At 48.9% G+C, this 63,202-nt stretch overlaps 3 protein-coding genes across 8 annotated transcripts; 1 reads left to right on the top strand and 2 right to left on the bottom strand.

Annotated features, from left to right (window-relative positions):
• Positions 1–4,628: 4,628 nt before the first annotated feature.
• LOC121826418 (speedy protein E4A) lies at positions 4,629–16,202 on the bottom strand. Of its 2 annotated transcripts, none has more exons than XM_076560961.1 (7): positions 15,929–16,202; positions 14,191–14,409; positions 12,389–12,447; positions 11,766–11,851; positions 10,352–10,520; positions 10,073–10,176; positions 4,629–5,503 (listed from the first exon to the last, which is right to left on the bottom strand). In XM_076560961.1, the coding sequence occupies exons 1-6, from the start codon at positions 16,029–16,031 to the stop codon at positions 10,108–10,110; spliced, it is 705 nt and encodes a 234-aa protein (XP_076417076.1). In that variant the 5' UTR covers positions 16,032–16,202; the 3' UTR covers positions 4,629–5,503; positions 10,073–10,107. The 2 variants fall into 2 exon arrangements, with proteins under 2 accessions (XP_076417076.1, XP_076417075.1); XM_076560960.1 differs by lacking the exon at positions 15,929–16,202 and adding an exon at positions 14,987–15,292.
• Positions 16,203–24,596: 8,394 nt separating this feature from the next.
• Znf12 (zinc finger protein 12) lies at positions 24,597–38,945 on the top strand. Of its 4 annotated transcripts, none has more exons than XM_006982641.4 (5): positions 24,597–24,883; positions 25,685–25,744; positions 30,386–30,512; positions 30,753–30,848; positions 35,232–38,945. In XM_006982641.4, exons 2-5 carry the CDS (start codon positions 25,730–25,732, stop codon positions 37,079–37,081), a joined length of 2,088 nt encoding a protein of 695 aa, XP_006982703.3. In that variant the 5' UTR covers positions 24,597–24,883; positions 25,685–25,729; the 3' UTR covers positions 37,082–38,945. The 4 variants fall into 4 exon arrangements, with proteins under 4 accessions (XP_006982703.3, XP_015856680.3, XP_042123718.2 ...); XM_016001194.3 differs by having other exon boundaries at positions 24,606–24,816; XM_042267784.2 differs by lacking the exon at positions 30,753–30,848 and having other exon boundaries at positions 24,606–24,883.
• Positions 38,946–43,937: 4,992 nt separating this feature from the next.
• Znf316 (zinc finger protein 316) lies at positions 43,938–62,533 on the bottom strand. Of its 2 annotated transcripts, none has more exons than XM_076560953.1 (7): positions 62,375–62,533; positions 57,368–57,534; positions 56,629–57,005; positions 56,384–56,475; positions 55,656–55,782; positions 55,115–55,228; positions 43,938–47,848 (listed from the first exon to the last, which is right to left on the bottom strand). In XM_076560953.1, exons 3-7 carry the CDS (start codon positions 56,975–56,977, stop codon positions 45,510–45,512), a joined length of 3,021 nt encoding a protein of 1,006 aa, XP_076417068.1. In that variant the 5' UTR covers positions 56,978–57,005; positions 57,368–57,534; positions 62,375–62,533; the 3' UTR covers positions 43,938–45,509. The 2 variants fall into 2 exon arrangements, with proteins under 2 accessions (XP_076417068.1, XP_076417069.1); XM_076560954.1 differs by lacking the exon at positions 62,375–62,533 and adding an exon at positions 61,901–62,272.
• Between the last annotated feature and the right edge of the window lie 669 nt (positions 62,534–63,202).

Here is a 63,202-nt window from a genome sequence, read left to right as displayed (position 1 = left end):
AATTCTGAGGCTACCTACTTATTTAATTCTCTCTACTTTTTTTTTATGAGATGGGGCCTCATATATTCTAAGCTGGCCTCGAGCAGAATATGTAACTAAGAATGACCTTGGACTTCTGATCCTTCTGCCTCCACCCCTGAGTACCGACCTTGCAGGCATGGCTCATCTCTCTCAGTCTCTGCTACGTTGGGCATGGAACCCAGGGCTTCGTGTATGCCAGAAAAATGTTTACTCTAACAATGAAGCCACAGCCACAGCCCCTGAATTAGAATGTGTTTCATGTAGATAAGCATGTAGATGGCTCCACGGGTAGAGCTCTTGCTACAGGAGCACAAAGACCTGAGTTCAACTTCTAGCAACCCATAGAAAGGTGGGTGTGGTTGTGCATACTCCATGACCTCGGTGCAGGAGGAGGTGGTGCATGGAGACAGGAGACAAACTGCAGGTTCATTGGGGAAACCTGTCCCATGGGAATAAGGCAGGTGTCAAGGGAAGGTACTTGACACCCTCCTTGGTGCACAGTTGCAAGCACACCCACACAGGAGTACACAGTTACATTCACACGCATGCACACACATTCAAATGCCATACATATGTACATACATGCAATGTGGCACACAGGCTAGTGTCATATACACAAGCACACACACGCTTGCACACACATATACCATATATATATATATATATATATATATATATATATATATATATATTGTTTTTCAAGACAGGGTTTCTCTGTGAAACAGTCCTGGCTGTCCTGGAACTCAATCTGTAGATCAGGCTGGCCTTGAACTCACAGAGATCCACGTGCCTCTGCCTCCCAAATTCTGGGATTAAAGGTGTACGCCACTACCACCTGGCTCACATTTTTTTTTAAAGAAGAAAAATAAAAGAGTCTCCACAAGAGACTGTAACTTGAACCCAGACATTAGGAGAAGCAATGGAAGGAGGAAATTTAGGAGTGCAAAAACAAAACAAAAAACCCATAGTGGGTTTTTAATATTTTTTAAAAGAAAAGTAAAAAAAAAAATTCCATGAGTTCCTGGAAAACAACCCTACCTCCTACATAAAGGAGAAGTGAAGGCTGGAGAGAGGGCACAGTGGTTAAGAGCACCGGCTGCTCTTCCAGAGGACCTAAATTCAGTTCCCAGCACTGACACGACAGCTCACAACTGTGTGTACCTCCAGGTCAAGAGGATCTAATGCCCCCTTTTGGACTCCAAGGATACCTGCACTTATGGACATGTACCCCCACAAGACACACATATACACATAGTTTAGTGAATCAGCAGAATGACCTCCCTGAAAATGGCCCTGGGTAATTCCCAGCATCATCTATTTCAGTCACCACAACCTCTCATTCGAGTTTTATTTGGGAGGAGGTTGTTGGGAGCTGTAGGGGTTGTTTTTGTTTGATTGCTTTTATTTTAGATTTATTTATTTTATTTTATGTGTCTGAGTATTTTGGCTGCACATAGGCCTGTGCACCACATGTGTGCCTGGAATCTGTGGTGGCCAGAAGAGGGCATCAGATCCCCTAGAACTGGAGTTACAGATGATTGTGAGCCACCACGTGGTCCTCTGCAAGAGCAGCCAGTGCTCTTAACCTCAGAGCCATTTCTCTAGCCCCTAAAGTTGTTCTTGTTTAAAACAACAAAAATCAAACAAAAAACCCTCTAACTCTGCTTCACAGAGACGCATTCTGAAAGTATTTTCTGCACCAAAGCTAAGGATCCAGCTTTACCTAATTCAAGTTCCCTAAAGATTAAAGGTACTCTCTGGCTGTTGTGGGTGACAGTGTGGAACTGTGATTTTGTCCTTGACCCTGATGACAGGTCCATATTGGAATATATTATTTGGAGAAACATGAATCCATGTTTCTGGGTCATGGTCATTCATATTTGACTCATATTTGGGGCGGGAGTGGGGTGGTTAATAGATAACAGCACTTGCCATGAAAGCAAGAGGACCTGAGTTCAAATCCCTGACCCCTCATAACCCAGCCTTGGCCATAGTGTCCGTAACCCTGATGCTGAGGGCAGAGACAGTCAGATCCCAGGAGCTCACTGCTAGCCAACATAGCTTCAGATTCAGAGAGAAACCCTGCCTCAAAAACTAAGGTAAAACGCGACAGCAAACACCTGGCATTGACCCTTGGGCTCTGCATACTACACATGGGTGTGTGCACAAGCTCACACACACACACACACACACACACACACACACACACACACACATCTCTTATTTCTTAGAGGTAAGAGTTGTATTTTGAGTCATTTTGTAAGATGTCGTAATTGAAGGATTTGGGTGAATGGCATATGAAACTTGTACGTACTGTCTTGGCAATTTTCTTGCAATCTATAATTATTTTGAAATTAAAGAATTTGAACAAAGCACTTAGGTGGTCCACAAAGTACAGACTTAAGAGAGTGTTACGTAATTCTGACTTTAGGAAACATAGGAAAAGACTATGTTCAAATCCAAAGTCAGAAAAGGTAGATTAGAGGCTTCCTAGAGCATGGGTTTGGGTTGATTTGCTTGGGGAAAGTCTCGGGAAGGTTTGTTCCCTGTCCTAAGCAGGGTGCCAACTACATGGCTTCCCTAGTTTCCCATGGTTTTCTGTTGCCGATCAACTACCCTGGCAAAAAGCAACTTACGGGAGAAAGGGTCTATTTTAGTTCCCAATTCTGAGTTCCAGTCACCGATAGCAAGGAAGTCAAAGCAATAGGAATGTCAAACGGCCAGTCACATCGCGTCCACAGTCAACAACAGAAAGGAATTAACGCACACGTGCTCAGTCGCTCGTTCCTTGTGCTCCGCTGTGTTTTCACATATAGTTCAGAACGCCCTGCCTAGGGAGTGCAGCCGCTCACAATGAGCTGAGTCTCCCCACAGCGATTAATTTAATGAAGACAGCCTCCCATCGGCCAACCCAATGAAACAGTCCCTCATTGAGGCATTGACAGTTAATTACAATGGTCATACAAATTTTCCCAAACGTTGTCAAAATAAAGCAAATGTTTTTTGGTATAGACAATACTTACTATTTAGTCAAGTCGATTTGTTGTTGTTGTTGTTGTTGTTGTTGTTGTTGTTGTTGTTGTTTTTCGAGACAGGGCTTCTTTGTGTAGTTTTGGAGCCTGTCCTGGAACTCGCTCTGTAGACCAGGCTGGCCTTGAACTTACAGAGATCTGCCTGACTCTGCCTCCTGAGTGCTGGGATTAAAGGCGTGCACCACCACTGCCCAGCTCAAGTTGATTTTTAAATATCTGCGCATGTGATGTGTGCATGATGTTTGCATGTATGTGTGTGTGCCGGTTAATGTGTGCAAGGTGAGGTGCATGCATGCCATGGCATGAGTGGAGATCAGAGGGTAACCTCCAGTATATATCCTTGCCTCCTGCCTTGTTAAAGACAGCTTACTTTGTTACTCAGCACCAATGATTCCAGGCCTGTGAGCTTCTGGGAGTTCTCTTGTCTCACAATAGCAGCACTGGGTTTACAAACATGTTCCCATGTTTACATGAGTTCTGGGGTTTGAATCAAAGTCCTTATTGAAATCTTTAACCATGGAGGACTGTAACCATGAAGCCTGTAGTGGTTTGAATGAGAATGTCCCCCATAGGTTCATATGTTTGAATATTTGGTAAATTAATAAGCTCCAGTTTCTATGCAAAACCTTCTGTAATAAAAATTTTTTTAAAAGATGGAAAGAGAGCTCAGCAGTTAAGAGCACTTCCTGTTCTTGCAGAGGACCTGACCTTGGTTCCCAGCACCCACATGGCAGCTCACACCATCTCTAACTCCAGCTCCAGGTGATGGTGATCCAGTGTATTATTCTGACTTCTGTGGACACTCTCACACATGGTGCCCATACCTACATGCAGGCAAAACACTCACACACATAAAATAAAGATAAATAGATCTTTAAAAAAATAATGTGTACAAAGATGGAGGAAAAGAACAGATGCCAACTTCTGCTGTCTACATGCACAAGTGTGCACATGCACCCATAGGCATCTGTACACATCTACATAAACATAAACAAACAGCACACATATGCACAGTTGTACATGCAAGATCTTTCCTCATTTGCTAGCATGACTGTGTTGTTCCACCCTTATAGGAAATCCCAAGCCTTTTCCTTTTTCTTCATTGATTTCAGTGACATGACACATGATCACTTCAGACAAACGGTACACAAGAGAACGGCATCTGAGAAATCACAGTAGCAGGGATCGGGAGATGGCCCCCCGATAAAGTGTTTGCTGTGCAAGCAGCAAGCTTGAAGACCCGAGTTCGGATCCCCATACCATGCAATTGCCAGGTGGGCATGGCGGCTCTCCTGTAGAGAAAACAGAAAGGGGCCAGTGTGTGTCCTCAGAGCAAGCTGCAGAGACTCAGTATATTGGGGAGCTCTGGGTTCAAGGGAGAAACTGCCTTCATGAATAAGGTAGGGAGCCATCAGGGAAAACATCAGAAATCAACCTCAGACCTCCAGCCCCCACACATACACTCACATATACACAGAATTACACACAGGTGAACATGAAGACATCCACAAATGCATAACACACACACACAAAAAAAAACCCAAAAAGTTCATAGTAACATAAACTCATAGAACATAAAACATACTTAATCTTTATTATCTGTCCCCAGAGGAAGGACCTTGTAACATGGATGCTCTTTCACACACATAGCCTTTTTAAAGTAATATACAAACATGTCCAAGCAAGTTAAATTATCAAAGCTAAATGTTTACATTCAACAATGGAGACTAAATATAAAATAAATAAAAACTTATATTCACAAAGATCTAGGGTTCTGCTACCCAGATATAAGACAAATAGACACATAAATATAATAGATTTTAAAAGGTAAAAATTCTCCATTTAATGAAAATAATTATGGATATATAAACATTATAAGAGCTATGATAAAATACAGGAGCAGCATGTTCCCAAAACTGGAACCATTATAAAACTAATATGCTAATTATTCCGTAGTGAACATGTAACAATACAATGAAGTTTATTTATTAATAATATAACAAAACTTGTTATGTATATTGATAATGCAATAAAACTTGTGACATGTGAAAGTTATTACAATTATATAAATCAAATACTATATTTTGAAGGTAGGTCCCTCCTCATCTGAGCCCTGAATGCCTCCTTCAACGGCCTGAGACTGTGAAGACAAATTATAGGAAACCACTGGGCCTTCAGCTGCTATCTCGGGGAGATGAGACTGAGGACATTAGGCATAACATCTAGATGGTGCCGCTGAGTAGAATGGGCCCTGGAGGAATCCTGACTTCTCATTTCCCCTCCAGAGCCCCTACATGTGTTCCCACCCCCAGGAGCACAGTGTGGTGATTCCATTCCACTCCTTCTAGAAGAATCTGGGTTCTTCTAGTCTCCTGTGCAAGGCCGTCCTCTCTTCTTTCCCCCAGCAGTCCTTAATGTTGGCATAGAGTGTCTCCCTCAGGCACAGGGATCTGGTGGGAAGAGGGAGGCCATGTCAGACTTCATACATGCAATTCTTCAAGCAAGAACAAGAGTTATGTCCAAAGTCAATCCTAACTAGAGGATTGAACATTTGACAGATGGGAACTTATGTCGAACCCTTCTTTGTTTTGTCTGTTGTTCTGTGGTGCTCAGGGTCAGGTGCTGGGGCTGACACATGGAGGCTCTACCATGGAGCAACTCTGGCTTTTAACACTCGATTCTTTAAGTGTGTGTGTGTGTGTGTGTGTGTGTGTGTGTGTGTGTGTGTGTGTGTGTAGATGACTGCAGAAGCCAGAAGAGAACATCAGATCCCCTGGAAAGGACTTAGAGGCTGTTGTGAACTGCCCCTCATGGCCACTGGGAACCAAGTCCTGTTCTCTGAAAGGGCAGCAAGTGCTCTCTCTTAACTTAACCACAGAATTATCATTCTGTCTGCCTAACCCTGATTCTTTTTTTTTGTTTGTTTGTTTGTTTGTTTGTTTTGTTTTTTTTGTTTTTTTATTATTATTATTATTATTATTTTACAACACCATTCAGTTCAACATAATAGCCACAGAATCCCCTGTTCTCCCCCTCTCGCCCACCCCTCCCCCCAGCCCACCCCCCATTCCCACCTCCTCCAGATCAAGGTCTCCCCCGAGGACCGGGGTTGACCTGGTAGACTCAGTCCAGGCAGGTCCATTCCCCCCTCCCAGACCGAGCCAAGTGTCCCTGCATAAGTCCCAGGATTCAAACAGCCAACTCATGCAACGAGCCCAGGACCTGGCACCAATGCACAGCTGCCTCCCAAACAGATCAAGCCAACTGACTGTCTCACCCGTTCAGGTGGCCTGATCCAGTTGGGGGCCCCTCAGCCTTTGGTTCATAGATCCTGTGCTTCCATTCATTTGGTTATTTGTCCCGGTGCTTTATCCAACCTTGGCTTCAACAATTCTCGCTCATATAAATCCTCTTCTTACTCACTAATTAGACTCCCAGTGCTCCACCAGGGGCCCAACCGTGGATGTCTGCCTTCAGATTCCTCAGTCCTTGGATGGGGTTTATGGCACCAATATTTGGGTGTCTGGCCATCCCATCACCAGAGTAGGTCAGTTCCTGCCGTCTCGCGACCATTGCCAGCAGTCTTTTGAGGGGGTATCTTTGTGGATCTCCATGGGCCTCCCTAGCTCTCTGCTTCCTCCCCTTCTCACCTTCTCATGTGGTCTTCATTTACCATGGTCTCCTATTCCTTGTTCTCCCCCTCTTTTCTTGATCCAGCTAGGATCTCCCACTCTTTCCCTCGACTGTCGCCCTTCTTTGTTCCCACTCATGACCAGGCTATTCATGTAGATCTTGTCCGTTTCTCCGTGTCTTTTTTTTGGGGGTCCCGTTTTCCAGGTAGCCTCACTGGTGATGTGAGTAGCAGTCTAGTCATCCTTGTTCCACATCTAGCATCTTCCTATGAGTGAGTACATACCATATTTGTCTTTCTGAGTCTGGGTTACCTCACTCAGGATGATTTTTTCTAGATCCATCCATTTGCCTGCAAACCGTGTGATGTCGTTGTTTTTCTCTGCTGAGTAGTATTCCATTGTGTATATGTGCCACAATTTATTTATCCATTCTTCAGTTGAAGGGCAACTAAGTTGTTTCCAGGTTTTGGCTATTACAAACAATGCTGATATGAACATAGCTGAGCAAGTGCTCTTGTGGTATGATTGAGCATTTCTTGGGTATATGCCCAGGAGTGGTATAGCTGGATCTTGGGGGAGATTGATTCCCAATTTTCTAAGAAAGCGCCATATTGATTTCCAAAGTGGTTGTACAAGCTTGCATTCCCACCAGCAGTGGAGGAGAGTTCCCCTAGTTCCACATCCTCTCCAGCATAAAGTGTCTTCAGTGTTTTTGATCTTAGCCACTCTGACAGGCGTAAGGTGGTATCTCAGAGTTGTCTTGATTTGCATTTCCCTGATGATTAGGGAAGTTGAGCAATTCCTTAAATGTCTTTCAGCCATTTGGGATTCCTCTGTTGAGAATTCTCTGTTTAGTTCTAAAGCCCATTTCTCAATTGGACTGTTGGTCCTTTTGATGTCTAATTTCTTGAGTTCCTTATATATTCTGGATATCAGTCCTCTGTCAGATGTGGGGTTGGTGAAGATCTTTTCCCATTCTGTAGGCTGTCGCTTTGCCTTGTTGACCGTATCCTTTGCTCTACAAAAGCTTCTCAGTTTCAAGAGGTCCCATTGATTGATTGTTTGTCTCAGTGTCTGCGCTACTGGTGTTATATTTAGGAAGTGATCTCCTATGCCAAGGCGTTCAAGACTATTTCCTACTTTTTCTTCTAGCAGGTTCAGAGTAGCTGGATTTATGTTGAGGTCTTTGATCCACTTGGACTTAAGTTTTGTGCACGGTGACAGATATGGATCTATTTGCAGCCTTCTACACGCTGATATCCAGTTATGCCAGCACCATTTGTTGAAGATGCTTTCTTTTTTCCATTGTACACTTTTGGCTTCTTTGTCAAAAATTATATGTCCATAGGTGTGTGGGTTAATGTCAGGGTCTTCAATTCGATTCCATTGGTCCACATGTCGGTTTTTATGCCAATACCAGGCTGTTTTTATTACTGTAGCTCTATAGTAGAGCTTGAAGTCGGGGATTGTGATGCCTCCAGAAGTTGTTTTATTGTACAGGTTTCTTTTAGCTATCCTGGGTTTTTTGTTTTTCCATATGAAGTTGAGTATTGTTCTTTCCAGGTCTGTGAAGAATTGTGTTGGTATTTTGATGGGGATTGCATTGAATCTGTAAATTGCTTTTGGTAAGATTGCCATTTTTACTATGTTAACCCTGCCTATCCATGAGCATGGAAGATCTTTCCATTTTCTGAGATCTTCTTCAATTTCTTTTTTCAGGGACTTAAAGTTCTTGTCATATAGGTCCTTCACTTGCTTGGTTAGTGTTACCCCAAGGTATTTTATGTCATTTTTGGCTATTGTAAAGGGTGATGTATCTCTAATTGCCTTCTCAGCTTCTTTGTCCATTGTATATAGGAGGGCTACTGATTTTTTTGAGTTGATTTTGTATCCTGCTATGTTGCTGAAGGTGTTTATAAGCTTTATCAATTCCTGGGTGGAATCTTTGGGGTCACTCAAGTATACTATCATGTCGTCTGCAAATAGGGAAAGCTTGACTTCTTCCTTTCCAATTTGAATCCCCTTAATCTCCTTATGTTGTCTTATTGCTCTGGCTAGAACTTCAAGTACTATATTGAATAAGTATGGGGAGAGTGGACAGCCTTGTCTCGTTCCTGATTTTAGTGGAATTGCTTTGAGTTTCTCTCCATTTAATTTGATGTTGGCTGTTGGTTTGCTATATATTGCCTTTATTATGTTTAGGTATGTTCCCTGTATTCCTGATCGCTCCAAGACTTTTATCATGAAGGGGTGTTGGATTTTGTCAAATGCCTTTTCTGCATCTAGTGAGATGATCATGTGGTTTTTTTCTTTGAGTTTGTTTATATGGTGTATTACATTAATGGACTTTCGTATGTTGAACCACCCTTGCATCCCTGGGATGAAGCCTACTTGATCATGGTGGATAATTGTTCTGATGTGTTCTTGGAGTCTGTTTGCCAGTATTTTATTGAGTATTTTTGCATCAATGTTCATGAGGGAGATCGGTCTGTAGTTCTCTTTCTTTGTTGCATCCTTGTTTGGTTTAGGAATCAGGGTAATTGTAGCCTCATAGAAGGAGTTTCTAACCCTGATTCTTGATCTGAACTCTGAAGTATTATGCTCAATTGTAATTCTCAACCTTTGGTAACCTTGATTCCCGAATTCACCTTGTCTTCCTAAGGTCAGGCCCAGCACCCCTCTTTACAGCCGTCACCTGAGGCCCACTTTCAGAATGTGACTCTGAATTAAGGGCTTCACTGGTTGCTTAAAATCTGGACTTCTAGCCATGCTGTAAACATCACTAACATGTTACCATCTTGACCCATGAGCCCCTGTGCCAAATCCTAGCCCTAACCCCTGAAGTGAGGCTATAATCCTCTACATAGAACTTGGCTGTTAACATGGGATGGAAACCAAACACCGCTTCATCTTCTGCCCAAAACTGTAACTCTAATTGTGGGTTGGAATTAGTCCCTGACGGCTGATGAAATGTCTCAGAAGGCTGTGAAATGCTTTGCCCCAAGCCTGGTGACCTGCCCAATCGCAGTCCTTGTAACAGTGCCCACTTATGAGGTCAACTGAGTGGCCTCTAGGCACATAGCCTGTCTCCCCAAGATCATGTCTCCCTGGTTGTTCTCTCTCTCTCTCTCTCTCTCTCTCTCTCTCTCTCTCTCTCTCTCTCCTCTCTCTCTCTCTACCTCTCTCTCTCTCCTCCCCCCCCCTCTCTCTGTGTGTGTGTGTGTGTGTGTGTGTGTGTAGTGATGGGACAGATACATCTATGCTACTGGCTAGGCTATTTCAAAGGATGGAGGCGAGTGTGGGATGAGGGTGGGTTAAGTGGAAGCTTAGAGGTTTTCTTAATTAGACCACAGACAGGACTCCACACCTCAGAGAACACCAACATACCTTCCTCAGGCCGATGACTTCAAGCCTCTATGGATTTATGGTTCTAAGTTCAAGTTGGTGCGATCTCGTGCCCACACCCACAGCTCTGGGTTGTAAGCCTGGATCTAGAGAGAGAATCGGATCCCTGAGCAATGTCATGTGCCCCCTCCAACACCTTTACGCTTCCTTTTCAGCTTTAAGGTTTCCCATTCCCCAAATCCCACCTCCCATATTCAACCGCATTTCTCTCTGTCTGTCCAGCCTGCCCTTCTGCACCCCATGTGCCCCACACCCACCTACCTCTTCACACTCCTCCCGGGATACCCAGATCCTCCAGCCCATGGACCGAATGAGCTGGAACCGCAGTTTGTGGAACATGGGGCGCTGGGCATAGCTCTTCCCATAGAGGAAGTAAAAAATGTCTTGTTTAGGGGCCTGGTTGTCCTCCTCCATGTCATTGGCCAGGTACCTGGGGAAGAAATTAGAGTGTCGTGAAAGGCTCAGGAGGACCCAGAAGGAGGGCCAGCGGGGCACCTCAGCACGGGGATCACATCAACCGAGCAGACAAGTCATTGGCAGAGCCCAGTGCTATTTCTGCGGTTCTCACCAGAGAGCTGACTCCACCCTCTCCCTTCCCTGGACATGTGCTGTGTCCACACACCTGTGTCCTGCCCCAGAATGAGCATCCCAGAGTCAGGCCTGACCCTGCTTGTCTTCCCTCCTTGTTCTCTCCTTGATGCTCAGCTGACATTTCTGAGATCTGCCCCAGTGTTACCTCACATTTTGTGACACTAAGGGCATGCTTTCTGGAATGTGTTAAATGAACCGCTGAATGAGTGAATAAATGAATGGAAGTGATAGATAAGGCATGTGCAATGTTGATTACTTCATTGACTGAGTTTATCACAGAAACACCTCCAAAATAAAACAGAATTGGGGCTGGAGAGATGGCTCAGAGGTTAAGAGCACTGACTGCCCTTCCAGAGGTCCTGAGTTCAATTCCCAGCAACCACATGGTGGCTCACAACCATCTGTAATGAGATCTGGCACCCTCTTCTGTATACTTAATAAATAAATAAATACTTAAAAAAAACAGAATTGAAGTGTCCCAAGAATGACTGGATGTTTGACAAGCTCTTGCTTTCAACAAGTGTCCACTGTGATGGGACTGAGAAAAAGGAGAGAAGACCAGAGGCTACAACCTATCTCATATTTTTAGTATGTGTGTGTGTGTGTGTGTGTGTGTACAATTAAGCACTTACATTTAGCTCGAAGTCAACCCTAAGTTTTTCCTAGGAGCTGTCTACCTTGTTTCATGTAACAGTCTCTCTCCCTGGGACCTCAATCTCACATGCTAGGCTAGGGGGCTGCTCTGATCCCCAGGTGATCTTCCTTTACTTGACCCCATAGCCCTGGAATTCAAGCACCTGGCTCACTACTTTCATGTGGGTGCTAAATCTGAACACGTCTTCATGCTTGCATGGCAAGTATTTTATCAACTGAGCCATCTCTCCAGCCCTTGTCAAATTTCTAGCTGGTGTTAGTTTAAAATAATAATAATAATAATAATAATAAAGAACAGTTTAAGGACATTTATGCTACAGGGACAGGCCAGAGGCCTACTTTGTGTGATACACACACACACACACACACACACACACACACACACTCAGGGCAGGGGACAGAGACCAACTGGAGGAGGCAAAATACTCACAGAGCCAGGAAGAAGTGGATTGGCCTAAACTGCCAGGAGAAGAGCCCTGCACGGCTGAAATAAGCTATGACCATAGACAGGAGGTACTGATGGAGAGAGGAGACAGGGGAGGAGAGGTCACACCCTGGAGGGGGAGAAGGCAGGGGCAGGGAGGGGGAGGCTGAGGTGGGTGACATGAGGCTCAGAGAGGAGCCCAGAGTTTTGGGGGCCTGCTGGAGTGGGGCAGAGGTGAAAGGGACTTCCAGGTGGGCCAGGCCAGAGGGAGCAGGCCCTCGTTGCTCCAGCATGGCTGGCCCTGGGGCAGTCCTGAGGGAGAGCTTAGGACAACAGGGACAGGGAGGTCTTCGCCCGTCGGGAACAAAGGGTCCCAGAGAACTGTGAGAGGAGAAGAGGCAATTCCCAGGGTAAGATGGCGACCGTGGGCTCAGATCCCGAGGACCCCAGTGAGGCATGGGCCTCCTGTCCACTCTGTGAGACACTGCCGGGCCCTGAGGGGAGACACTGGCAGGATATCAAGGGTCAGGACCGTGTGGCTTCAGAGACAACTGTGGAGGGACAGAGGACTGTGGGTCAGGGAGGTCCCTCCCCAGGCAGGAGAGGATCTGGAGCCCAGCTCAGCACACCTTATCAGACACTCTCAGCATCTTGTCCCAGGCCAGGAATTTTTTCACCACGGGATCCTCTGTGAATGAAGCACATGTGTCATGGTGTGAACTGGAACAGCTTGGGAGAGAGGGCCGTGAGAACCCCCTCCCTGGGGGAGGATTCTGGTCAGAACTGGTGTGAGACTGACATTGTTGGCCTATCCACACCATATCCTATAAGCCAATCTAATAAATACCATGCGCTGAGTGTGTGTGTGTGTGTGTGTGTGTGTGTGTGCTTCAGTGCCTGTCACGTGGTATTTTAAAGACTCTGTGGTTACTGGCTGTCTAGTGCCAAAGAATCAGCTTCCATTAATAAAAGATCAACATCGTTGTGCCATTATCTTCTGGGAAGTGTATTCCCAGGGCCAGCACACAGATGTGGCCCAGGAGAAGGAAGGCTGTATCTCAAGCTGGTAGTAGAACACGGTGATGTGTAAGAGTTTCCCACGTGGTACAGCTCTTTGATGAGATGAAAGCTGAAGAGCTGAAGGACCTTCATGGAGTCCCTGAGACTGGACATCATGTGACATGGTCAGAGTCCTGACGCGAGGCCAGCAATCACCTTGGTGAAGTTGCAGACCCAGTTACAGCAGACACCCCAGGGTACTGGACATGCTAGGACTGTGTGATGACCCCCAAGGACAGTGACAGACGTGGACCTGTGCCTATGAGACAAGCTGTGTGTGGTGCAGAGGGTTGAGTTGAAGAAGTGTAAGATAATGAATGTATCCCAAATGTCAGACATTGAGCTCAGGATTTGATCTATACTGCTGGATTTTGGTTTTTCTTAAGTGTGGTTGTTTTTATGCCCAGTTTCCTTCATTTTGGAGTAAAAAGGTGTTTAACTTGTTTTTCATTTTACAAAAGCCTACAGCTAAGAGACCTTGGTTATTTCCAAATCATTTCCCCTTTAAAAAATTTGAACTTAAAAAAAAAGGTGAGACTTTTACAGTTGTACACTATTTGTATTATATCAACATAAGATCTTGGGGACAAACAAGAAAGGAAAGGTTATGCCTTAAGGTGATATGTTTATGTACCATGTTGACAATAGGGGAAGTCTTCTAGTTAACTTCTGGTCTCCTCTTGAAATAGTCCAGAGTTACCTGAGGGACTTAATTTGGAGATTGTCTCAATCAGATTGACTTGTGGATAAGTTTTGGGGTAACTTATGATTGCTAATTTACATAGGAGGCTCCAGCCCACTGTGGGTAGTACCATCCTTGAGTAAGAGACTCTGAGACTCTGGAGAGGAGGCACTGAGTGAAGTTTAGAGTATCAGTGGCATGCATACCACACTTCAGGTGTATTTTTATGTGTGTGTGGCTCTGGGATCAATCCAGGAGTGTAAATGTGTGAAAGAAGACTCTACAACTGAGCTGCATACCCATCCCAGGACCAAGATATTTCGACACACCGTGATCCCCTCTCATTGCATCAAATGCACCACATCACAGGCCAGAAGCACTTACACTGGCAATCCCATGTGATGTCATATGAGGGTGGGAATGTGACTGTGTTGCCCTGATGTGGATGAAGACACCTCAACTCAGCAAAGTCAGAAAGAGGAAAGTTACAGTCTTCTTCCTCACCTCCATGTGAACCTTTGTCAACTCTAGCCTAAGCCCCTGCCACCTATGGGTCCCTAAGAATCAACTGAGCTTGAGTCTCCCAGGCTGACAGAGCCCTGGCTGTGAGAGCAGCTTTCCCATGAGGAAGGAGGTTGACCAGACGTTCCTTCTTTTGCCTAAGGAGGGAGCCATGCAGGTATCACCTACCCAGCAGCTTGGCAAAGACTTTGTGGTGTTCAGGCCTCACTGTAGACACACGCTGCCTCTTTAGCTTCATCCTGAGCCCACACAGTGTCTCCACTGACCACACTGGCTCGGGTTCAGGGTCCCAAAGCTCTGCAAGGTCATCCTCAGAATCCGATGACAAGTCCCTCTTCTTCTTTGGGCTGGCGGATGGAGGCTGGGGGATGGCCTCCACTCTTGGTTCTAAGTGAAGAAACCACACCCCTGTGTGAAGCTCTGGCTTTGCTGACCTCAGCCCTGCCTCCTGGCACCCCAAACACCCCAAACCTCTTCAGCTTCTGCCTGTCCCCAAACATTTGTGCCTTTCCCTCTGTGCTAATAGCTACCTGCCCCTCATCTTGTCCCCATCCCCTCTCCCTGTTCCTCAAGACTCTTCCTCATTAGACATGAATTGTCCCCATGAAAAGGAAGTCTCTTCCTGTGTCCCCTCTTCTCTGTCCTGTCTCTGAGTCTTGGTGCCTAACCCCTTCCTTGTTCTGTAGATTTTCTGTCCATGTGACATCTGTGTCTGACCTGTTCTCTCTGCTTCCCTCCTCCCTTCTTCCTTCCCTACTTCCTTCCTTCTATCCTTCCATCCTTCCCTCCTTCCCTGCTCCCTCCTTCCTTCTCTCCTTCCTTCCCTCCTTCCCTCCCTCTTTCCCTCCTTCCTTCCTTCCTTCCTTCATTTCTTCCTTCCTTCCTTCCCTCACTCCCTCCTTCCTTCCGTGTCCTTCCTCCTTGCTGTCACCCTCTCACACCTCTTCTCACACAGTTCCCTCACCTGATGGTCCTGAGATCTCCCCATCCACCACCACCCCAGTTAAGGACCTGGTGATGCCAGGCTGAGGACTCTGTTCCTCAGAACACAATGACAGTTGGCCAGTGGTCACGATTCTCCCAACCTGTTTCCTCCTGTCCACAAATCCCAGACTCTGATCTGTCCCGCCCTCCTCCCTGACTCTCGCTGAATCCACACATGATGTCCCTTCCCCCATGTAGGGAGAGGAGAGGTGTGGAGGAAAGCTCCAAGAAGATACTGTTGTCCCCCGAGCTGCCCACCACCATGGAGTGCTTCTCCTCCAATCAGGAGGGCGGACGCCTGTGATGTCATCAGCCTTCCAATCTGGCAACCAGTTTGAAATAAAACACGTGTAACTGACAGACTGATGTGTCTACTTGGTTCTGAGGATTAGGGGTCAGTCTGCATCCTGCCACTGACCCACACTCATCCAATACCACTCACCACATCTCTTCTCTTTGCAATGTGTGTCCTGGGGCTGCGTTCTCCCCACAGCTCAATGAGGCATTTTGGTTCACCTACCCTCTGCACTCCCATTTGAAACCTCAGCCTCTTCCCCATTATATACTATTTCTCCATTTGGTTAAAAAAAGGAAATTTTTTAAATTTTTTATTAATTAACTAAAAATTAAGTTTGATTTTTGAGACAGGGTTTTGCTCTGTATCTCTCACTGTCCTGGAACTTGCTTTATAGACCAGGCTAGCTCAAACTCAAAGATATGCCTCCTGGAAGAAATGTCATTCTATAATTCTTTATTCCCCTTCTTTGCTCTGTAGTTTTCAGCCCTGGTGACATCCACATCCCATTGCCTGCCCTCCCCTTCTCCTGTCTCTGGCATCCAGGGCTCCTCCTTTCTTACTTCTATGCCCCTTCTCCTTATGGCCACCCGCTCACATCTCTTCTCACCCTGGGAACCTCCTCACCTGATAGTCCTGGGATCTCTTCATCCACCACTGGTGAGGACACCGTGGTGCTAAGCTGGGGACACTGTTCCTCAGGTGTCGAGGATGGGTCACCGGAAGCCATAATTCTCTTAGACACTTCCTTCTCATCTACAAATCCTAGACTCTCGTCTCTCCCACCCTCCTCCTGGACTCTGGCTGAATCCACCTCTAGTTCTCCCTTCTGTAACCTAGGGAGAAGTCCGGTGTGTAGCAGAGCCTTGAGAAGGTGAGTCTGTCCACCGTGCTGCCTAGCTCCACAGGGTTTGACCCTTCCAATCAGGAGGGGCGGAAGCCTGTGAGGTCATCAGTCTTCCAACCTGGCAACCGGTTTGAAAGACAACGTGTGTAACTGATGGGTTGATCTGTCTATTTGTTCCGAGCATGGTTGTGCAGGTTTGGAAATCTGTAGTTGAAGAATGCAATGGGGATTCTAAAGAAAGCAAGATCACTGTAGCTGAACACAACAAGGTGGAGTCTTTGGGAGACTTTTGCAAGATGATGGAGATCTGACATGCGGGGTGGTATCAGGCCAAAGGTTCTTATCTGATGGCACCTTTGAGCCAGTGCTTCTGGCTGGTGAGTGATGACCATAAATGTAGTGTCCATATGAACATGAAGACCTCAGAGCAAAGTTTAGCCTGGGCTTCTACCCTTAGCATCTCTATGCCTTGCTGGGCCTGCCCCTCTAACATTTCCATTGTGTCCTCTGGTGAATATGGTCTTTAACCCTTGAAGAAATCTTCCAATGCTGTGACTCCTAAAATCTAGTGAGACCCTTGGGTACAGAGGATGACTGCTAAGGGTGGATTTTTGCTACCTGTGCTCACAGGATTCAAAACTGACTCTCTCAGCTGGTTAAGTTTACAAAGAGGGGAAAATATATGAAGTGACAGTCTCTGGATTCAGACCCCTGAAAAAGAGGCCAGCCCCAAGGCTCACTGCCAAATGGACAGAATGGTGGCATCCCTTAACAGAAGAGTTGACATTCAGTGTCTAGCCTGCTTATATTTCTGTTCCTGTGATTAAATATCCTGATAAAAAGTAACTAAGTAAAGGAAGGGATTTATTTCAGCTGGTAAGTCCAGGTTACAGTCGGTCACCGTGGAGAAGTCAAGGCAGCATCAAACAGCTAGTGACATCATGTCTGCAGAGAGATACAAATGCATATATGCTATCTCACCAACTTGTCGTCAGTTTGATTCCTTTACTCTTAAACAATTCTGAATCCCCGTTCCAGGGAATGGTACCACCCACAGTGGGCTGGTCCTCCTCACATCAATTAACTTAGTTAAGGCAATCTCCCACAGATATGCCTATAGGACAACCCACCCATGGAAATTCTCTTTCCAAATTATTCTAGATTGTGTCAAGTTGACAGTTGAAGATAACCATCAAAGCACCCAAGAAGGCAACCTACGATAGGGCACAGAACAGAGGACCAAAGGGAATCAAAGTACCACGGACGCCCAGTCATGGATCGAGTACATTCATTGTACAGTGGGAGATGCAGCTAGTAGCCAGGAGTCCAGGTGCTGCCACGTTATCTGTCTTTACTAGTGTCTCACCAGCTACCCAGGCATAGCTGCCATCCTCTGTCTGACGTGGAAGCACACGAGGATAAATACCCATTGACATTTGGAGGTGTGAGCATGACCACGATATTGTCACTTTTGCTCCACTGCCGAATTCAAATACAGGCTATGCTGATCAGCAGCAAGTGCTGGGCAGGATGTCCCCACCCACACTGCTGCCTTTCCAGAAACCACCTCTGCTCTGGCCTCAGCTTTACACATGCTTTTCTGACCAAATCACAAACTTTTCCTCAAGTCTTTCTGCTCTGCTTCTGACAATAATTTTTACTTTTAAACCTGGCTAAAAGCAGCCTACAATAACTACACCATATTCTACATGCAATGCTGTCTCAAAAATTGCTTTACCACATTAGTTAGTACATTATTATCTTGGATTTTTGTCTTTTGCTATGATCAAAATGCCTTGAGGAAAGCAACTTAGGGGAGAAAGGACTGATTCTGGTTTACAGTTCAACAGTATAGTCAGTCGTGGCAGGGAAGTCCATCAGCAGGAGGTAGAAGTAGGTGGCTGGTCACACTGCATCCACAGTCAGGAAGCAGAGAGTGGATGATACACGATGCTGTTCAGCTCCTTCTTCATCTTATACAGCCCAATATGCCCTGTCTAGGGGATGGACCTGCCCACAATGAAGATGGGTTCTCTGACATCAATTAATGTAAGATAATTCTAGACTCAGTCAAAGCAACTGGACATGGTAGCTCAAGTCTGTAATCCTAGCACTCAAGAGGCAGAGGCAGAAGGATCTTCTGTGAGCTGGAGACCAGCCTGATCTGTTCCAAACCAGACAAAGACACATGGTGAGGTCCCCTGAAAAATACAAAAACCAAAACAAACAAACAAGAAAAACAAAGTCTTAGGGCACAGGCAAAATATTGACAAATTCCTTTCCAGAATGTAATACAAATGGCCTCGTGCAATTTCCAATACATGTCTCATTCTCACTTGAAACCTCTGGGTGTAGTCTACACTTTGTGAGTATCTACTAGGATTCATGTCTTTTGAACTCACTCCAGGGTCTCTCACCAAGTTGGGTTTACAACATCCTAAAACTTCTCTGTTGTGCAGCTCCACACTTCTTCTGATTTCTCTTTCAAGTCAGCTCTAAAGGCTTAGAAACCACAAGGTCAGTTTTACCACAGCAGAGGCCCCGCTTCCCTGGCACCTGTTTTCTCTATTAATTGCTTTTATATTCATGTGACGTAGGCACCTGAAAAGGGACCATTTTATTTGACCTCATCACTTCAGAGGGTTCAGTCCATAGTCCCTTGGCTTTATGGTTCTGGGATCACGGTGAGGCAGAACATCATAGTGGTGGGATTGCTGTTCCTTGCAGGGTAGACAGGAAATGGAAAGAGGAAGACAGGAAGGGACCAGATAGCCCCAATAAATCCCCCACTGCTACCACTGAATCTACTTCCTCCAGCTAGGCCCCAAGCCTTGCATTTCAAGGACCTCTGAAAACAGTGCCATTAGTTGGCGACCTAGGCTTTAACACTGCGGGGCAACTTTAGGAAGGGAATGTTTAGTTGAGCTCAGAGTTGGAAAGGCTACAATTCATCACAGCAGGGAAGGTGTGGTGGTAGGAGTGGGAGAAGATTGGTGACATTGCATCCATCGTCAGGAAGCAGAGAGAGAGGGAGAGAGGAGGGGAGAGAGGGAGAGACAGACAGACAGACAGACAGACAGACAGAGTGACAGAGAGACAGAGGGAAAGGGAGAGAAGGGGAGAGACAGGGGAGGAGAAGAGAGGAAGGGATGGAGGGGAAGAGAGAGGGGAGATTGGGAGAGAGAGACAGAGGGAGGGAGAGAGGAGGAGAGAAAGGGAGGGAAGGAGAGAGAGAGGCTGTTGCTCAGCTCACTTTTTCTTTTTCTTTTTTTTCCATTCAGTCTAAAACCATGAGATGGTGCTGCCCATTTCAAGGTGGGTCTTTTTTCCTCAGAAAACCTCTTAGGGAGGCTGAAGAGATGGCTCTGAGGTTAAGAGCACTGAGTGCTCTTCCAAAGGAGCCAAGTTCAATTCCCAGCACCCACATGGCAGCTCACAACTGTCTGTGACTCCAGTTCCAGGAGCCCGACACCTTCACACAGGCAAAACATTACTGTTCATAAAATAAAAAATAAATAAAAGAAAAAAGAAAGCTTCTCAGGAAACTCCCTCAAGGACACACACAGTGACTTGTCTCTGGGATGGATCTAGAATTGCTGTGAGGGAATATCTAGTTGGAACGGTCTCTGGGCAAGCCTGTGCAGTCCTCTAGACTGGGTTCCCTGAGGTGGGGAGATCCACTCTGCAGACACCATTTCCCTGGGGTGAGATTATGGATTGCATAAACGGAGAAACAGAGTTGAACACAGTGATTCCCCACCCCTCTCTGCTTCCTGGTTGTAGATTCCATAGGACCAGCTGCTTCAAGCTCCTGTGTGTTTGGTTTCCCCACCATGATGGACCACTTTTGAACTGTGAACTGAGACAAAAGAAGCCCTTGCTCCCTTGAGTACTTTTGTTGGGGTCTTTTATCAAAGCGACATAAAAAGAAACTAAGGCACAAAAAACTAAGGCAGTTTCTTTTACTGTCTCTAAATTTAATCAAGCTGACAATTCAGAGTCACCATGAAGAACATTCTCCACTTGTAATGATAAAAAGTATACTTAATGTTTTTAGTTGGGCAGTGGTGGTACACGCCTTTAATCCCAGTACTTGGGAAGCAGAGGCAGGCAGCTCTGTGAGTTCAAGGCCAGCCTGGTCTACACAGTGAGTTCTAGGACAGCCAGAACCACGGAGAAACCCTGTCTCAAAAAAAAAAAAAAGATTCACCACATTATACCACCCAAGTAGGTAGCAGTGACCTGCAGGTGCTGAACTGGAGGGGTTGACAGCAAACATTACCTACCCATAGCCTAGACCCATGAATCTTTGGGTGGATAGGAAGTACAATTACAGAACAATTTCTTAAGTGGTTGTCTAATACACAGAGACACCGATTGAGGAAAATATGGGGGAATGTGTGATTTGCATTTTCCCTGTCTTTAAGACCATGTGGCTTTCAGATGTGTTTGTTTATATTGGTTTCCATGGCAATTTTATAATTATAAATTTTATATTTTCAAATCATATATATAAATAAATCATATATAAAAATAAATCAATATATATTGATATATATATCAATAAACAACTTGATTTATTATCATTGTTTGTTTTATGTGAGTGTGTCCATGGCACGCTCAGGAGATCAGAGGATAACTTTTGGGAGTTAGGTCTATTCCTCCACTGTGGGTTCTGGGACTGAAGTCAAGTTTTCAGGCTAGCATGGCATCTAGCTGACCCTCCTGGTAATTTCTTGAACACTAAAAACATTATGTGGCATGTGTGTGTGTGTGTCTGTCTGTCTGTGTCTGTGTGTGTGTCTGTGTGTCGGGGAGAGGGGGGTGTCTGTGTCTGTGTGTGTCTGTGTGCCTTTAGAGACCACAGGCATCAGATACCCTGAGCTGGAGTTACAGGTGGGGTAATCTGACAGACATTGGTGGTGGAAGTCAAATGCAAGTCCTCTGGAAGAGCATCAGGAAAAGCAGTGCATGCTCTTAACTGCTAAGCCACCTCTCCAGCCCCACTCCATGTCAATTGTTTGTTTAAAAATTCCTTAAGAAGTTGGATCTGCTAGTGCAGGATTGTAATGGCAGCCACTCAGGATTGCAGGTTCAAGGCCTACCTAGGTTCCAGAGTGGGTTCTGGGTAACTTAGTGAGCCGCCTCAAAACAGAAAGAAAACAAGGAAACAAAAATAGGGCTGGACGTAGCTTAGTGGTGGAGTGCCTGCCTAGCATATGCAAGACCCTAGGTTTAATCCTCATGAACACACACACACACACACACACACACACACACACACACACACACCTACCTTCATTGGCGTAGCAGACATTGCATATTTATGTAGTTTTGTGAGTGCATCTTCAAATTATTTATTTATTAAAAATACTATTTGTTGATAGCTCAGCTGTTAAGAGCAGTGGCTGCTCTTCCAGAGGTCCTGAGTTCAATGTCCAGCAGCCACATGGTAGCTCAAAACCATCCGTAATGAGATCTGGTGCCCTCTTCTGGCCTGCAGGCATAGATGCAGGCAGAACACTGTATACATAATAAATAATTAAGTCTTTTTTAAAAATACTATTTGTGTGTCTATGAAGTACGTGTGTAAATGCAGGTGAGTGAATATTATGGCACGCACAAGCCACAGTGTGTAGTTGTGGGTCAAAAGACTTCTTTGTGGAGTTGGTTCTCTCCACTCACATTTACACAGATTCTACGGATCTAAGTAAGGTTGTCCGGCTTGCTCAGCAAATATTTCTACCAGCTGAGTCATCTCACCAGAACCTCTTTCCATTTTATTACAATATTTCTGTGAGAAAATTCATAATAGAAACGTTTGTGAAACAGGGAGCTGGAGAGATGGCTTAGTCTGCTGCTGGCAAAGCGACTGCTGCACGAGTGTGAGGAGCCAAGTTTGGATCCCCAGGACCCAGGAAAGAGCTGGGTGCAGTGTGGACCCAGTGGTGAGAGGCAGAGATGGGCAGATTCCTGGGATCCACTGTCCAACTTTCTTAACCACACTGGTGAGCTCCGAGTTCAATATGAAGACCTTAGGGTATGCACATGATCACAAAAACACATACTAAAACACACAAACACAAATACAGACACACACACACACACACACACACACACACACACACATGAAATACTTTTGGAGCAAATAGAATCATCAACTCTCTCAATGGGTATTTAGCTGAGTATAGACTGAGTATAGAACATTATTAAATAGTATTGAATGACTATTAATGTTAACAATAAAGCTTTATTTTTTTTTTTTTTTTTTACAATAAAGCTTTATTATAAGCACCCATCTTAATGTTTTTTTTTTCTTTAGATAAGCTAAGTATTTGCTTCCCTAATTGGTAGCTGCTAGCCTCTTCCTGAGTGTGTCAAGCAGAATACTATTAGCTAATCAGTTTGGTGGACTGCCCTCAGGGCAGCAGGAACACCTTCTTAGAAGCTTCGCTGCTTTGAACACGCCACAGCCCCCTAAAGGAAGCTGCACAGCATTCACAGACGTTGGCTGTTGAAACACATTTCTACTTCCAAAAGCCACTATCCTGGACACCACTGTCTCAAACAGCTTCTGTCTCCTTTCCTCTCTCCTTCTCTCCCTCCCTCCTTCTCTCTCTCTCCCTCTTGCTCCCTGTTTTTCCCACCTCCCCTCCCTCCATGAACATTTCATTATGTTGCCCACACTGGCCTCAAACTCACAATCCTCTGGTTCATCCTCTCCAACGTGCCAGCGAACCCCAGCTTTCTAAGAACCCTTTTGCAATCACAAGCCCCCGTGAACAGAAGCAGCCATTGTGACCCATGCTGCAACATCAGGCTCCATGAAAGTCTTCTCTCCAGTGGTCTTTGCCTGCTTCTCATCCTTCTCATCAGTTCAGTGACTGAGCTGGTGATATGATGAAGAGATTATTTGAAAATGGCAGTGAAAAGCAAGCATTAACTACAAGGGACGACAGGAGTAGAGACAGCAAGAGCCTGGGGGAGCTGAGGCTGAATAGGATAGAAGGCAATGAGGAGCTACAGACAAGAAACAGTGAGCTCTCAGTTGCTGGCAGTGAACCAGGGAGCTGCCAAGCATTAATGGCTAAGGGCATACTATTGGAGAAATTATTTTGGCCACTCCACGTAACTAAAAGGATATTTATTTAGTGGCGTAACTCACAAATTAAGTGAAAGGTAGGTCACAGGGTCTGGGGAAGGTGTATCGCAATTCAGCGGTGTTCTCCGGAGCTCTGCACAGTCCATCTTCGCCGTTCAGCGTCCCGGCACAGAGAGGGCGCACAGAGAGAGCTCTTGCCCATCCAGCTCTAGGGTCTCCAGGTGCCTCCCCTGGCCCCGCCTCATAGGCGTGACAGTTGCCAGAGTCTCAATGGGGGTTGGAACTTCCAGATCCAAGCTGGAATGGCTACCCACTACAGCATACCTTGGACTAAATAGCTGTAACACTCATGGCCGTTGTATGGAGTCACAACACCTGAGTCTATTCAAGATCAGTAGCACTAGCAGGCACAGTTGCTACCTGCTGCTGCTGCTGCTGGAGTTCATATATTACAACATCTGCCAAGTGCCAAGGCCACCAATGGGTTAAAGGCCAGGACATTAAGTCTCTAGTTTCTAAAGCCGGGCACAATAGACCTCTAGGTCAGGACTTGAAGCCAAAAGCCCCTCGGCCTGCTGGTCCAGCCAGCAGACCGTGGGCACACAAGAGCCTGGGATGCTGGCACTGGTTGAGCTGCTCATTGCTTACCCAGTTCCTATCTGAGCAGAGGAGAAGGGTCTCAGCCTGTTGACTGGCGACCCTTGTTCTGTCTGTACACATCGAAATCTTTTTATTATTATTATTATTCTATTTTATGTGCATCAGTGGTTTTCCTTGTATGTATGTCTGTGTAAGGGTATCAGGTCCCCTGGAACTGGAGTTACAGACAGGTGTGAGCTGCCATGTGGGTGCTGGGAATTGAACTCAGGTCCTCTGGGAGAGGACTTATTAGGTTGCTTTAGAACTTTTATGAATTCTTGTGTGATCCAGAAAAACCACTATTTTTGTCTTCTCTCCCTTCTTTGGAAAGAATTGCTAGCCATTTCTTGTACTTGGTGTTTTATGGAAACTTCTAATACTTCGGTTAACACAGCACGACAAACAGTTATCTGTCAGACTGTGCCTTTTACTTAAAAGCCCCGGGCCAGGAGTGGGCGTGGTGCCTTGATGACATAACCCCTCGGGCCCGTTCTGGAGGCTTAGAGGGAGTGAGGACAAATGCGAGAGCAACCGCCAGGCCCGGAGTTACTGTTGCTCTCAGCTTGCGGAGACGAGGAAGACACTTGTGTGACGGTCCCTAGAATCAGCGGCGCCTAGACTTCTGGGAATGAGGGAGACCCCCCTGGGACTAGGCTATTTTGGGGGGGACGCTGCTGCGCGTGCGCACCTCGGCCTGCCTGCGAGCTCGCGCATGCGCACGACCGCTGCGCCGCCCTGGCTTCCTGCGGGCTGTGTTTCTGCCCTCGCTCCCGCAGCTTACGCTTGTGCGAGCTGGAGTAGCGGAGCCTGAGGGACCGAGGCTGGAGCGTCCCGGTCCGCAGCGGGCGGGCACGGCTGTGCAGGCCGGGGAGGCCGAAGGCCGGGCTGACAGGGGCGTCCAGACCCGGGCCCGGCGCGGCCTCCTAGGTGAGGCCTGAGGATGCAGATCAGGGCCTTGGGAAGGAGGCTGGGTCTGGCTGATTGCTGGTTGGAGGTACGGGGGCGCGTTGGGGGGTGGGGGGGGATACCGGACGGGGACGGAGCGATCAGCGCCTGCGCAAAGCCTCTGCGCTCTTCTTCCCTTAGCATGCGGGATCCGGGATGGTCGCAGTGGTCGGGCTGAGAGCAGGGTTGGCTGCACCACTTTGGGCAGCGTTGATTGTCCGAGGACGAGGCGGGCGGGCCTAGAAAGGAACGGTTAGCGACCTGAGCTGCGAAGGCGCTGTCCACACGCCAGCCTCACTCGACACCCCTTCCGCTCATCGCTTCAGAGTGTGACGAGTGTCCCTCGGCGCCCATGGGCACCCTTGCTCTGTCTGCTTGGTTCCCCCGAGACTGTCCCTGCAGCATCATATAGTCTAGCTGAGGGCAAGTTCGTTTTTGCCTCTGTTGATGAGGTGGTGACTTAGCCGAGGTCACCCTGAGGTTTTTTTAGTAGGAGTGTTACCAGGCAGCGTTCCTTCTGCAGTATTCAAGTCTCACTCACAATATCACTTAATTTTATACAAATACACCCCCCACACCAGGTTAACTGTAATGTTTTCAGAGCAGCCTGTGAGTAATCTTTTGTATCCCTCTTAAACAATGTAATTTGTTGAACTGGCATTTCGTGTTAGTTCACCTTGATAGTGGCACTCATTCATTCCCCATGCATGGTTACAGTTCTCCAGTCCTTTCTGAAAACCAATGAGATCACCACCCATAGGTTTCCTTCTTGGAATGTTCTGGTAGATTTTTGTATAGGAGATTCCCCCTTGCCATATCGCTCATAATGGCTTTGTTTTTCCTTCCCCAGACCCGACTCTAGTACTTCTCCAGACTTTTCCTTCAGCAGCAGAAGATGAATACATCCTTGGTAAGTTTTGTTTTGTTTCTGTTTACATCTCTATTGTCTAATTTGGTCTACTGCACTCGAAGAGGCAAAGAACAGTTCAGACTTTAAAAGAGAAAATAGATAAAAATAGGAATAGATAAAAGGATCAGACAAAACAGTAATGAACAATAGTAAGCATTTTTGTTGTGCTCATATCTATAGGTAGCATGGTCTTTAAAGAAGTCCTTATGGTGGGGTAGTTGTCACCTTGACCAGATTTAGAGACATGTGGGAGATGGCCTCTGGGAATGCCTGTGTGTGTGTGTGTGTGTGTGTGTGTGTGTGTGTGTGTGTGTGTGTGTGTTGGGTGGGTATCTTGATTACATTCACTGATGTAGGGAAGCTCATTTTATCATGGGCAAGACCATTCCCTGGTCATCCTGGGCTGCATAAATTGGAGAAGATGACGAGTACCCGCAAGCATGCTTTCCTCACTCTCTGTTTCCCGGTTGTGGATTCGATGTGACTGTCTGCTTCAAGCTCCTCCTGCCTTGGGTTATTCTCCATGGTGGAGGGCACCCTTGAACTGACCTATAGTCCCAACTCTGCAGTGGTATTCTGGGGTGATTCCTCTGCAGGCTTTACAGCAGGCAGGGGGAAAAACGGTCCATGAAGAAACAAGAACAAAACTCAGCTCAGCCTGATTTTATTGTAGCCAGCAATAGACCAGGACTTCTAGAGTCTGGCCTATAGCTAGAGTTTTCTTAGTCCTGCCTGGCCCACGGTCAGGACAAATTTCTCTTACCCACCAGTCCCCCAGCCGCTCAGACCCAACCGAGTAAACACACAGAGGCTTATATTGCTTACAAACTGTATGGCCGTGGCAGGCTCATTGCTAACTGTTCTTATATCTTAAATTAACCCATTTCTATTCATCTATAAGTCTCCACATGGCTTGTGGCTTACCGGTATCTTAACATCTTCTCATGGTGGCTGGCAGCGTCTCCTTGCCTCAGCCTTCCCTTCCCAGAATTCTCCTCTCTCCTTGTCCCACCTATACTTCCTGCCTGGCTACTGGCCAATCAGTGTTTTATTATTAACCAGTCAGAGCAACACATTTAACATACAGAACATCCCACAGCACTGGCCCATATCATTTTACTTTAGCCATATTTAAGCACAGCACAATTTTTGAAAAAAAAAGTATTCAAAAAACTTTTGCAAAAAGATAATAATTTAGTCCCAAGTGCACAACAATTTAAGGCATGTTTACATTAAGATTCCTCATAAAGTACATCTGGCCTCTTTCACAAGAATGGGTACTGTTGACTCAGATAATGCCCAAGATTTAGGGTCCAGGGAGCTTGACTGAGATAAACAACATCTGTGGGTGTCGGCATTGGCCTGGCCCTAAGATGGCATAGAAGTCTCTCAGGCTATTGTCAAACACAAGTTATATCACTCATAAGAATGGAGTTTGTGGTGCTCAAGATTTAGGGGCAAAGGTCTTGGACAAGTAAAAATGTGAATTCTGGGAGATGCCGGCAGAGCCTGTCTCAGCAGACAGCAAAGGATGGCCAGCTTGTAAAACGACATCATTGCTAGCGTTCCAGGGAGAGCAGCTACCTCAGTCCACTGAAGAGGTAAACTCCATGTTTAACTATCCTGGCTTCTCCAGTGCTTATCTGTGTGCAGAAGGCCTTTTTGCTCTCTATAGTATTCTAACACACACACACACACACACACTCTCTCTCTCTCTCTCTCTCTCTCTACAGTATTCTAACACACACACACACACACACACAGGCGCATAGGCGTGCACCTCCTATTGACCCCTCCTGTCTCCAGTCTCTGTCAGTTTCTGTCTTGCTGCCCTCTTCCTGGATTTAGAATTTCTTCTTAACCCTGCCCTGATCTCGCTCTCTTGGCATTAGCCAGTAGCTCCGTGCTGGTTCACCTGTGGATCAGCCAGTTGCCTGCTGAGCATCTCTGTGGACTCTGTCCCTACAACACCCAATAGACTGTCGAATCAAATAACTCAGTCTTTCCTGCCCATCGTTGTGTCTTCTCCTGTCCTTTCCATTCATTGGTCCATTGTCCAGCCTAGAAGGATGCAGTTTATTCAAAATGATCCTATTTTCCATCACCACATTCAGTCTGAGTAGTTTTCTTTGTTGGCTTTAATTTCTTTGTTTTTGCATCATTGGTTGGTTTGAAAGGGGGTCTTGGTATGTCACTCAGGCCACTCCTGAGCTCTTGATCCCCCTCTTCAGCCGAAAGTTACAGGCGTATGCCACCACCCCTGGCTCTGGTGATGACTTTCAGTGTCCCAAGAAGTTAAGTGACAGACCCTCGAATAACCTTTCTTCCCTTTGGCTAGAGTTACTTATTAATTAGGAGTCATTATTCACTGGCAAATGCCAGTGTACTCTCCTGGATACTGGCATTCTCCAAATAGCATATTCCTTCCCAGGAGCTCACTGAGGTGCCCTTAGTGGGAGAGTCTCAAATAGAAACACACAGATTGGGAATATCTTTGGAGGTATGAATAGCGTAGTAAGTTTATCCTGACTATGTTCTCAGTAAAGAGCTGGCCCCTAGGTGCTTTTAATATAAGAGAGGTTCTGTCAGCTCACATCTTACTGTTTGGGTTGGTGGAATTTTTGTTGTCTTTTTTGTTTTGTTTTGTCTAATTATTTTGTAGGTGTGTACAGGCCATGTTAGGTGTGTGGAGGTTAAAGGACAACTTCCAGAGTCAGGTCACGGGGACTAAACTCAGGTCACCAGATTTGGTGGCAAGCTCCTTCACCTGCTGAGCCATCTTGCTCGCCCTTGTGTATTTATTTATAAGATGCTCTGTCATTTCCATTTCTTTCCCAAAGCAATAATTTCACATCTTTCTTCCTCTCCTGAAAACTAGCTTACAGGTCATTGGCTTGAAACATCTTTGTTGTATGGTTAATGTATATTTATAATAATACATATATTATATATGTGATAATAATATATTATTATATAGTCAATAACCGACAATAACTTAGACACCACTGAAATCTACTTCACTGTGCTAAGCGCTTCCCATAGAGCCCATGATACCCACTAACGTCACAGGTAGAGGTGATGCTATGGCAGGAGGCAGTTGTAGTGTTGATGTGTTTGTGAATGAAACAGTTTGTTCAAAAGCTAAACACTAGCCGGGCGGTGGTGGCGCACGCCTTTAAGCCCAACATTCAGGAGGCAGAGCCAGGTGGATCTCTGAGTTTGAGGCCAGCCTGGTCTACAGAGCGAGATCCAGGACAGGCTCCAAAACTGCACAGAGAAACCCTGTGCAGAAAAACAAAAACAAACAAAAAAAGTTAAGCACTAAAAGGAAGTTTGAGGCGCTGAGGACATAGCTCTGTGGTTAAAGCACTTGTCCCTTAAGTTGTGAACTGGAGTTCAGATTTCCAGGAACCCATAAAAATACCAAATGAGTGTGACAGCCTTGGAAGGAAGAGACAAGGGGATCCTAGGAAGACTAGCCATGTCACCAAGTTCTGGGCTTGATTGAGGGACTCTGCAGTGGAGAATGCTGTGTTGAAGAATCTGGGGCGGCCGGGCGGTGGTGGCGCACGCCTTTAATCCCAGCACTCGGGAGGCAGAGCCAGGCGGATCTCTGTGAGTTCGAGGCCAGCCTGGGCTACCAAGTGAGCTCCAGGAAAGGCGCAAAGCTACGCAGAGAAACCCTGTCTCAAAAAACCAAAAAAAAAAAAAAAAAAAAAAGAATCTGGGGCATATGTGTCTAGAGTGTAGGAGAGAGACTTGGACTGGTGATGATAATTTGTGCAGTGTTTGTACATGGAGAGCAGTTAAACGATCCATGAATCCAGGCAGGCTCTCCATCAAAGCAGTCAGTGCTCTGGGAACCTGGGGGAAAGAAGAACTAGCAGAGGACATGAGAAAATAGTCAGGGAAGGAAAGGGTGGGGGCACCAACATTGTTCATGTACTGGAGACAAGGTGGAGAGTGTTCCAAAAGTAGGGTGCACCTAGGATTGCATGGGTGTCCCTCGGGTCTGAGCTCCTCGGCGGTGGGAACTGTTTCTGATGTTCTTGGGTCCCTGACAGCCAGCATTGTTCCTGGCTTGCAGTTCAAGCCCAGTGCTTTCTTAATGTGAATAAATGAGTCCCAAGGCAGTTGGGGTTTTTCTTTCTACTTTTTATGTGTGTGTACTATGTGTATTTGTGTATATATACAGTGTTGCTTGTGTGTGAGTGCATGTAGGGGCCCAGGGTTGGTGTTGGGAACCATCACTCACCCTTCTACTTTATTCATTGAGGAAGGATCTCTTAGTCAAACCCAGAATTCTCCAGTATGGCTAGTCTTGCTAGCCAGCTTCCTCTGGAGAACCCTGTCTTGACTTCCAAGATTGGAACCACAGAGGGGCTGCCGTGCCTGCCTGGCATTTACCTGGGTTTCTGGACCCCTAACTCTGGTACTCACACTTGTGCTCCAGGTGCTTTCACCACTGAGCCGCTTCTCTGGCCCCGAGGCAGTGTGTTTTGATAGGCGTGCTTTCCTTTCACGGTCTGTAATACAAAATAAAACACACAGTGTTCGTGGTTAGCAGCACCAGTGAGCTTGGGAAGAGCTTGTCTTCAGATGCCTGTTCCTTGTGATCGAATTCTGACCATATTGTTGCAGGGCCCACTGTCATTCAAGGATGTGGCTGTGGCCTTCACCCAGGAGGAGTGGCAGCAGCTGGGCCCTGAGGAGAAGACAACATACAGGGATGTGATGCTGGAGAACTACAGCAACCTCGTCTCCATAGGTGAGGACCAGCTGCCGTCTGAGCTGCTGGGGATGCCTTTAAAGTCACTAAAGAGTTGATGACTTTGATTTTGAATTCTGTGGGATGATTGTGAGTGGTTTCTTCTGATTGGCCTTTCTGTGAAAATAAAGCTCTAGGGCTCTTGTGCCACACAGTTGGTACAGAGGCACTTGCCCCTCATGATAGGAGCCCTGAAGGCATGCAGGCAGGCTCAAGTTGTTTTTCATTTCTCATTAACAGGGTATCACATTATCAAACCGGATGTTATCATCAAGTTGGAACAAGGAGACGAGCCATGGGTAGGAGAAGAAGCATTCTCACCTCAGAGCTGTCCAGGTGTGTTAGTGGAGGCAGAGAGGCAGATGATGGTAACTGGGGAGTTTCTCCCAGAAACATTCTGATCATCCCACACTTTAGAAGTTACTGAAGGTAGTTAGTCACTCCTACAGGTTTCTTCCTTCCGCATGAAAATATATAGTTATGGAGACTTTCTCCCTGGTTACCAATATCCAGAATCAAAGATTCCTAGCTGGCTGTGAGGGGCGCACACCTTTAATCCCAGCACCCAGGAGGCAGAGGCAGGTGGATCTCTGTGAGTTCGAGGCCAGCCAGGGCTGCACAGATGAAGTCAGTTCCTTTCCCTCTAAACCTTGCATGTTCCATTTTGAGTCACCCATTATCATCATTTTCTTGTGTTATGTGCTCATAAGTGTATTGTCAATTAACAACCTTCTTCAGCTCTTAGGTTGTTAACCCCTCTTGGTTTTGTTTTCATTCTCTCTGACCGTGAACTGCTTTGAGCTCTGTATTAGTCATTCTCCTGTGGCTGTGATAAACTCTCACCAAAGGAACTTAAGGAGAAAAGGTCTTTTTTGGCTCACAGCTCCAGGGTGTGCACAACCCATCATAGTTTGGAAGTCACAGCAGCAGGACTTTGAGGCAGCTGCTCATACTCTGCTCACACTGCATCCACAGTCAGGCAGAGAGTGATGCTTGCTGGTGCACAGCTTGCTTTCTCATTTTTATTCAGTCCAGAATCCTAGCCTGGGCCTGGTACTCCAAACATGGCCATCAGGTACTCCAACCTCATCAGGATGATCCCCACAGGGTTGCCTAGAGGCTTGACTTCTAGATGATTGACAATGTTAGCCATCACAGGCTCTTTTTTGGAGGGGGGTGGAGGAGTTGAAACAGGGTTTCTCTGTGTAGTTTTGGTGCCTGTCCTGAATCTTGCTCTGTAGACCAGGCTGGCCTCGAACTCACAGAGATCCACTTGCCACTGCCTCCCAAGTGCTGGGCTTAAAGTTGTGCGCCACCACCACCCAGCCACAGATTTTTTTTTTTTTTTTTTTTTTTTTTTTTTTTTTTTTTTGGTTTTTTCGAGACAGGGTTTCTCTGTGTAGCTTTGCGCCTTTCCTAGAACTCACTCTGTAGCCCAGGCTGACCTCGAACTCCCAAAGATCCACCTGCCTCTGCCCCCAAGTGCTGGGATTAAAGGCATGCGCCACCACCGCCTGGCTTTTTTTAACCTTTATCTTATATGTGTGTTTTGCCTGCATGTGTATCTGCACACCATGTGTGTGCAGTGCCTGTGGAGGACAGGAGGGGTTGGCTGTCCTCAACTGGAGTTGCAGGTGGCTGTGAAGAGCTATCTGGGTGCTAGGAATCTAACCCAGGTCCTCTGGAAGAGCAACCGATGCTCTTAACTGATAAGCCATCTCTCCAGCCCCTCTAATTCATGCTTCTGAGGTCATTGGACAACTTTGTGGAGTCAGTCTTTCCTTCATGTGGGCTTTAGAGATTGCTAGGTTTTCAGCAAGCTTCTTTACCCAGTGAGCCATTTTACCTTCCACCTCTTTATTGTCTTTGAGGTCAGTTTACAAAATCCATGTCCTAAACCATTTGATCCTGGCCTCTCCTTGCCTCTATGGGCATGTCTTCTTGTCCTCTGGAAACCCAGTTCTATGGTGTTTAGCTCCTGCAGACTTGGGTCTCTATCTCTCTTTCAAAATACTTGTTTTTCTCTTAGCCTCATACTAGTTCTTTTATTCCCAGTGATGTTGGGAATGATGTTCTGTTGTGTTGTGGACATATATGACATTGGATTTTTTTGTCTTTCCACCTTAAGGTATCTAGGAAGGGTTTTGTCCTGCCTGTGTCCCCTGGCTTCATGATTTCTCAGAGGGCTTCCCCACTCTCAAATCTGAGGCTTTTGTTTGCCTGTGTGTTTCTCTGCAGACTCACGCTAGCATGGCAATTGCGCTGTATTTTCTCTGGTATCAGTGTGTGTTTCTCTCGTTCTTGCTGTGTGTGAAAATTGATCATGAACTCTTCCAGCTTAGAGTTGCTGAGCACTGTCCCTATCTCCCCTAATTACTCAGTTGAACTCTGCTCATTTACCACCATGACCCTCAGAGAGGCTCTAAGAACATCTACTCATCAGGTAGTACAGGTCTCCAGATTGACTGGGTGTTTTTCCCTTAGGAAATATCTTGCTTTACCTTCTAGACAGTTTTAATGTAAGCATGAAATGTGCCTGGGCTACTGTTAATCCTGATTGCCTTGGAAAGACTTCATCTGAAGTATCCAGTTGATCCTTTACAAAGTAAATCTATTTAAGTTCCTTGTCTCCAGAGGCTTAACACAGCAATGGCTCTGTACTCGCTGCAAGAGCGTCCTGAAACCCTCACTAACTGCATTTGGTCCATGGTCTTAGCGTCTTCTCATCATGGGGTTTTCATCTTTGCAGCCTTACATTTCCTTAGGACAGGCTGTGTTTCCCTGTGTAGTAAGGTTTTTAAGTCCGAGTGCAGGTTTCCACCCCAGAGAGTTCTTTTCCTTCCCAACTCTTATCATTACTCCAGTATCGCTCTTCTCTCTGCAGTAAAGGTAGGCAAGATGTCAAGCAGGAAAGCAGTGGGAGCAGAGACTTGTGGATGCTGATATGCCATGAATTTGTGTGATAGCCCAGAAATCCTTGCATAAGGCCATGGCACTGTGGTCTGTATCGCGTGACCCACTTTGTTCAGTTAATAGCTTATTTTTCCTGGAAAAGAATGTTTTCAGTTATGACTCATCCTGGCTTTGAGTCGTTATTGAGTCTAGGTGGGACAGTGTTGATTTTTGACACTGGTGGATTCTGGGAGGCTATAAGAAGAATAAGATTAATAATGTGTGACGTGATGATATGCATGACATCAAGTGAAATAAGCCCATCCCATAATTTCTAAGATAAGTGGAAACAGAAATCACCATTGGAAGAGCACGCTGAGGGACATGCTTCCGAAGGTTTGTACACTGAGTAAAACTCACTCCCATTCAGAACTCAGAAACTGCACACACTGAGTAAAACTCACTCCCGTTCAGAACTCAGAAACTGCACACACTGAGTAAAACTCACTCCCGTTCAGAACTCAGAAACTGCAGCAGGGTCTGCTGGTTCTTTCCTGCTGCCGTGGTAAAACACCGTGACCAAGGCAACTTACAGAAGAAAGTTCATTTGGGGCCTTATGGTTCCAGAACGATAATGGTCCATCAATGTCACATCAGGAGCATGGCAGCAGGCAAGCAAGAGCAGCAGCTAAGAGCTCACATCGCAGTCCTCATACAGAAAGAGAGTAAGAGCACTCAAAATGGCAAGAGTCTTTTGAAACATGAAAGCTTCTAGTGTCATACTTCCTTCAGGAAGGCCACACCTCCTAATCTCCCCAAACAGCCACCAACTAGGGACCAAGTATTTAAATGCTCAAGACTTTTGGGGGACAACTCATTCAAACCAACATAGGGGGCTAAAGAAATTATTGGTAGATTGAAAGTGGGAAAAGTAATTGCCCAGGTCATCTTGACTATGTGTTTTGTACCACACGCTGTCGTGTGAGATAAAGCCCATCACTTCCTGCTGACAGGTGGGATAGTGACCATCGAGGGTGTTAAACGGCTTTCCTGGGTTTCCACATCAGTTCATGTAGTGCAGGCCCAGCTAGGAACAGAAGTACATTTCATGTCCAGAGTGAGTTCAGTCTCCAACTTCAGCAGTGGCAGGGTCCTTTTTTTTTTTTTTTTTAATAAATCAAAGCTTCTAGAGGATGACATCTTTTTCTGTGCCCTTTGATCCTTCCTGTTCACATTGGTGTTCCAGAACTCACCTTCTAAGTGAAGCTTAGAGGGGAAGTCTGGGTCTCAGGTTCTAAACACAAGAAAAATTTAGGTATAAAACTCACATGACACCGTGTGTGGAATGCAAAAAAACAAATAGTATGGAAGGATACAAATCAGAGAAAGTGGCACACGTGGTCGATGTAGTCAGCGATGCCTGAGTCTGGACCCCCGCCCCGTGTGAAGTGATGTGCAGCCAAGTGCTTGTCAGTCCCCAGCCCGAGTCCTTGTCTCCTGTATCTTGCTCTCTCTTGTGCAGTGGTGCTCCTACTGTCCTGAAGGCTCCCCCTTTGCTGTGACTCCTTCCATCCAGCATCCCTTTTTTTTACCAGTCACTGCTCTGTGAACAAAATATTACAAAGTAACCCAGATAAAGGGGCTATGTTTTATCGGTTTACTGTCCTTCCCCGCCAGTGGAGATCTGCTATGTTATTCCAAACGAGTAAACAGGGTGGATACTATCAGGATGTGACGCTAGACTCCAAATGAGAGGCTGCGTATCAGTGTCAGACCATGTGTTATGTAAGAAAATGAACAAACATGGGTTCATTTGCCTTTCTTCAGATGAAATCTGGCAAGAGAATGACCTGATGGAGAAAGTCCAGGGAGATGAAGAGAAACAGTCGTGGTCAACTGTGTTCGACTACAGAAGCATAGTTGAAAAGACAGGTGATATGGCTGGCCAAGCCATTAATGAAGAAACAACACTTGTCCCTTCAAGAGAAGTCATACCTAAGTGTGACTCCTGTGAAAAGAGCTTGACGTGCATCTCCGAATTCATTAGTAGCGATGGAAGCTATGCAAAAATGAAGCCCAATGTGTGTGCAGGATGTGGGAAATCACTCCTCCACATTAAGCTTGAGAAAACACATCCAGGAGATGATTCTTACGAATTTAGTCAGAATGAAGATGATTACACTCTAAGTGAAGAAAATATTTATCAGAAAATTCATATTTTGGAGAAGCCCTTTGAATATGTTGAGTGCCAGAAATCCTTCCCAAAGAACACGGTTTTTCTTAATCACATGGAAGAGAAGCCCTATGATTGGAATGAATCTGAAATAACTTTTCTTCAGATGTCAGACCTCAGTGTCCACCAGAGTTCTCCCATGGAAATGAAACCCTATGAGTGCCATGAATGTGGGAAGTCCTTCTGTAAAAAGTCCAAATTCATTATACATCAGAGAACTCACACAGGAGAGAAACCCTTTAAGTGTAATCAGTGTGGGAAATCCTTCTGCCAGAAGGGAACCCTCACTGTGCATCAGAGAACCCACACAGGGGAGAAGCCCTACGAATGTAATGAATGTGGGAAAAACTTCTACCAGAAGTTACACCTCATTCAGCACCAGAGAACTCACTCGGGAGAAAAGCCCTATGAATGTAGCTACTGTGGGAAATCCTTTTGCCAGAAGACACACCTCACACAGCACCAGAGGACACATTCAGGAGAGAGGCCCTATGTTTGCCAGGACTGTGGGAAGACTTTCTCTCAGAAGTCAGCACTTAATGATCACCAGAAAATCCACACAGGCGTAAAACTCTACAAGTGCAGTGAGTGTGGGAAATGCTTCTGCCGCAAGTCCACCCTCACAACCCACACGAGGACACACACAGGAGAGAAGCCCTATGAGTGCAACGAGTGTGGGAAGTTCTTCTCCAGGCTGTCATACCTCACTGTTCACTACAGAACACATTCAGGAGAGAAACCCTATGAGTGTACAGAATGTGGGAAAACCTTCTATCTGAACTCGGCCCTCATGAGACATCAGAGAGTACACACGGGAGAAAAGCCTTATGAATGTAATGAGTGCGGGAAATTATTCTCACAGTTGTCATACCTCACTGTACATCATAGAACTCATTCAGGAGTGAAACCCTATGAATGTAGTGAATGTGGGAAAACCTTCTACCAAAATTCAGCCCTTTGTAGGCACCGGCGAATTCATAGAGGGGAGAAACCCTATGAATGTTACATATGTGGAAAGTTCTTCTCTCAGATGTCATACCTCACTATACATCATAGAATTCATTCAGGAGAGAAACCCTATGAATGTAGTGAGTGTGGGAAAACCTTCTGCCAGAATTCAGCACTTAACAGACATCAGAGAACACATACAGGAGAAAAAGCCTATGAATGTTATGAATGTGGAAAATGCTTTTCTCAGATGTCATATCTCACTATACATCATAGGATTCATTCAGGAGAAAAGCCCTTTGAATGTAATGAATGTGGGAAAGCCTTCTCTCGGATGTCATACCTCACTGTGCATTACAGAACCCACTCAGGAGAGAAGCCCTATGAATGTACTGAATGTGGGAAGAAGTTCTACCACAAGTCGGCATTCAATAGCCATCAGAGAATTCATAGAAGAGGGAATGGGAACGTAGTTGATGTGGGAAGGCTCCTTTAAAGTCAGACTTCAGCTGACCACCTCAGTGAACTAGAAACTCCTGTCCAGAGTGGAGCCCAATTGTACAATTGGCCCTCAGCACCCATAGGTTCCATATCTGAGGAATCAACCAACCAGAACTACTTAGGAAAAAGGTTTTATCTGTACTGAATATATACAGAATTTTTTCTATGTAGTACAATATAACAACTTTCTATTGCATTATATGGTATTAAACATTATAGATAACCTAGAGACGAGTTAAAGTACATGGGAGGATTGTGTTAAATGCAGCATTTTACATAGGGACTTAAACTGCAGACTTTGGTGTTCAGTGCTCCCAGAACCACACTCCACATACCAAAGGATCCTTGATCAGAGAGCCCACACAAATGAGCAGAACAAGTCCATGGGAAGTAGATTCATCTGGAAGTTCACAGGTCAGAAGCCACAATTGTGAAAAGACCACATAGCAGACTGCACAGGAGTTTAAATAAATACTTTTCAACATGACTTCAAACTGCTTATCAGGGAATTGACTCAACTTAAAGAATGGAACGTGCACTCCTTTGGAAACTGCTAATACTAAAGGAGATTTTGTAAAAATTAAAAGAAGATAACCTGCTAGAAATATGTACACTCTATAACTACAGGATATAAAATTGTCAATCTAGTTAGACAAGTTTCCTGCATTAAACTAGTAAACAGTTCCCAAGGAACACAGAACTTGGGGTTTCTTGTTCCTAGTTTAGTAACAATCACAGAAATCATATGTTCAGTTTTAATCCAGCTTGGAAAAGCATTGTATCCTTGTTTGTAACATATAGTAAGATTACCATTCTAACTAAGTTCACCATCGTGTTATTTTTTTAATATGCACTGTCACTGAAGTAGTATTTGAAAGTTATGAACTATGCTTTTTTCTTGTTCCTTGGATTTTGAAATGCATTTGGTCATTGTTACAGGATTGTATCATCTCTAAGAAGCCAATTTTTTTTGTTGTTTTCAACTAGCAAAGAAGACAGAAATGTATCTATAAAATAGGAAACTCTGAATAGGTCATTTTTAATTAAGCCAGAAGTCTCCAAGGGCAAGAAATAGCTTTAGCACTCACTGTACTCTGTACAACTAAGAACTATACTTAGAATATTCTCATTTCTATCTGCTGTTTGTTCACTTTTTTATGTACATGCTTAAGTGTGTGTGGAGCACAAGGGCTGGGTAGCACTGTCTCTGTGCTGCTGTTGTGAACGTTCTCTGCTCTACCATCACTAGGAGGTGAGGACACACAAATAAGGCTTGTGGCAGACATCATCCATGGCCTTCTGTCACTCCCTCCTTGCTCTTTGTCTGTAGTCTGAGTATTCATTCCTCCTTGACATATGGGCTATCGCTCCTGATAAGTTTTATTGGTAGCCTTGGGCCCAAGTCTAAAGAGTTAGAGGGGTTAGCAGAGATCATTTCCTGAAAGGGTTTCCTCAAAGAAGCCCAACCTTGGTGACCATCACCATATCTGGATATGGTGCCAGATAATGACTCCCAACCATGGATACAGTGTAATCATGGCCATTACAGAAAGTAGAATAACCTGGGACCTAAATGATGTCGCAGAGCCACTAAACCAGCATGACCTGTAGCCACTCCATGTCTGTAGTGTGTTTTTTTCTAAGAGATTATTTGTTTCTAAGCCAGTTGACTTAGGAATATTCTGCTAGTAACAACAAGACAGTCTACCTGGTGTGGCATTACACTTTGTAGGAGTTATGCAATTCAGAAGTGGACTTTAGGTAAATCATTTATTTTGATGTGTCAATAGAGAGATTTATTATCTGTAACTTCATATGTAAACAATCTGAAAATTGAAAATGAATTTGAAACAAATGTGTATGCTTCCTTGAGCTCTCCTGTCATTGGCCTGTGAAGTTATTTTCCTGTGTGTATGGGTGTGCACATGTCTGTGGATGTCCAAGGACAACTTCAAGTGTCATCCTTCAGATAACGTCTCCCTGTTTGCTAAGACAGTGTCACCAACAGGCCTGGAGTTTATCAAGTAAACTAGGCTGGCCCAGCATGTCTTGGGAGCCACCTGTCTCCAGCTCCCCATTGCTGAGATTACAAGTGCCCATGGTTATATTTTGTATATGGATTCTGGGGATGGAACCTGGGTCATCATGCATGTGCATCAGGAACTTTACCAACAGCCATCCGCCACCATAGCTGGTTCACATGGTTCTGGGAATCAAACTCAGCCTGATGATGATGGTCAGGCAGGCACTTGGCCAACTGAGGCCTTGTTTTATTGTTTGTTTTGAGATACAAGTGTTGAGTTGTAGCCCTGACAGGCCTTGAACTTATTGTGATCCTCCTGCCTTAATCTCCCAAGTGTGGGAATACAGATGTGAGCCACTATGACCAGCTTGACTTGTGAGATTAACTTTTGGAAACAGACATCAGCTCTACTTCCATTTTCTAATACAATAAGTTTCGTTTGGGGTACAGACTTGCACATAGATCACTGCTTACATTTGGCAATGTGTGATGTGATGTAAGGATCTAATTTTGCTTACTTTCAGATAATTATCCTGGTAGCCCATAACTTTTGAACAATTTATCCATTGTACAGAATACCACATTATTTATATATAAGACTCATATATCTCCTATTTTGTCGCTCAGCATCCCCCACTCCCCATGTCCTTGTATAATTCTGAGTATGCTATATAACAAAAATGTAAAGTCTGGTAGGTGGTTTAGTTTGGTATTGGAACAAAAAGTTGGTAGTATATTTGTTGGGATGGTGTCTACAGCAAGGCATGGTGGTGTGTGCCTGTAATTCCAGCACTTGGAAGATGGAGGCAGGGCAAGAGGTTCTGGCCAGCCTGGAGTAGATAGCCACATGCACAGTTTCCCACAGTTGTAGCATAACTTGACACAATACACGTGTGTGTGTGTGTGTGTGTGTGTGTGTGTGTGTGTGTGTGTGTGTGTGTGTGTGTGTGTAGTGCTGTGTGCATGTGGAGGTCCAAGGTGGATACTTGGTGTCTCTCCTTCATCACTATTTTCTGAGACAAGGGCTCACTGGACCTGAAGCTTATAGATGTGTGTCTAATTGGCTGGCCAGTGAGCTTCAGGGATCCACTGTCTCTACTCACAACCCCATGATGGGTTACAGGCATGTATCATCGTGCCCAGCCTTTTTGTTTTGTTTTTGTTTTTCAAAACAAGGTTTCTCTGTGTAACATTCCTGGGTGCCCTGGAACTTGCTTTGTAGACCAGGCTGGCCTCGAACTCACAGAGATCTGCCTGCCTCTGCTTCTCAAGTGCTGGGATTAAAGGCATGCACCACCACCACCTGGCTTCCATGCCCAGCTTTTGACGTGGATTTCAGAGATTAGCGCCCAGGTCCTCCTGCTTGAGACACTTCACTGACCGAGCCATCTCCTCAACCCACAGTTCGCATTTAAAGAAATGTGAAGATATGCTACCACCTGGACCATGGCGTTTGAGCCTTGGATTTGCCCTTCCTTTGTTCCTGTCATCTCTTACTCTACCTAATTGTGATCCAACTCTAGCCAGGAAGTCATGACTGCCCCCCCCCCCAAAAAAAATTATGGCAAGCTTTATAGAATGCCGCTACTTAAACAAAATGAAATGTACAAGGAAATTTCTCTCACAAGGATAACTATGAAAAATATGGGTAGAAGAGATATCTCAGTGTCTAAGCCACTTGCCCTTCAAGTAGAACAGAGTTCAGGTCCTCAGAACCCATATAAATGCAAAGAGCATGTGGTGGTCCACCTGTAAGGCCGAGATGAGATCCACAGCAGGTTGGCTAGCCAGAATAGTTTTAGAGCGCTCTGGGTTTGATTGAGAGACCCTGCCTCAGTGAACAATGTGGGAGAGCGATCACAGATGACCCCAGACATCGGTTTCTGGATTACACATGCACACTAACCCAAATGTGCGACTGCAAACATGGAAACACACATGCTCACACATGAAAGTAAAAAAAATCCATCCATTGGATCTTTTAAAAAGTTCATTCATTTTATTTGTGTGTGCACACTTGAGTGTATGTATGTGCACCACATGGACAGAAGCCTGTGGAAAGCAGATTTTCGGATCCCTTGGAACCAGAGTTACACATGGTTGTTAACTACCATGTGATTGCTAGGCATTGAACTTGGGTTCTCTGCTCTGTTAACAGCTGAGCATCTCCCCAGCCCCCTCTGTTGGATTTTAAGTTTATGATGCTGTGAAAATTATGGGCTAACCAACGTGGGCTTGTTACCACCACCTGAAGCTGGAGATGGCATAGATGCATTAACAATGTGGACACAGGATTGCTGAGCAGGTGAAGCACTTTAGGAAAGAGTGTATGATAACAGGCATTAAAGAACCTGAACTGGAGTCTTACAAAGGCCATTCCTTTCTAGTCAGCCTTTTAGAGAAACATATTCAAGGTTCTTGAGCAATAGCTCAGTTGATGAAGTGCTTGCCATGCAAACATGTATCTGAGTTTGTTCCCCAGTACCTCCTAAGGGCTGGTGAGACAGGATCCCTGGAGCTCACTAGCCTGCCAGCAAATTGGCGAGCTCTAGTGAGAGACCCTGTCTCAAAAAATAAGGTGGAGAGTAACTTAGAGAAATACCTAACATCAGCCTCAGGCCTGCATACACATATGCATGCATGCAAACATTCTCATATACATATGCAATTTTTAAATTTTTGTGTCTGAACCATGTATGCAGGAGCCCTCAGAGGTCAGAAGAGTGGTCAGATCGCCTAAAACCAGAGTTACAGATGATTGTGAGCCATGTGGGTGCTGAGAACTGAACTTGGTTCCTCTAGAAGAGTAACCAGTGCTCTTAACTACAGAGCTGTCTATCCAGCCCCACATATTAAAAACAACAAAAAACAGCCGGACGGTGGTGACGCACACCTTTAATCGCAGCACTCGGGAGGCAGAGGCAGATGGATCTCTGTGAGGCCAGCCTGGTCTACAAGAGCGAGATCCAGGACAGGCACCAAAACTACACAGAGAAACCCTGTCTGGGGGGCGGGGTGGGGGGTGGGGATGAGACACACATTCTAACGGGAAGTTGTTGAAAACTGTATCTGGAATGGGGAAAGTAGATAGGAATATGAATGAAGCAAATTCTCGTAAGTAGTTCTGTTGCTTTTATTTATGTGCCTGGGTGCTCTGTCCGTGCACCATATACATTCTCTGTGCCTGCAGAGCCCGAAGGAGTTGCAGACAGTTGTGAGCTGCCATGTGGTTGCTAGAATGTGATGCAGGTCCTCTGGAAGAGCAGACAGTGCTCTTAACTGCTGAGCCATCTCTCCAGCCTCCTGGGGTTTTGGTGGTGGTGGTGGTGGTGGTTGGTTGGTTGGTTTTTTTTTCTTTTGTTTTTTAGACAACTCACAAAATATCCCATTTCACTCTGGAACTTAGAATGTGAGACCTTCCTACCTGCCTCCCAAGTATTATGATATAGGCATATGTCACCATGCACAACTCTACATGGTACATGGGAAAAAAGCAAGTTGCTGAACAGTATATTCTTATTCTGAACCATTTCCATATAGACACATGCATATGAACAGGAACCCGGGTATTGGATGGGATGAGTGTTGTCAGGGAGATGAAGATGAACTTGATGTTTTCATACTGTTGGAGGCTTTACGATTCATATCTAACTTAAAATGTGGGGGAAATCATGAACAAGGAAGATAAAACTTTGATATAACTTAAAATCTAAAACCACTTTATTATATAAGCAGCCAATTGGAGGGAGGGATGGAAGGAAGGACACAGAGAGAGAGAGAGAGAGAGCAGTGTCTAAAGAGATCAAGTAGAAAAATACATAGAAAGGCTGAGAAAACAGGGACAAGAGAAAAATGAAGAGGTAGGTAGAGTGAGAGAATGTCCAGGCATAATGATCCTCCAAATGTCACCTTTGGTTGGTCACATTTCACAGGTCACTGGAGCTCCACCCCTCCCCTTTATTTTGGCAATTATAGCATTGGGAATTCCCTCCCCCACAACATAAAAACCCCAGCTGCACAATCGGTGGTGAGCTTTATCAAGGAATTGCTTGGCCTTTCTCAGGAGACTAAGAACTGAGTGGTTATTCATCTTTATGTCTTATGAAGCATCTACCTCCTACGAGTCTGGGGTATTTTTTGTTTGTCTGTTTGTTTGTTTGTTTGAGGTAGTCTCTATGTAGCCTAGGCTGGCCTCAAGCTCATGGAGCTGAAAATGATCCTGAACTCATGATCCTCCTGGCTCCACCTCCTAAATGCAGAGATGACAAGATTGTTCCACCATGTCTGGTTTGTGGAGTTCTACTGGGCAAGCAAGGTACCAACTGAGCTACATCCCCTGCCCAGCCTGCTTGTTTTATGAAGATGCTAGTTTCCATTATTCTGATGCCTCAAATCATATCTGCATATTTTTCAAATCCATTGGGAAAAGATCCTATCACAGAGATTGAATAAGAAAAGCCAGCTTAAGGGGAGTTGTGTAGGAACTCTTGGGGTGGTCATGGCTTTGTGGATTTGGGGTAGGTGAACCTCATAGCACTGGGGTCCTTGAGAAAAGGCCAAGGCGGGTCTACACTTTGAGAAAGGAGACCAGATCCTCTCTTTAAACCTGGAAAGTTAGCCAAATTAATCCCAGTCATGTCCCACGTGTGTTGTTCCAATTTATGGCAGTGTGAGGGGTCTCAGCAAGACTTGGTGGGCACAGGGCAAATTCATGATATGCCATGCAAGAATTCTGGTTTCTCAGAAGTTAGAAAGGAGATGAGCCTTGCAGAGTGAGCATCCCTGAGGGACACTATGGTGGGGCAAAAGCAGAGTCCAGTCCCAAAGCTTGTTTCTCCATCTTTATTGAAGCTGGGTCCTCCTGCCCACACCAGAGGGGCAGGGTGGAAACCGCTGGGGACTAGGAGGGATGGGGATGGTGCCCTCCCAGCCCACCCTGCCCTGGCTTTTTCTGAAGTTCATGTCCCAGCAGACATGGGAAGAGCATTTAAAAATGGGACAGAGAGGCCACTGCTGAGCAATCAGGCCCCATGCCTTCCCACTCCACCTCACCTGGCCAGGCTAAGTTCTGACCATCACCACCCCAGCTCTTCTCCCACCCATGGACTACCCACCCAGCACCTAGCAGCCTGCATGTTAGCTCTTGGGCCCCAAAGGCGTATCTACACTACAACAAAGGATCTAGGTCTAAAAGGGAATGCAGGGTGGGTGGAAATCTCACTTCTTTAGCTCCCAGTCACTCTGGCCCAGTATTCAGGGAGGGTAGGAGGGGCTTGCATGAGCCACACCCCAGATGCCAACAGTCCAGGCTGTGCAAGGGCGCTGTGAGCTCAGGTCCATGTGATGCCTTAAGTGGACAACCACTGTGTAAGCCACCAATCCCTCTGTAAGCCACGGGCCCAGCTGTGGCAGAAACACTACCAGCTTGTACCGCAGGGTGATTACAGAAGCAGAGTTAAGAGGCTTGCAGAGGATGTAGGGCCCTTAATAAAAGCTGAGGGGGAAGGTTCCTGGACCCACCCCAAGGTTGTGAAAGGCTGAGCACGGGGCTCCGCAGCCACCTGCTGCAGCGGAGGGCGCTGCTAGGGAACCAGTCTGGAGACTAGGTCTGGAGGAGCCCACAGGAGGCACTCCAAAGACGTCCATGTGTGCCACTTGCAGCCACTAGAGAGCCAACAAGCTTGGAGGGGATACCAATACCAAAACCCACCTTGTAGCCAGTGCTCGACAGACCCGTGTTTAGGGGTTGGAGTAAGGATTTTCAAAGAATAAGGCTTCCAACTCCACGGGGACCTAGCCAACATCTGCAACCTGGCTACCCATTTGGTATCTTGCTTTTTTAACTCCTCCCCCACAGTCTTCCCGCCATACAAAAGATGAAAATAAATACCCACAGTCGACAGAACAAAAGCTTTACCTGTTTGCACCTCCGTCCCCCTCCCCCGATGCTAGTGAGGCTCCTGCAGCGAACCATGTTCTTAAAACTTACTGGACGCACTCAAGTGACCGGAAGACGGTCCCCGAATCTCCTAGGGAGAATGGGAAGAAACCAAACCCACCCAGAAACCCAGATGCGGAAGAGAGCAGCCAGATGATCTCTCCTGCCCTCTCCCGATGCTAAAAGCTTCCCTTCGCTGCCAGAAAGCCGGGTGACAGACTCCTAAGCTGGGCTCTACGGGCCACCTGCATCCCTGAATCGGAATCCGTGATGGACGAATTGGCCTTGCCCGCTATCCCTGAGGCACAGATCCAGGGATGGGGCACTCTCGATCAGGGTGGCGGCCCGTGCGCGCCCAAGCGCGAGATCTGAAGCTCGGGGCGATGAAGCCCAGGGGCACCCAAACTTGGGAATCCTCAGCCCGCCGAGGAGCGGGGAAGCGCCGCGCGCTTCGACCAGGCCTCACAGGACGCTCTCCTCGTAGGCGCCCGAGGGCCCAGCGAACGCGGCGGGATCGGAGCCGAAGCTGGTTCCGCCGGCGAACTCGAGCAGCGTTCCGGACCCGGAGCCCGAGCCCGGTGGCGGCGGCGGCGGCGGCGTTGCCTTGGCGGGTGCCGGGGCCTTAGCGGCGGTGTTCTGCGCCTGCGCGCCCGCCTGCCCGCGGTGCGTCTTCATGTGCGTGAGCAGGTGCGAGCTCTGCGAGAAGCGCCGGCCGCAGTTGGCGCATGCGTACGGCCGCTCCCCGGTATGCGTGCGCTGGTGAGTCACGAGCACCGACCGCTGGGAGAACCGCTTGCCGCACTCTGGGCAGGGGAAGGGCCGCTCGCCGGTGTGGCCGCGCCGGTGCTTGGCGAGGTTGGAGCGCTGCGCGAAGCCGCGGCCGCAGTCGGCGCAGCGGAACGGCTTCTCGCCCGTGTGCGTGCGGCGATGCCGCTTGAAGTCCGAGCTGTGGCCGAAGCCCTTGCCGCAGTCGGGGCAGCGGTGCGGCTTCTCCTCGGCGTGCGCCCACTGGTGCCGCGTCAGCGCCGCGCTCTGCCCGAAGCGCCGGCCGCACTCGCCGCAGGCGTAGGGCCGCTCGCCCGTGTGCGCCCGCCCGTGCGCCGTGAGGTGGGCGCGCCGGCTGAAGCCCGCGCCGCACACGCCGCACACGAACGGCTTCTCGCCCGTGTGGCCGCGCACGTGCGCCGCCAGGTGCGAGCCGCGGGCGAAGCGAGCGCCGCACTCCGGGCACGGGAAGGGCCGCTCGCCCGTGTGCGTGCGCCGGTGGCGCGCCAGGTGCGAGCCGTAGACGAAGCTTTTGCCGCAGTCGGCGCAGCGGTGCGGCCGTTCGCCCGCGTGGTAGCGCTGGTGCTTGGCCAGCGCCGCGCGCCGCCCGAACGTCTTGCCGCAGTCGGAGCAGATCCACGGGCTCTCCTCCTCCGCCAGCGCGGCGGGCGCCGGCTCCGCCAGCAGCGACCCGACGGCGGGCGCGAACGCTCGCAGGCCACCATCCGCCCCGACGCCGGAGCCCGCGCTGCGAAACGGGTCACAAGCCAACCCCGCGCCCTCCAGAGTCAGCGGGGCGCCCAGCGGGGCGGAGAGATGGCGCCCATCAGCCTGCAGCCGTTCGGAGAACTCGGGGAACCCCAGTATGGGGAACCCGTCCGGATGCAGCCAAGACTTGGGGTGCATGGGGAAATGGAAGCCGAGCGGGTGCGAGGAAGGCCCTTCGCCCCCGCTCAGGCCATTGCCCATCTCACGGAACCGTCTGTCTGGCTCAGGGTCCTTCTTGCCGTCGGGGACAGTCGCCTCCGGCGCCGCAGCTACCACCTCCTCGTCCTCTCTGGCTTCAGCCGCGGTGTCTCCATCTGCCACCCCAGGCACGGGCTCTTCGATCTCCTCGGGCCTGGCCTCCAGTTCCCCCGGCTCCGCCGTGGCTACAGACGCGACTGCCATCTCCATCTCGTGGGGGGCCATCCCCGTGCCATCGCCGCTGCTGGGTTCCGTGCAGCCGCCGCGCCGGTGCCGCTGGAAGTCAGCGCGCAGGCGGAAAGCCTGGCCGCAGTCCGGGCAGCAGTGAGGACGGTCCGCGGTGTGCACAGCCTGGTGGCGGGCGAGCGCGGAGCTCTGGCTGAAGCTCCGGCCGCAGTGGAGGCACGGGTAGGGCCTCTCGCCCGTGTGCGTGCGCTGGTGGGTCACCAAGTAGGAGCGCCGCCCGAAGCCCGCGCCGCAGAAGACGCAGCGGTAGGGCCGCTCGCCCGTGTGGATGCGCCGGTGTGTGACCAAGTGCGACTTGTAGACGAAGCGTTTGCCGCAGTCCGGGCACGGGAAGGGCTTCTCGCCGGTGTGAGTGCGCTGGTGGATGGCCAGGTGCGAACGGTACACAAAGCCCTTGCCACACTCCTCGCAGCCGAAGGGCTTGACGGCCGCGTGGTAACGCTGGTGCTTGGCCAGGCGCGAACGGTGCGGGAACACTTTGCCGCACACATCGCAAGTGGTCTCCGGGTGTCCGATAGGAACAGCCACTGCGGGAAACGCCCAGGGAGCCAGAAAGTTCTCCCCGGGCTCCCGGCCGGACAGAAAATGTTTAGCTTCAACCTCCTCGGCCAGGATCCCGAGGCTGCCTGGGTTGGGTAGCCAACCCTCTGGAGTCTGAGCCGAATCTGAGTCGTCAGGGCCCCAAGTCCCAGGCACGTCCCCCACACCATAGGCAGCAGACCAGAGCCCTGGGGGCTCGTTCTCTTCCTCTGCCATCTCAGCAAGGAAGTCCTCATCATCTTCCTCTTCATGGTCCTCCATGTCATCGTTCCAGAACCAGGCTCCTGAAGGTGAAAAGACAAGAGGATGATGGGACAGGAGCTTGGCAAGGAAATTGCCCTAAAATCCTTGGGACAGACCCGCTTTGGTCAAGTGTGAGGTGGTGCATGCCATGGCCAATACCGGCCAGCTCCAAGGCAAGAAAGCCGCTGTCAAGGACTTCATGGAGGCCCAACATACACACCCGGCCAAGAAAGCCAGGGTCTCTAGGACTTGCCACTCTGTGGAGGACGGGAGACCGCGTGGTGGGTAGTGTATCAACAGGTTCTTGTGCACAGAAAAGGGCACTGGGTGAAACCCGGGGCGCTGCAGTCCCCAGGCACCCAGCATGGCACATCCAGCCACGTGCTCTGCCTGGAGGACCCGCCTCTGTGAAGTCTACTCCTCAGCATTTCTCCCTCTCCTTGCCTGTACCAGTGGCCAGGGAGTTCTCTTCTACTCTAGTTAGCAGAAACAGGACCGGCTAGCCAGGGAAGAGCCTGTGAGCTCTCACTTTTAAGAGGCCCCAGGAGCTGAGCCCGTGGGGTCCTGACTTCCTTTTCCACTGTGAGGTCATCCCCGGCCTCGCTTTCCTGCACTCTGCATTTGGGAAACTCTAGGCCAGCTGAGACTGTGTACTGTGAGCACCCCTGGGACTTTCTGAAACTGACCCCTTCCACTGAGATGCACCCTGACTCATTCTTCTGCCCATCCTGGGGATTGTGTGGGCTCTGGAATCAAGTCTGTAGGGCCTCCTTTGTTCAGGAAATGAGCGTGTAGACAGTGCCACCATGATACACCCAGGAGACATGGGGACACTGCCTGGACCACAGTGCTCCCAGGTGTTCAGGGCATCCATGTGCCTCTCCTATTCATCATGCCCACCTTAGCTCTCAGCAGCTGGAAGGGCTGAGCTCCCCCCCTACTTGATTCTGAGGGCAAAGGTCTGGCCCATTTAGACTGCCAGTGGACCACAGAAGCCAGGGTCTGGGTATGGTGGTATTTTATTTGTGCTGAAATGTGATTTTATTTGTATGTTACTAAATAAAGTTGCCTGGGGGTCAGAGCTAATAGCAAGCCACTTAGCATAAGTCTGGCAGTGGTAGCACATGCCCTTAATCCCAATCACATGACAGGCAGATGTCTGTCTGTGTGTTCAAAGATACAGCCAGCATGGAGACACACGCCTTTAATCTCAATGCCAACCATAGAGACCTGGAGGTCTGTATAGACAGGCAGTGACGAGGAGGTCATGTGGTTGCGTTTACAATGAATGAGAAGGCAGAACAGAAAGTCAAAAGACACACGGGAAGTAAGTCTCTTTCTCAGGGGAAGGAAGGCAGCGGCAGCGGGTGGTAAGAAGGCGGTCTGAGCTCTTAACTACTGCTCTCTGACCTGTGGGGCTTTTAACGGTTAATAAAACCGTTCAGAATTACATCTACATCTGGGAGAGCCTGGACCACAGAAGCCAGGGTATGGATCAGAAAGTCTCAAAAACCAGAGCTGGCTTCGCATGTCAAGTCCTGCACCCTATCATTCCTAGTTCTGCATATGAGATGTCAGTTCACAGGGGGTACAGCATAGTGCCACATACATGAAGCCAGAGAGAACTGTGAGGGCCTAACATGCTGCTGTTCATACAAAAAGACAAGAAAATCGGTCACTTTATTTTTGCTTACTCTGTGACACTAAGTTTCCCACGATTCTAGTAAATGTATAATTTAGAAGTTTTAGATGGAAAAATTGCTTAAGCTGAGTTTACCTCCAGCTGCCAACATGGCCACCAGAGTGACAAGAAGTATCAGAAAGAGGCCCTGTTGCTGGCTGGATGCCCTTCTTTGTTCAGCTAGAACTTTCCAAACCTGGGAAGGCCGGAGCAGCCCTGGGGCAGGGAGAAGCTGGCTGACAATCAGCAAGACATTCCCGAGGCTCTGGTGAGAGGCTTAAGTGGTTTTTAACTAGAGCCCCGTAAGTCAGGGGCAGCTGATGCTGAAGAACAAATACAATCCCCTGGACCTCTGAGCCAGCCTGTGACTCTCCAGGGTCTAGTTCTGCCAGGAGCTGAGAGAGTAGGCTGGCACTGGCCCAGAGTCTGGGACCAGCAGGACCGTCTGCTGTCTTAACGGACTAGCCCCTGCACCTGACTCCACCACACGAAGCTCTGTAGGGCGGACAATCCTGAAAGGCCAGGGCGGTCTCACTGCTACCTCTGGAGCTGGCATGACCACTGCTCAGCAAGCACAAGGCCAGGGACGTGATGGAGGCCACCACCGATGCACGGGGAAGAACCAACCCCTCAGCCCTGGAGAAGTCAGCTGGCTCCATCCCAAGGTAAGACCTCAACATCGCTGGGCTTCCGGGAGAGAACCCCAAGGGAGACCAGCTTTGGTTCCTCATTCCCTGCTTCAAGGTGTTTGCTCCAAGTTTAGAGGGCATAGCTGTGGAGTGTGCCGTCTCGGGGGATAGCCACTCCACTGGCGGACTTGACCCAGAGCTGAAGTCTCTGTTAGTCTCAGTCAGGCCTGTTGTGAGTCTTGACACTCAAACCTGGAGGGTGTGGTGTGTTCCTTAACAGCTGGAAGGCATTGGGAGGGGCAGCAATTCAACAGGTGACCCTGAGGGCCAGACCCAGACTCACAAGACTCACAGGAGTCAGGACGGGGGCTGCTTTGCACCTAACGTTTGCTGCAGAGGTCTGACCATGGGTGAAGGGGGATTAAGTAGGCCTCCAGGAAGAGGCAGGGACTCAAGGCCAACTGTCTAGCCAAATTATACAGCATTGCCACAGGGACATCTATACAACCCATGTCCTGAGCTGGAGACACCCGGACTCTGGTGAAACAGGTTTCCTGCTCACCACAGGGAAAGATGAGAGGAGCACTAACAAAGGATTCTGAGGGCCAAGGTAGTAATTTAAAACCCTCAGGGCCGGGCGGGCTGTCACCAGTTCCCATTTCTACAAATGTCACTCTTTATCATAGTGGCTGTTGGTGTGAGTCCTAGAGGTTTGTCCCTTTGAAGCATAATACTGGGAATTTATAAGCTCAAAATTAGCTTATTCCACTGCGCTCCACCCTAGGGGAGCTCCCATGGCTGATGTCCCCAATCTGCTGGATTCCCCCAAGGGCTGCATGGGCCAAGCTGGGCCCTTTAACCAGGATCCTTTACTCCAGAGACCTGAGCAGGCCAGTCCCCTCCAAGGCTACAGGCTGGGGCGCTGGCGGACTTGGAGGCAGCCTGTCAGCAGTTGCAGAGAGCCAGGGATCCTGACAAGGCATGGCAGGCACAGAGGTCCCCAAGTAGTATCTGTACCTGTCTTCATGCTCCCCCATCATCTCCTCCACCTAGACACAAAACTGAAGATGAGCTCAGAGTCCCTTCCCTTATTGGGGACAGCCCCCCAAGGGAGGAGGCATACCAAAAGGAAGTGCCAAGTCTATGGATGTTGGCAGTCTCGCTGAGGGCTTCCAGAGAGGTGTCTGAACTGCAGCCTGGGAAAGTAGCCAGCTTCTACACTGGCATCTGTCCTCTCAGCCAAGCTCTGTCCATGCTAACAGGTCTGGAAACAGGCGGCCCTTCTCCTGGGATGGGCACTGGGCTGCCCCCATTGCTGGTGAATGGCCTCTAAAAGACCAGCAACTCTGGCCTTGATGTCTTCATGGGTGATGTATGGATTCAACACCAAGGCCCGAGTATTAAGAGGAGCCAAGGCCTGCCTTTGTCACAGGGATTTAGGAGGAGTAAGCATTCCTCACCCCATCAGAGCCTCCAGCGCTTGAATACCCATCAGCCCCTTTGCTCCAGATGCTAAGAAGCCAGCCTCTCTGCCAGATGTTCCCTTACTTCTCTTATACATAGGTCCAGGGACCTAGGGAATGACAGGGCTCAGCCCCTTGTGCCCTGGCTAGGACTAGAGGACTGTACTACCCAGGTTCCTTCCAGGACATGGCTAAGTGAAACTCCACCAAGAGACCCTCAAAGGTCCCCAGTTGTTCACAGCTGTGTGCCAGCCCCTGCCTGCTAGGGGTGTGCATGCACTGCCCCTGGCTGAGAGACCTCTCCCCTTGTCACTCTCCCTGTCCTGTGCTCATCTCTGCACGGCTGAACCACTAGGTGACTGACAGCTGCTGTGTGTCCCCAGATGGATGCAACTGTCCGAGTGCTGGCAGTGTGCGCTTTGAGATCACTTGGGGCTCCAGACCCCCCGGCTATGCTTGCTTACTGGATTCTCAGGGCCTCTCAAACTACATCGCCATCTGTTAAACGTCAGAGTTTAAGCTGGTTCAGTTCTCGGGGTGTTGTGTTTCCTTTGTGTCCTTCACTTTCAGAGAAGGGGCCGGGAAGGTGGCTTGGTTAGCACTTGCCACATAAGTACAAACACCTGAGTTCCATTCCCAGCACCCATGTGAGAAGCCTGATGTGATAGTGCGTGCTTGTAATCCAAGAATAGGGAAAGCAGAGTTGGACGGACTCCTGGGACTTGCTGGTCAGCCAGCCTAATCATCAAGCCCCAGATTGCAGTGAGAAACCAAGTCTCAACAAGGGGACAGCTCCTGAGTTGACTTCTGGCCTCCATGCACACCTGTCCACACATACCAAGAAAGGGAAGGGGCGGAGACTGCAGCAGAGGGAGCGGGGATTACCCCCCCCCCCCCCCCCCCGCAGGGCCAGCACAGCTTCTGGAGTTTGCTGAAAGATCAAGTGTTAGGGGAGGAAGCAGGGAGGACCTGTCTCAGAGCAGAGGGCCAGGCGCATGCAGACGCCGAGAACCAGGGCAGCAGCCACTGGGGGCATGCCTTCTGCAGTGTGTTCTCTGCTTCTGTACAGACTGGAGGCAGGAAACAGGGCTGAGCCAGGGGCAGGGATCTCTCCAGGACCACATGGCATGTTCATAAGGACCCAGGACCCTGGGAGAGAGGCTGGGTCAGAAGGGTAAGCTGGGTCAGAAGGACACTGTGGAGCGAAGAGTTGAAGGTGGGGGTCAGGGTTGCTAGGATACCTAGAGCACAGGCTGAAGGGCAAGTGGGACTCTGAGTATCTTATAGAAGATGGCAACACCTGCATGGCGGAATGCAGCCGGGAGCCCACATACCACGTACAGCTGAACTTGCAAGGGGGCAGAGGAGAGGAAATCAGTGTCTTGTCTCACAAGACTAATTTGGAAGTCCAGATGGCCAGCCTTGGGACAGTTGGTGTCTGTCCTGCCAGACTCAAGCACTCTCAGTTCCCAGCTGCCACTGCTGGGCAGAGACAGTGAAAGGCAAGGCAGACTGAGAAGGGAGGCAGACTTCACTGGACCCCTGGCTGCCCTCGGAAGGAGGACCTGAGGGCTTCACTAGGCCGGAGCTACTCCCTGCCCCTGCCATCTGTGTATCCCCTCCGGGCAGTCATGTGGCATCAAAGACACGCGCTGGGGAGCTGGGGAGAAAGGTCAGTGAGTCAAGTGTTTGCCATGCAGGTACGACAACCTGGGCTGAAATCCCTGGAGCTGAGGAAAAGCCAGACACAGTAGCATGAGTCAAACCCAAGACCCTATGAGGGACAAAAGAATCCCTGAAAACTCACAAGCCAGCTAGAGGGACTATGCAGTGTTGGGTAATAAAGGCACCCTGTCTCAAACAAGGTAGAACCTGAGGACTGATGCCCAAGGCTGTCCTCTGACCCCACACACATTTTTTGGGTTGTTTGCTTGTCTGAATTTTTTTTTCTTGAGACAGGGCCTCACTATGTAGCTCTGGCTGGCATCAAACTCAAACAGATTTGCCCTGCCTTTGCTTCCTGAGTCCCCGGCTTAAGATAAAATGTTTTAAAAGATGTTCATGGGTCCCGTACCAACTGATAGTCTGCAGGCAGGGCCAGGCTGAGAGGCATCTCAGGCCACCCGCCTCAACACCACGGCTTGTCCCAGAAGGCACAGAGCCACTGGCCTAGTTAACCCGTCCTCTCAAAGAGATTCCAAACCCCATCCAGGTACACAGCCCCACGGCACCGGTCGTGTGGCGTCACCTGCCCGGAAAAGGCTCTTTCCCAGGACCCTTCGAGAGAATAGAACAGGAGGGCACATCTTGAACCTACACTCAAGAGGCTGGCCAGTGTTAGCCTGTTCTCTCGAAGGGGTTTTTCTGAATGTGTCCAGGAATGGAACACACCTCCCACTTGGGTCCTCAAGAAACACTATTACCTCTGGGCCTCGTCTGAAAGGAGGCTGAAGAGGTCTCACTGCCCCCTCGCTGAGCGGCTGTGAGGGCTCACAGGCATGTCACCAGAGTGAGGGCTGCTGCCTTCTCATTTTAATATACATCTATGATAACTCCAGATCGGTTCACTGTTCCACCCTCAGCTAACAACACCCCAATCCCCAGAGGGACACCTCCAGGCAAGGGCCTCCGTCACTCCAAAGTCCTAGTGAGACTCAGACCCCACGGCATATTCGATGTGACTAGGAGCCCAGCGTGCTCAGGCTGGAATCTATGGGTTTAGTTCAGACTCTTTATTCTCCGTATGAATGAAGTGGGGCTCGGGGAGTTGAACAGGCAGAGCCTGAGCCAGTGTGAGGCACCCAGAGAAGTCCACATTCCAATGTATGGAAATTTTCATTTTCCATACACATCACCTCAGAACTCCCCCGGAAGCTTTAAACCGCTCACACAGGTCAGAATCTGAAGACCTGAGTTAAATCCCAAACTCATACATAGAAAAACAAAACAAAACTGGCAATACACTCATTGGAGGGGCAGAGATGGAGCTCTGGAGGGTGAGGTCCCAGAGCTCACTGGCCAGCCAGACTACTCAATTGGTGAGCCTCGGATGGCAGTAATACCCTGTCTCAAAAAACAAGCTGGATGGCTCTGGAGGGAGTGGACGGACTGAGGATACCTTATGAAGAAATGGCCAAATGGGTGGGGAAGCCATACATTGGTTAGTCTGTGTGTGGAAAGCCACTCTGACAGTCTGGTCGGTTTCTGTGCCAGCCTGACAAGTCCCCTCAGTTATAGAAAAGTGAAAACAAAACAAAAAAACCTCACAGATTCCAAGATGGGAACAACAAAAACCACTTAGGGACCTCTGTGAAGCAGGACCGTGAAGACTGAGGAGGTGACAGCAGGGGACCAGCACACAGCAGCCTCCCTCACAGCTACTCGGGACCCCAGCACGTGAGCATTAGCATCATCAGGGACGCAGAGGGACCAGGTACAGGTCTGCAGAGGGCTTGAGTCGGTAAAGACTCAAGCAGGACACAGCTCTGAGCAATCATGCTAGCAGAATCCCCTCAAGACTCGTCTCTCACTCACCCGTGTAGACGCCGGTGACAATGTCTCCCTCCTCAGGATGGGGGCTGTCTGGGACCCAAGGTTCTTCTCCTTGTTCGAGGTGGAAAATCAGATCTGGCTTGGGGATTGGGTATCCTACCCAAGAGAGGGAAAGAGAGCTGTATATGGGCCCCAGACTATCTCTGTCCACACTCAAGTCCTCTGCTCTCTACCCTTCCAGGACCAGCCCTCCCCCACGACCTCTGCTCTGAGAGATCCTAAAGTCCATTCCTGGAAGCCTTGCCTTCCACGACCGCTCTCCTCCTTCCATACCCCACCCCATACATCCTCACCTGCAGGATACCCACACTTTCTCCTCCCACCTAGAGGTTTCTAGGGCTGTGAAGTTAAGAGGCCAGAGTGGACCACCATCTTCATAGCATGTCTCCACCTGGTTCGGACCCCTGAACCCAGAGCCAAAAATGGGCTGACTGCTCCAAGACCCAGGAGCTCAAGAAGCACTCCCTTGGACGGCTAAGCCCCCATAGCCCTCACAGCATACTGCTTCAGGGTCCTTCCTTACCCAGGGAGACCAGGATCCCATAGTTCTCCTGCATTACTTCCCGGTAGAGGTCCCTTTGGTCCACATCCAGCCTCTCCCACTCCTCCAAAGAGAAGTACACAGCCACATCTTCAAAAGTCACCAGCCCCTGAAGAACACAGAGCCCCAGGAGAAAAGCTGAGGGGACGCCCTGCCTCCAATACCCATGCCAGATGAGGTTAGAACATATAGTGGGCACACAGCCTAGCACCCCATTATTGATGGGTCCACAGGTGCCCAGACGATACTGCTGTCTCTCAGGCCTCTCAACCTGTGACAGGGACCTCTCTCTTATCCATCAAACTCAGAGAGGGCAGAAGCCCTAGCAACTCTGGCCCCTCTGATGTCACACAGACCAGTCCCAGCAAATACCTTGGCCACATCAACAACAGGCTGGCGATGGACAGCTGGTACCAACTAAACTGAGTGTGGGTACTGATGTCTGACCCAAAAGCAGAAAAACAGACCCTAGGCAGGGGACAGTCATCCTAGAAGACTCCAACTTGACTTGGGGGTAGGATGGGGGCAGCCATGCCCAGGAACAGCTGAGTGGGAGGTAACCCGAGTACTCAGAACAACATAATGGCCTGGGAAGGGACAGAGACCTGGGAAAACAGAACCACATAAACCCTGGGCCTGGGAGCTAGAGCCACAACACAAAGAGGGCCCAAGACCACAGCTGACCAGTGTATATGCGGAGGGCAGCTCACCTGCGTCAGGAAATGCTCGTCATCTTCCTCTTCCTCCTCTTCCTCCGGGTCTTCGTCCTGAATAGTAGGAGACACTCGGGAGGCCTGCAGGGCTGAGAGGAAGATCGCTTAGGGCCAGTGGTACCTGGCTGGCAAGCAGGATGGGGCTCCCGGCTACTCCCATACTTCAGACCCAGGTCCAGTCTCAGCTCCATGATCCCCCAGCCTACTCCTTCCCCCAGCAGCAGTGGGGTCCTTGTCCTTACCTTCTCCTCGAAGAGCTGGCGACTTCACATCACCACCATTGCTAAGCTGCTCCTGGGTCCCCAAGCTCAGACTCTGCTCCTCTGCCAGCACCTCCTCCACACTGTTGGCATCGGCATCGGCATCGGCATTGGCACTGTCCTCTGAGCTGGCCTCCACCTCTACCTCCTGTACCTGTGTGGCCACTTCCTCCTCTTCCACCACTACCTCTTCTGCCTGTTCCCCCTCTGCCTCCTCTCTCCCCTTCTCATCCTCATCCTCCTCTTCAGGGTCTGCATCGCATTCTGACCCATCTTCAGCAGGCTCCAGGTGGGTAGCCGGGGATTCTGGAGTAGTTTGAAGGGCGGCCATCGTCCCTAGGAGACAGCCTCCGTGTGGCCTGAAACACAGAGGCACTTCACAGGGGAGGCCACAAGGGCTGAGGGAGGACCACGTTCTGTCTGTTATCTCAGGCTGTGCAACTGACAGGTGGTTTACCCAGAGACACCCCCCCCCAAAGGGCTCCTCCCCACAATCCTCTGGGACATAGCTGCTGCTCTCTCACCAGCAGCCTTGTGTCTAGTGTGAGCAGCGACCTGTTCGTGGGTAAGTCACCCATCATCCCAACCCATCGATCCTCGAGGACCAGGAGAAGCATGGAGTGCAGCCAACAGAGCCCCAGCGATCCATGTTTACTGATGGGTGACCGTAACCTACAAGGGGTAGCCTGTCCCACACAGAAAGCCAACACAAGCAGCTTACCCTGCCCTCAGCACACATGAGCCAGTTCAGGCCCACACACGGTCAGACCACTGGCACCTACGCGGCTGTAGGTGGCTGGGTGTGGCACAGGGCTGGAAAAGTATCTTTGTTCCGTCTCTTCGGGGAAAGGAGAGAGTGCCCATCAGTCAGCAGCTCTCGGCCCCCTCCTGTGAATCAAAGGAGAGACATGGCCATGAGCAGGCATCACTCTGCTACCTGTCTTTATCTGACTCCAGGGGTGTTGTGAAAAATCTCAGCCCGTCGGGGAGGCGGAGTCCAGCTCATCACTAGGCCAGCACAGGTGACTGACACTCCTTCAAGTGCAAGGGCCAGAGACTAAGAACGGTTGAAATGTCAACACCTCAGAGGCTCACAGGGTCCTACTCCCCCAGCCATTCCACAGACTCAGTCCAGCTGTACCTGGCCTGGAGCCTAGAGCCACGGACTGAAGGGGATGGCATCAGGGATCCTACAGCCACTAACCTAGCCTATGACTACAAAGAACCAGCCCGGTGAATCTCGAGGGCTGGGCAGTTATGTTTTCTTTTTTATTATATTGTATTTATTTGTGGAGTAGAGGTGCATGTTGTGGCAAATGTGTGGAGGTTGGGGGGCAACTTGAAGGAGTCAGTTCTCTTTCCACCCCACTGGGTCTCCGGGATCAAACTCAGGCCATCAGGCTTGGCAGTGGGTGCCGTTAGCTGTGGTTTTCACCAATTCATTCCTATGACTCTTTCTGCCATCATGTCATTCAGTACCTGCGTTGGAAGTATCTCAAATCTGAATGGGAACATTTTCAAAAGCAGGGCAGGCCACCCCAGCATGCTGAATTCCAAAAAGATCCTGAAATGCCAGGCCACACCAGACACTGGAGCCACCTCAGTGGACAGCATTGCCCCAGGATGCTTAAAACCAGACTGTGGCAGGTAAAGATGCCCAGGGCCATGAGAACAGTCAGAACACTGTGCCTGGTATTCCCAGGGACACACCTGAGCACCCTGCTGGGGCCAGGCTCACCTAAATCCCATCACCTTTCTGTTCAGACGTCTGCTTTCAAACCTATGCTCTGGGGGCTGGAGAGCTGGCTCAGCAGTTAGAAGCACTGGCTGCTCTTCTAGAGGACCTGGGTTCAATTCCCAGAATCCACACGGTAGCTCAAAACCATCTGTAACTCCAGTTCCAAGGGATCCTAGGCCCTTTTGCTGACCTCTGTGGACACCAGACATACAGGTAGTACACAAGACATACAAGGAGGCAAAACACTTACACACGTAAAATTAAAAAAGGGTTTTAATTAAAATCTACACTTTGGTACTGGGGAGGTAGCTCAGTCTGTAATGTGCTTGCTTTGCATGAATGAAAACCCAAGTTTGCTCCCCTGAATGTAAAAGCTGGGCATGACAGTGCACACCTATGATCCCAGCACTGTGGTGGCGGGGACTGGAGGTTCCATGGGACTCACTGGCCAGCCAGTGTGGCCAACTCAGTGAGCTCCAGTGAAGGGCCCTGCCTCAAAAAACAAAAACAAAAAGTTGGACAGCAATTGAAGACACCTAGCATGACTTCTGGGCTCCACATACATTCATACACACCTGCACACACATAAACATGGACACACTCCACACACTACGAAAGTAAACAAATGAGCAGTCAAAAACAAAACAAAAAGAACCCCATTCTTTAGCAGCTAGAACTCTCTGAGCATCCCTGCCAGTGCCAACCTCCCAAATCCAAGGGCTGGGACTCCTGACATCCATAGTCCCCTCTGTTGTGACTGTCTGTCCGCCCCCCCCCCCCCCAGCACTGTCTCAAACTAGATTCCGAAGCGCACGGCATCAAAGATTGAAGCCACAGAACTAGGTCTAAGAGAACTATCTGAACCCTCCAGGGCTCTTTGGTGTTGGAAGATGCCTGAAGGGTAAACACACACACACACACACACACACACACACACGCCTTGTGCTATCCTGGCTAGCACTCAGGGTCACCGAGAACACTCAGGGAGAGATTTCCACCCACCACCCACTCGGGCCTAAGGCTGTCGATTCAAGCTGAGCCCAGACACCCACAGAACTAACTCAGACTTCCTCAGGCCAGACTGTTGTCTATAAGGATCCAAGAAAAAGAAGAAAGCTGGGGCTGGGGAGTCAATTCAGTTAGGCAAAGTGCTCGGCCACACAAGCAGCTGCGGGGAGGGCAGGGGGAAAAAAGGCTGAGTACAGCGCTGTCTATCTATAAACCCTGGGCAGTACTGGCCAGGAAACCAGAATTGGTAAGCCTCAGGTTCAGAGAGACACTGCCTCAAATAATATGGTGGAAAGTGACTATACCAACCTCTGTCATCCACATGCACACTTGTGTATAAGTGTGCACAGAAGCACACACAAAACTGTGTACATACACTATACACAAAGAGGAGAAGGAGGAGGTAGAGGAGCAGGAGGTGGTGGAGGAGGAGAGGAGGAGGCAGCCCATCTTGGCTACTTCTCTTCCCAGCAGCATCCACATTTTCTTTACTGAAGAGTATTCAACAGAAGGATGATGAAGAGTCTACATTTTCTTCCCCCGGACCCCTATGCCAGACACACAGTAGTCATTTCAGTACTTACTGAAGACATGGCCCGAAGATCTATAGTTAATGACATGGACATCGGTTTGTTTTCCGTTGTTGTTTTTTCAAATCGGTGTCAGGGCTCAACTGTCACACTCCACAACAGGCCAACCACAGACTGAGGGAAGGGTACATCAAACTAAAATCCACCCCAGAAGCAGTGGAGAGCCTCTGCCTCCAAAGAGGACAGTGGGTAAAACCAAATCCATGCATCAGCCTGGTGATGGTTACTGTTGCACACTTGATAGGATCTCGAACCACAGAAGAGAGACCCATCTGGGATGTCTGTAAGGGAGTTTCCAGATTAGGTTCATCAGGATGGGAAGACCCTTTCTGAATGTGGGTGACACTATCCCCTGAGCTAGGGTCTTGGACTGAATAAAAAGGAGCCAGCAAGCTGAGCACCAGCATCCATCACTCTGCTTCCTGATTGTGGATACAATATGACCAGCTGCCTCAAGTAATGGCCGCTGTGTCTTTCCCATCATGATGGTCTGTACCTTTAAACTGTGAGCCTAAGCAAAAGCTTTCTCACTTAGTTGCTTCTTGTTAGGCCAAAGCAAGGAGAAATAAACGACTAAAAGCCTCTAAGAGCCAGGTGGTGGTGGTACACGCCTTTAATCCCAGCACTCGGGAGACAGGGCCAGGCAGATCTGTGAGTTCAAGGCCAGCCTGGTCTACAGAGCGAGATCCAAGACAGGCACCAAAACTACACAAAGAAACCCTGTCTTGAAAAACAAAACAAAACAAAAGCCTCTAAGGTTACCAAATGGTGGTGGTGGTGCACACTTTCAATCCCAGCACTTGGGAGGCAAGGGCAGGTGAATCTCTGTGAGTTTGAGGCCAGCCTGGTCTATAGAGCAAGATCCAGGACAGCCAGGGCTACACAGAGAAACTCTGTTTCAAAAAACAAAAAACTACAACAACAAATCCTCCAAAGTTAGCAGTCCATGGGAAGAGAGGGCAGAAGCCAAGAAAAAGCCAATGCGCCAGGTGCCCTGACCCAGGGTTCAGAACCAAAGTTCTGAAAACCAGTCTGACCAGGGGTAGGTCAGTTCATAATTCTTACAACTCAGGCCCTAGGGGCGCCCCGCCTCCTTGGATATTTTCCCCCCAACACTCCCCCTCCCCTCCAGTCAATCAGTCACTAGAAAGCCTTTCTCCTCACTTCCCCTTGACCTCCCATCCTAGATCAGAATGCAGAGTCAAGTTCATGGCTTCATCATGCAAAAACACTCCAACCCTTAGGGCAATAGTGCTGCAGATACAGAATGGGGTGGGGGCCCTGTCCATAAAAAGGGGGTGTGCAAAGGCACATGGTAAAGTTTGAAAAGTTAGGAACTCCAGAAGTCCCAAATCCAGAGGAACCCACGTGAAGGCACATATTTGTGTGTTCGTGCACATGCGTGCACACTTTCTAGTGACCTTCATTCCTGCTCAGTGGCTCCCACTGACTTCAAGGCCCTTCAGGACTTTTTGTCCAGGATGTCTTTCCCTGTTCACTACAATCCTCACCATCTGCCGAGTTTCCGGAGCCCCTACTCTCCAGGGTTGCTCCCGGAAGCCATCCAAGACCCCCCAGATCAGGCTCCTAGCTAGCCCTCCAAGACCGGCCCTAGGGGCTACTGAACCAAAACAAAGTGCCGGTGCCACCCACTGAGGCTGAGCAGGTGAGCTGATCCTCGATGGTTCCTGCATCTCCTCTTTCCCTCCTTGTGTCCACATGAGGCACCCTAGATTCCAACAACCTGAGGGATGAGTTCCCCCACACATCAGGGGCAACAGACTTAGCAGACAGGAACCCAGTCAGCCTCCATTTGCAAACGAGACCAACTGGACCGCGGCCCCCCAATGTCACAAAGCCAGCTTTAGGGCTCCAACACAGGGTGCTTTCCTCCTCTCCCTCCCTCTAGAGCGGTTACCTAGGATCCATCTCATGCCTGGGCAGGAGTGGTGACAGCCCTCCTTGGAAGGTGTCTCCGGGGAGTGGGGGCGGTCCCCGCCCAGCTCCCGCCCCTGAGCTGAAGGAGGCGGCGCTGGCACCTTCCAAAGGTGCAATGTATGTCGTCTCCGGCCCGCCCCCTCCCACGCTGGAGTCTATGACTCTGGGGCAGGGGGCGGGGGGCGAGGGGCGGGGGGGGGGAGTGTCAAGCCATCCGTGACGTGACGCGCAGGCCCAGGCCAGTATTGGGGGACTTAGGGGCCTGGAAGATCCAGCTCGTGCAACTGCAGCTCCGACCCCTCCAAACACAGGCCGCGGAGCCCCGCGATCGCCCCACGATCATCCAAGGCCTCCAGAGCCAGGGCATCCAGGACGGCCAGGCTCGCCGCCGCCACCGCCCCCAGCGCGCGCGTCCCGCCCGCGCGCACCTGCCGCGTCCGCGCGCCCCACTCACCGCGCGCGCGCCCGGGGCCCAACCAAGCCGGAGCGAGACACGGACTCGGGGGCGGGGGGCTGTGACCACCGGGGACCCCCCCGCACTACACAAAGTGACGGCCGCGAGCTGCGCGACGGCGGAGGAGGCGGTGGCGCGTGGGCACCGGAAGTGCCGCCCGCCGGCCCCGCCTTGCCCGCGCCCACGGGGGGGCACTTCCGGTCATGGGGCGTCACGGAGCTCAGGGTGCAGACAGGGGGGCTGCCGCGTCGCACCCCCAAGTGCGTGAAAGATGCTCATGGCTACCCATGATGAGCATCCATGGACTACCTGCTCCTCTCCCCTGCAAGAGATCCCTGCACACCCTTGGAGATGCCCACGACGTCAAGCCCTAGCGAGCATCCCTTCCTTCCAGACCACGGCCTAGGTCCACTGCGGTGCGTGTCAGGACGCGTCCGGAGCCCGTCCCCTGTCCACAGGACCCTCCCTGGATCTCACGATGGTGGAGAAGGTGGTGACCCCTTGTGGATATCCAGGCAGCGGCAAGTGTCGGACCCTGACATGAGCAAGGGTGTGGCCAAGAGGTTGATCCCTCTTTGATGATCCACAGCTCCACTACAGCTGCCTTCTGGAGTCACTTGTGCGTGCAGGGACAGTGCTGACAAGGGTGTGGCAAGGAGAGGGTCAGCCTGATCATGAGGGGCCCTGTGGGCTAGAGCAGTCCAATGCACAGAAGGTTGTAGTTTGAGGCCAAAGTTGAGTCCTGTTCTTCAACCCCCTGACCTGCCATCCCCAGATCTGGCATGAATATTGGGTAGTGGCCTTGCAATGGCCTCAGACAAGTTGCAC

This window comes from Peromyscus maniculatus, chromosome 23, assembly GCF_049852395.1.
Source record: "Peromyscus maniculatus bairdii isolate BWxNUB_F1_BW_parent chromosome 23, HU_Pman_BW_mat_3.1, whole genome shotgun sequence".
NCBI classification, from domain to species: domain Eukaryota; kingdom Metazoa; phylum Chordata; class Mammalia; order Rodentia; family Cricetidae; genus Peromyscus; species Peromyscus maniculatus.
Note: the sequence above shows the minus strand (reverse complement) of the source record. Positions and strands in the feature narration are given on the sequence as shown.

What these genes read in the sequence shown, in the direction of transcription:
- Znf316 (XM_076560953.1), bottom strand. Translation starts at nt 56,977, where the DNA reads ATGGCCGCCCTTCAAACTACTCCAGAATCCCCGGCTACCCACCTGGAG. An exon ending in ACGAGCATTTCCTGACGCAG is followed by an intron (nt 55,783 to 56,383) that starts GTGAGCTGCCCT and finishes TGTGTTCTTCAG; the next exon opens with GGGCTGGTGACTTTTGAAGA. An exon ending in TGGGATCCTGGTCTCCCTGG is followed by an intron (nt 55,229 to 55,655) that starts GTAAGGAAGGAC and finishes TCTCTTGGGTAG; the next exon opens with GATACCCAATCCCCAAGCCA.
- Znf12 (XM_006982641.4), top strand. An exon ending in CAGCAACCTCGTCTCCATAG is followed by an intron (nt 30,513 to 30,752) that starts GTGAGGACCAGC and finishes TCTCATTAACAG; the next exon opens with GGTATCACATTATCAAACCG. An exon ending in CTCACCTCAGAGCTGTCCAG is followed by an intron (nt 30,849 to 35,231) that starts GTGTGTTAGTGG and finishes GCCTTTCTTCAG; the next exon opens with ATGAAATCTGGCAAGAGAAT.
- LOC121826418 (XM_076560960.1), bottom strand. Translation starts at nt 15,200, where the DNA reads ATGGGGGAAGGGACATCATGTGTGGATTCAGCGAGAGTCAGGGAGGAG. An exon ending in AGTCTTTGCCAAGCTGCTGG is followed by an intron (nt 12,448 to 14,190) that starts GTAGGTGATACC and finishes CTTCATTCACAG; the next exon opens with AGGATCCCGTGGTGAAAAAA. An exon ending in ATCCACTTCTTCCTGGCTCT is followed by an intron (nt 10,521 to 11,765) that starts GTGAGTATTTTG and finishes TTTCTTCCCCAG; the next exon opens with GTACCTGGCCAATGACATGG.